Genomic DNA, 60,266 nt, shown 5'->3' on the forward strand with positions numbered 1-60,266 from the left:
ATCTCTCAAACTGTCTGGTACTTTCTCTATATTATCTGGCCATCCTTCTATAATATATTTTTTTAATAAATTAAATTCCTTGTCATTTTCTGTTTCTTTCTTAATTTCTTCTAATCTACAAGATTTAACTGGAATATTTTCTATAATCATACCTACCTGTGCCTCTATTTCTTTTTCCTTAATATCATCATTACTTTTAATATAATTCCTAGATAATGCATCTGCAATTAATAACTCTTTTCCAGGCCTATACTTAACATCTATATCATACTTTTGTAAATGCAATCTCATTCTCTGTAACCTAAGTGGAACATCACATAACGATTTTTTAAAAATAGTCTCTAAGGGTCTATGATCACTCTCTACTTGTACTCTTTTCCCATAGATATACTGATGGAAACGTGTGCATCCAAAGACAATTGCTAACATTTCTTTTTCTATTTGTGCATATACTTTTTGTGTCTCGGTCATTGCCTTTGAAGCATAAGCAACAGGAAGATTATTTTGCAACAATACTGCACCTAATGCATCTTTAGACGCATCAACTGATAACTTACAGGACTTCTCCGGATCAAAATATTGTAAAACTGGTGCTGATATTAATATTTCCTTTAAAGTTTTAAATGCTAATTCCTGTTCCTTACCCCATATCCACTCTGAATCTTTTTTAATGAGTTTTCTTAAAGGTTCACATGTTTGTGACAAGTTAGGTATAAACTTTGCTACATATGTTATCATTCCTAATACAGTTTGTACCTCTTTTACATTTTTAGGTTTATCTAAACAAATTATAGCATTAATTTTCTGAGGATCAGGTTTAATCCCATCCTTTGACAATATATGACCAAGATAATTTATTTCTTTTACTCCAAATTGACATTTATTTAAATTTAATATTACACCATTTTCTTTCGCAGTATACAGTACCTTATTTAAGATAAAATCATGTTCCTCTTTATTCTTAGCATATATAACTATATCATCTATAAATACTTCACAACCTTGAATATTTTCAAACAATTCTTTGAAGTGCCTATGAAAAATTTCTGGAGCAGAACTTATGCCATATGGAAGTCTCTTAAAATAATATCTTCCAAAAGGAGTATTAAATACACACAACTTAGAACTAGCTTCTGATAGCTTAATCTGAAAAAATGCTGCTGTTGCATCTATTTTGCTGAATATAGACGCTCCCGTCATTTTAGAGGACACCTCTTCAAATGTGGGTAACTTAAAATGTTCCCTTTTTATACAATTATTTAAATTGCCTGGGTCCATACATATTCTTAACTTACCATCTGGCTTTTTAACAATAACTACATTACTGACATAATCTGTGGGTTCTGTAACTTTATCTATGATACCCATCTGTACCATTCTATCTAATTCAATCTTTAATGGCTTATGTAATGCAATTGGTACCCCTCTACAGGGTTCAACTTTACCCTGCGCACCTTCTTTTAGCTTAATATCATATTCTATTCCTTTAATACATCCTATTTTATTTGTATCAAATATCTGTATATACTTATTAATTATATCATGACACTGCATATTTTTATTACATATTACTTGCCTCAGATATTTACGTTCAAACAGTTTTAAATGTTCCATAGTATTCCAACCTAATATTGGTGTACAATTTGCTTTTACTACTTGAAATTTCAAATTAACTTGCCTATTATTGATCAGTTTACATCTCAAGTCTATAAAACCTAAACTATTAATTTGTGACCCGTCATAATTATGTAACTTAATATTATTACTTTTAATCATTGTATTACAACCTAACTGCTTAATAATTTTCAATGGTATCACATTACAATCAGATCCTGTATCTAACTTAAAGTCAATAATTTTGCTTCCTACTTGAAGAGACTCAAATAAATCACTTTTATTTATTGTTCCGACCTCTATAGAACTAATCACAATGTCAGATGATACGGATTCATTTATCACTTGCACTTTATTTCTATTTTTACACACTCGCGCGAAATGACCACGACGTCCACACTTTCTACACTGTACATTATATGCTGGACATTTATACCCATGACTATAACCACACTTATAACACAAACTATTTTTCTTACTTGCATTATGTATTGATACCTCAGCTTGTCTACCTTGTGCTGTTTGACTTTTTCCCTTTGTCTGGCTCTTATTGTACTCATACTTACTGCTTTTCTTTATTTCTGCTACCTCTATTTTCACTTTTTCAAATTTCTGCATCTGTATACAAGTTATTTCGAACGTTTTACATATTTGTATACATTTATTTAGATCAAGACCATGCTCTTTTAATAATCTTTCACGTAGGCTCTTTTCTCTTATTCCTCGAATAATCTGGTCCCTTATTAAACTGTCTCGCAGTGACTCAAAATTACAATCATTGCTCAATATACGTAATTCTGTTACGTAATCGTCGATACATTCGTCTTCCTTCATAACTCTACTGAAGAAAATATGTCTATTCATAGACTCATTTTTCTGTGGTATGAAATAATTATCAAATTTCTTTATTAGGTCATCGAACTTTGTAGAAGAGGTTAAATCAAAAGTATTATATATTTGTATTACCTCGTCACCTATTGTGTGAAGAAATAATGCTATTTGTCCCTCATCATTCAATTTTACATCAGCTCCTGACGCTTTCACATATAACTGATATCTTTGCTTAAATCTTTTGTAATTTTCGGCAATGTCGCCGGTAAACGACAATGATGGCGGCGGCTTCAACATATCCATATTTTTTGGTTTACTTACTCAATATCACTTATTTATTATCACTCTCTATCACTTTTTTCAGTTTAAATTATCGACTGCGCCATGTTATAATGATAAATACTGTTATTATAGTTTAATACTTTTATTGTAGCAGAAGACATGACATTGTACAAGCAAGACATTTTCTAATAATCTCTGTTCAGTGTTGCCATACTAATCTATATAATTCTAACACTTGTTACAGTAACCTTGGACAAAGGGATATATTTGAAATGTTCCCATGATTCTTGGGCTAAGGTTCTAGGTAACCTCTTTAGACTGATTTCGTGAGCAAAGAAAGTCTTGAATTTCCAGTGTAGTTAATTAAACGATTCGATAATTTGTTCAAAAAATTATGAAGGTTGAAACCCCAAAGACCCAAAGTCTTCCCTGCGAATGGACAAATTTAAATTTGTATCCAACGACCATTAAAATTTTGTATATAAATATACTATTTTATTCAATACTCTCTGATTCTCGACTCTCCTTGATATTAGTAAATATTACACTCAACTCCAGTTTTGGCGAAGTATAACCAAAACCTGTAATTTAACTTATGTACTTTTTTTATTACTGTTCCTTTCAGAAATGGTATTGTTTATTAAACATGGTCTGTATAAAAATTTTAAGACAATACTCATAAATACTATTACCATTTTACAGTCTGTAACGATACTGTACGTCTAGTACTGTGTGCATTGCGTGATCAACCAAAAATCCCCAACTCACAAAATTAAAAGATACAATCAGTAATGGCGAGATCTCAATTTGTTGTTAAGTAAGATCAAGATAACATACAAAACTGGGACAACTAGTTTACATTTATTACACAACTATATTTATTTCATAACCATATTATTAAGTACGATATATCGATTTTTAAATAGAATTAAGAATTATCAAGAAATATTTTTTATTACTTACAAGAAACAGTTGACGACTATCGTTACAAAAGCTTAAAAATACAGCCGAATTGAGGTAAGAAAAGCACTAAGAAAAAATATCACAATGTTGCGTCTACGAAATCTAATGAATCTCTACAGTTACAGCATGAGACAGTATAACCGTTATAATTCCATTATTTTATATACTTGAAGTATTATATATTTGTATATCAATATTAACAAACACACAATTAAGAGATAAGAAATTCTATCACAAAATTGCTATATTAATACAAGATCTATTAAAATAACATTACAATTTTTTATGTATATTTCATTAAAAAACGATGATTATTTTAATTGCTGTTTATGCTTGCATTCCAATAGTTATTTAGGTCAAGTATAGCATAATTTAATGTTAGTTAATAACCTAACAAGCACCTATTTATAATATAATAGGTTATGTTCTAAGAAAAAAGTTGAGAATGAGTGAAGTGGTAACACGTCACCTTTGTAATCACTTTGCAGCAAATGCAATATGCATAATAAATATATTAGAAAGAATACTTCTTAAACTCCTTTACATTCTATGAGACATTAATTATAATATTATTTATTATAATTTTACTAATATTATAATCGAGAAAGTTTGTGAGTTTGGATGGACAGATGGATGGATGTTTGTTACTCTTTCACGCAAAAACTACTGAACGAATTTTGATGAAACTTTCCAGTAATGTAGCTATTCATTAGAATCACACATAGGCTATAAATTTAGAGAAACCGCGGGTATAGCTAGTCATTTATAAAGTAAAGTTATAACAAGATTGTAACTAGTCAAATCATGCCATGTTTCAGCGATATTTCTTTCAGATGTTGCATGTTCTGCCACTACCACATTAACCATGGTATAGAAAGGGAATTATTGTTATATTTAGGTATAATGCCCTTGCACACATATGCGTTGGTTACACGCTACACTGAATTATGACAAGTGCGATCAAATACATTATTATGCCAGGTTCTCTATATTTTTTCTATTACTAATAATTGCTTTAAAAAAATATTGTTATTCTAATTATACATTTATTTTTATGTATACATGTATGTAATGCGTAATTAATTGTTTGATACAATTATTACAATTCTGATACAAATATATGGGTATCTATACATATTAAAACAAAGTCTTCCGCGTCTATCTGTATGTTATCCTTAATCTGAAAAACTGCTAGACGGATTTTCATCCGGAGATTCAGGTGTATAATTCGATAATGTTTTGTAAAGCATGGGTGGGTGGCCAGTATGATATTTTAAAGTTTTTGTCTGTGTTATCTATATTTTTAATCCCATATTAAAATACACTCTCGCGTGGTTTATTAAATTTCAATATAACATAATGTTTTTACCTTCCTTTTTTTATTAAAATTTCGTTTGAAATTATGCGTAACTTCAAGACTCAGTATTCTATTGCGGAGACAATATACATTCGTTTCTATGAAATATTTATATATATTATATTTTATTAAAAATTATAATATATATTTTACATATATATTATATATTTTACATATTATATTTTATAATAGATACTATTACCATTTCGTGTCTTATTTTAAATATATGTTTTGTTTTTTATCTATTAACGAAAATGTAACAAAAACGTATCAATTATACATTTTCGTTAATAGATAAAAAACAAAACATATATATAGATAGGTACCTACATTTTGTAAATTTCTCCTTAGCTTGCAAACCTGTATGCTTAGGTACTCCAATTGTTTTATGCAAATTTTCTAAGGCAGAAAATGTCAGAACGTTCATTATACCATTCTGAAATGTTTACGGTTAATAGTGCAAAATAGCCGTGTAATTACTGACCGCAATGTAAAGACCAATACGATAACGCTTTAAGTAGAAAACTGACCGCTGATCAAATTTCCTTGAATGTCAAGTTGTTATAAGTAATTAAATAATAAGAATTTAATTAGGCTGCAACTTTAGTGTACATATATTTACAGTAGATTTAGAATACTAAATCTATTGTCAATATAGGTAAGAAATCACTACATAGTATAAAACAAAGTCGCTGTCTCTATCTGTCCGTGCCTATGTATGCTTAAATCTTTAAAATTACGCAACGGATTTTGAAGCGGTTTTTTAATAGATAGAGTGATTCAAGAAGAAGGTTTATATATACAATACATGTACACCCGTGCGAAGCTGGGTAGAGTAGCTTACTAGCTACTCGCCCCGACTACTATAATTTTATAATAGATGCATTTAGACGTCGATAGACCATTTTAGCGCTCACTATAGACAGATATATTATTAGATATACTGATTTATTAGATTAATGATTATGGTAATGGTTCTCCATGAGATGGGTCGTATGTTTGTTTGCCTTCATCGTAGTACATGAAAAAATGTATAATTATTTGATGTAATATATATTAGCTGTAGTAGTATTCATACATATACTAGTTCACCAGCGTAACTTTATCAGTATCCTATTCTTGCAACATGTAATATTACATATATAGCACATAATTTTCCTTAATAAATGATATATTCAACCCTAAAAGATTTTTCAAAATCATATCCGTAGTACCGGACAATTACCTCGAATATCCAACGTTACCTGTTCATATACCATAATATTAATACAGGTAATTTTTGAAAAGAATCTCTAAAATTAATAAAAATGTAGGGTTTAAATTCGAAATATTCAAATTAATTTATAGAGAGTTAAGAAGAGAGAGGGAGTTTCTGTAATTAAAAATTATTTACATTTTAATGTAGTAATACAATAGTTTTATTTTGGTAGGCACCTTATAGTATTTTAGGTCTTATATAAATACTGAGGCCTACCGTATGAATGAAACGTGATTTTCGATCATACCCGATAACGAAGGTTGAGGGCCATATTTGTGTTCAAATACTTTCGATATTTTGGTTCGTGTATTTTATTTGTCGTACATATTTTGTAGTTTGTACTAATTCTCATTCTTACTTGAGCCTAACACTATAAATTTTAACCGACTAAAAATATTTAAGTTTTAAAATCAAACGCAACTACATTTTTAGTATACTATTTATCGGATTTATTTATCAATTATGACGTCTATGCGAAAAAGTTACAAATAAAATATATTTATAGTAGTGTATTCAATACTTCTTATTGAATTGATATATTTATTGAATTTCATAATATTTGTATATTAGATAGTAGATGATAAAGCCTCATAAATAGAGTCGAACATTCGCTAAATAGCATGTTGAAAAAATATAATAGTAACCTACATAGATACGCCAGGCTTTCTGTTGGCTGTAGCCAGTGGCCGAAGGAATAAGTGCGGGAAGGTAGCACGACTATAGAAGAAATATTACGACTAGTAGAAATATTAGTAGAACTACGACTACTGACTGTTTTCATTTGATAACTATGTAGTCATAGCGGACTAGAATTATTTATCCTGATTTCATTTATCTTCTACCCATTTTGATTTAATATTACTTGAAGAGGTTTAAATTAATATTCTTTTCAGTTCATTTTTTTTATAATAGGTTTATATATTTTTATTACATCTAATTTAGTTGACATAAATAACAGGCATCATACCGTTTTTTTATTTAATATTTTACGGCTCTGGATACAAGTCCTTTTTAGCCCAACATAAAATACAAAAACTTAAATCATTATACCGTAATAGTTAATTATTGCCATATAAGAAAATAATATCAACTACCATTACTTGTTTTTCAAGTGACTTGTTATTATAGAGTTTCATTTCGAATTATCCTAGATAGAGTTTTAGATGCATACTGGTGAGAGAGGAGTAATATACTACTCGGGTCTTATACTCTTTTGACAGCCTCGGTGGTCTAGCGGTTTAGCACACTTTACGTCCCATGGTCGCGGGGTCGATTCCTCGCACGGTGCAAACATTTGTATGATTGTTTGTATAAGCTGATTTTTTTTCTATGTGTACTATGTATGTATTTACAAAAAAAATCAGCGTTTTAATCTAGTTGTTTATTTTCCAAGCTGTACTTAGCATGGAACTAGATGGCGCTGTATTAATTGTCCAGGCTAAAGAACATAAAATATGTTCAGTGTTAGAATATAAAAGTGCAGAAATGGTATTGTTTTCTGATCAAATATTTATAATCATACTTATCGCTATTCTACATACATATTATATTACATATAAAAGATAACTACTGTATAACTATAAACTGAAAATAATACAATCACATACTGCAGATGTCTTATATTAACACTAATGTAATATTGATAATGAAGAATATATGAATAAAGATTGGTAACAGTATATTTTAGGTGCTACGGCTACGGCGTAGCATATCTACGAGACAAGTTTTAATTCAACTATGTTTGATCTAGTAAAACTTACGGTTTAATCAATCAACAAAAAATATCTAAATATCTTTATCCATAAGTCTATTACAGACTTTTAGAATATATATGTTAAATCTACCGTCAGTTTAGTGTGCTTTCAACCTAAGAAGGACTGACAAAAAGCTCAGCTCTTATTCTTTTCTAATAAGCCTTTAGATGTTTTAATAAAATACAGATTCATTTTTAAATTTAAATTTTGGAGCATAGAGTGACCACCAGCATATGCTATTCTAATTTTGTCAGAAGAAAATAATCTAATCAGTGTACGTAACCCGAACACACCACTCCCCACAAGCAACCTGTTTACGAATATGATGAATGAGCCAGCCGTTATTGCAATAAGTAATTATTAACAATTAATTATTATCAACAGAATACTATATTGATCCATAAAATACAAGTTTAATTAAATGAAAAACGTGGTAGTACCGTCGTGACGCATCCAGGTGCGCTGGACGCCGCCCCGCCACGTTGCCGCTGAGCCGTCACTCGGTTCCGTTCACAAAACATAACCGGACGAGCGGCGAAACGCTTCCACGACAACAAAAACGTTTTACACCCATCCTGTATAATTCCTTACTCATCCTCTTTACCTATATTTCCGATTGTTTATAAACTGTCTACCTATCATTGGACAGGTATAAAAGAGACCGGAAACGTATACTGTGCCATACAGCGTTGGAGATTCTACGTTTGGCGCCACCTTGCCCCTTTTCCCGCGTCTCGCGATATCCATCATGACTCGATTATATTATTCTTGTAACTCGGTTATAGAGGACTAATATTTTTTTATAAGTTAACAATCTGGCAAATTTTCGTAAATAAAAGTGATTATTGAGTGAGCTGACATTCGAAAACAAAGAAGCAACGATGGCTGCAGTGGCTGTGGTAAGGTTTTTATGTTATACAATAGTGCACTATACATAGATATATAAATAATTCGATTATGGTATAATACGTTTACTACTAAAACATACTTTATATTGTATAATATTGTTAAAAAATTTATTCATAATTAATGAATAGAATTTAGGATCTTCAAGAAGAAAAACGACAGTAAATAAAATATGCAAGATGATTAAAAACAATATAGATACAAAAAATATATAAGCAGTATTCTGAGTAGCTTATTCTATAAGAATAGATATATATATAAGAATAAGAAAGAGTTTGAGAATTTGTATTTTATTTTGTAGGTACATATTAAACAATAAACCAAAATTAGTGAATCCATAACGATAATAATACCACTACACATAATTTATTAGAACTTGCCGTAATTATGACTCAGAAGCCGCAGTGAATACGATAATTTCATAGCTCTCCCTGTGCTTATGTTTCATAATTTCCTATGACAAATCCCTGATTCATAAAACTTTGTAAAGTGATGAAGTAAAATCGTGACTAGTATTATTTAGTCACGGACCAAGGGTCGAGGCACTTGTACGTTTTATCTGAAGAACATCGAACCGACCGCCCGCCCTCTTCGCCGCGCTACGATAACTGCAACCTCGTTAATGGATAAGCCATTTGTTTATCGCAGCTTTCAGGTATTGCCAACTGCATATTTTTTTGATCTGTTGTATTCTTTGTTATATAAAGACTCTTAGTTCCTAATTTCGCAAGTTTTTAATCTATTATACATGTACAGACCACAGGCATTGGACATACTAATGGTCTGTTATATATATATATATATATATATATATATATATATTTATTAATGTACGTTTATTTCAGTAAAAACTTTTTTAATATTGCCTTTTTAGTAAATTTTCAACCTTGGAATAATTAACTGTCGTATGCAAATAAGTATGCTAAGTCGTTTGAATGATTATAATGTAAAAAATAAGGTTGTTAAATTAGCTCGATTTTATTGTTGACAAAATTATTCGTTAACAATATAATTATACACATGGACAGATGGTAATTAATAGAAATTATCAATTAAAAATATCTTATATTTTATTTCTTTAAATAAACAGTAACAATCCAAACTAATTATAGATGTGCATATTTTTCCGTCGATTAGATAAATTTATAAATAGATACGATAACTAACTCTTCAATGTCCTTTTTTAAATTAATATAATATTTCATATAATCGCTTGTATCACGTTACAATAGTTAACATATTAAATAAATGTTCAAATACCTAAATAACAAAAAATAAATAAGCAAATATACATCACTAATAATCTTCCCCGTCCACTATCAATCAATCACACGTGGGCATGAATCGTAAGTTTCATGAATGAAGCCGGCTGCACGTATCTATAGTTGTATGGATGAGCCTGTATCAGTTGATTGAAATAAGACGCTAAGGTGAGAGGGGAGCGCGGCGACCAGTCGGCGGGCGGGTATTAACGAGGGATGTCGCGCCGCTTGCAACCCCGGCCGCGCCTACATTCGCGAAATCGTCCACAGGCCGCAGTCGAACCAGCGCCAGCTCCTGAACCTGCCCCTGCTCCCGAGCCAGACCCACAACCGCCATCAGACGAGGAGCGAGAACCAGGCGACTGGAGGCCGTCCCGTCCGGCCTCCCCCCCTCAAAGACCTGATGATATATCTGAGGGCTCAGAGGCGACGGTTCGTCCCAACAGAACAGAACCGGCTAGTCGATACGCTAACCTTAATTACTGGAAGGCGAGACGTGTCACCTTCTACAGGAATGGGGATCCATTTCATCCAGGAGTGGAATTCCGTTTCAAACCTGGTAGAGACTTGGCATCAATGGATGCGTTATTGGATAGACTGTCGGAAAGGTTGGAGCTGCCCAGAGGTGCCAGGTTCATATTCGGGATGGATGGTGATAGGAAGTATAGGCTCGAGGAACTTGAAGACGGGGCCTCGTACGTCGTGTCATCATACAAAACTTTTAAGGTAGCTAAATAGATGGTAGATATACTTGAATTTTAACTTATCAATTTCCTATGAGCACACTTTTTTTAAACGTATTTTTATTGATATTGCCATTAAATATATTTTTAATATAAATATCCATATATCACAAATTGTTCTTCATCATTATATAAACACAATTATTCAAACATCATTAATCATAGAGACCATAACAGAAAAAGTAGTTCGCAAGCTCGGAACATAAATTATAGCAATTTTTCTCACTTCCGATTGTGCATAGAAATATGAATATGTATTGTTTGTAATATAATGAAATCTTATTTATAAAATTCTCGTGTCACAGTTTTCGTCCCTTACTCCTCCGAAACGGCTTGACCGATTCTCATGAAATTTTGTGAGCGTATTGAGTAGGTCTGAGAATCGGCCAACATCTATTTTTCATCCCCCTAAATGTTAGGGGTAGTCCACCCCTAATTTTTTTTATTTTAAGGCAAAACAACGATTGCCGGGACATCTAGTTAATAGATAATAAAAAATATATATTCTAAGATACACGTTAGTTATTACATTCTTTTGATATGACTGTAATGGCACATTATCTAGACATTGTCATACCTGGCCCTTGATACTCGAAATCAACTGGCATGTGGCTTAGTGGCAGAATTAGGTGAGATAGAAGTTATTTTGTATAATTTCTTCATATAATATGTATTAAATATAGCTGTATAAACATATGTTAATATTAAAACAATAGGCTAACCTAAAGGTTTAATAATAATAATAATACTCTCAGGACAATTCACACAGCGCCACCTAGACCCAAGTTAAGCTAGCTAAAGCTTGTGTTATGGATACTAAATAACTGATACATATACATGCATATATATTTTTTTTGTAAATACATACATATTATACATAGAAAACACCCAGACCGATACAAATAATCATACTCATGAATACAAATGTTTGTCCCGTGCGAGGAATCGAATCCGCGACCATCGGCTGTAAAGCGGTAAAAGCGGCGCTTAAGTAGTGTTTTGGTAATTCTGCATGCAGTTTACTATGCAAGCTGTGTTCCACTTTCAAAGGAATTCAATGTACTTGAATTTCTAGTTTAGTTTTCTATGTATTTCAATATATATAATATATATATATTCAATATAAGCATGTCTTCATAAATGAAAATTCTAGCACTTCAGATATTCAGACTACCGTTTCTTTTCTGCATAACTAAATAACCTATTTGAACGTATAATAAAACATCGCTAATGTGTCGTCACGATCGTACCAAATGTACGTAGAGACGAGGTCGCGGCCTTGTCCAGATGTGGGTCGCAGGATAAGCAGCCAACCCGCCACCGGCCACCGGCCACCAAGCACCCACGCACCGTCTCGAATATTTGCATTTTGATTACACTGAAAACACATTTTGTTTTCCTTATATCGATAAGGCTAATTGTAAGAAAATAACGCTCAAACTAAATACTGTAATTTTGGACGAGGAAATTAGAAAAGCAATTATAGTATATTAAGATTCCACCCAAACAACATAAGAGGTTCGTTTGCACTATTGTTAGCACGCATTAACTGAAGTCTGTAGGTAAGTTCTATTTTACATTTTTTTACATAGTGAATAAATAAATATTTATTTTAAATACAACAATAAAAATTTTAAATTGCAGATTTTTTTTACAATTTTATTGGTTTAGGCTATGCGTGATTAATCAATATAAGGCTTTTGTTAGTTTTCTTAAAACTTTTTTGTAATTGCTATCTATTTAAACGATGGAAAACATTTCATCAGAATCAATATTCTTGAAGTAAAACTAAAAACTAATCTGATTATACTTATTCATCGGTGTATTGCAGACACTTATGATAAGCCAAATCTACCATCAGTTGGTCAGAAAACTAATATCTCTCCTTTCAAATTTCTCTTCTCTTATCAATACGTGATAAAAAAAATACATAGTGTGTTTAAATTAATACATACACAAACTGAAGTTTACTTCTTTTCAGTATAGACTATATTCAATATTTAATATATATTGTAACATATAATATCCGATGTGTCAGGTAATACTAGAGTGCATTACAGACTAGCCAGCGACGACACTGCGGGGGCAATGCACCGCCTTGCACTTAATATGCGCACAAGGCGAGCGAACTATTACAATGGATTAACGCTCCCATAACCTTTCAGTGGCCAGTTTTAGGTAGGCGATAAATTATAAGCGCGAATGCCTGCAAATTATTCCTATTAGCTTTTACAGTTTTCCATTTACTTTATTACCTTTGGATTGAGAGCGTCGTAGTCTAGCTGTTAACTACTCCGATTTGGAAATAAAGGTCGGCAGTTCAAATTATTTTATTTAAAAAAAAATGTAATTATGTAAACAGTAAAAGTAATTCGAGAGCCAGGCATGGGCTCTTCACCTGACACGTTGGATTGAAATATCCAATGAAATGAGAACAAAATCAAGTATTTAGGTAAACAGGATATCAACAGTTGACAATGTCTCTAACTACCCAATCTAAGATTCAATAATCAGATCATCCTATATATAACATGATAGTGTGATTAATTCCTATAGCAGACAGATAACATATAGGCTTATTGTTGTAATTCTAGAATAATATTACAGCGACAAATTTCATTGTAATCTTGAAGTCCGCATTGCAGAGCGCTGCAGAAATTTCTGAGAGAAAGAAATATTTTTATTTGCCACTCACTCGTCATAAGGTTTTTATGACAATATTTTTCAGCATGTTTGGAGTAAATATATTACTATACTAAAATATATATATCTAAAACTATTACTTATTAAATGACAAGTATAACATAATAGAATTGGTAATTCTTTTTTATTAGCTGACCCGTACCTCGTCTGCATCACACTTACTTGATATTTATTATTATGTTTTGCCCAATTTACATAGTATCTTTCTAAGAAACAGCCTATGTATACGATATTACTATAAAGTTATATGAAGACCCCTTCAGTAGTTTTTACGTGTAAAAGTAACAACCATCCATCCATACTCACAAACTTTCGTGTTTATATTATTATTATTACTAATATAGTAAGACTATTAAAAAGACGTTTTGATCCCATTTTTGTTGTCACCTAAAATTTGTCAATTAAAAAGTCAAGTGTGAAATATGTTTTTTTAGCTTACTTACATTTAAGTATTCAGATTGTCTACTTAAAGTCGACAACTCCTCATTTTTATTGCGCAATTTGCTTCGTGCCTAATAGATGTGCTATAAAAACAAGCTGTCAGCGCGGTTATCGATAAGCACTGAATAAATGAATAATATTTAAACAAGAACGGTCATTGTAGCGAGTGGCCATTATGTAAAGCAATAAACTATGGTTTACTTTATGTAAGTTAATCTCACGCGATAGCTATATATGTATGTTTGCAATTTGATTAGAAAGATGCCAATCAAGATTAAATGCATTTTTTGCTTTTATTCATCTCAAATAAAATATTAATATTTGCCACCAACTAAAAATAATTAATATTTAAATTATATTTTGAAATCTTAGATATTTGTACGTCCGGGCGGTATGTGAATAAATATTTGCAGGTATTATTATACCTGTTTATGTTTATCCTTTTAAAAACAGAGTAATTTATCGTAACATACAGGAGTATGTTCTTTTCATTTAAATGATAAACAACCGTCCAAGGGTAATAAACCGCATACACAACGGTGACAGAGAAGTTAAAGTCTATACCAAACCACCTGGCCACTGTGGCAATAGTTTCACCTCAGTTTTGTTCTCTTAAAACGAAGCACCGATGATACGCAATGGTACCCCATTAATAGTAAAATAAAAGACGCGATGAATTACTCGCAGACTACGGTCTACGTAGTTTCGTAGCATTCGTAGCGATGTCGTAGCAATAACAAACTTGATGTAGACTTGCGACTAAAATTATATACATTATTTAATTTTATCTGATGGCCTCTTTGGTGTAGCGGTTTAGTTTACCGCTCTACTTCCGATGGTCGTGGGTTCGATTCTTATAACGGTACAAACAATTTTTCATGAGTATGATCATTCTTAAGGGTTTGGATGTTATGTATGTATTTACAAAAAATCTATATATTATTATGAGATCTTGATGAAATTTAACATGCACTTAGTATTTGGAAAGTAAGACATAGAATACTATAACATATGTTGGATATAAGGCGCTATATACGGTAACACCAACTAAAATTTATGATATACCTAATATGTCATAAATTTAAGTTGATTTCGCCGCATAGGAACTCCTGTTATTTATTACTATTTTAGGTATCTACCCTTGTTGCTGCTTTTTAATTTCTTTATCTTCCGAATCATTTATTGGTAATATAAATTGATTTTCTTTTTTACTTATAATCTTATTAATAATGTTAATACAAAACAATTGTCTAACCTAAACGAGCATTTTAAATTATTTAATATTTTTGTAATATACACAATGTATGTACGCTACTTAAAATCTTTATATATAAAAATTACTTGTCATGTTGTTTATCCGCTATGGATCTCTAAACTACTGAACTGATTGCAATACTGATTTACATATAGTGTGTAATTCGATTCAACTTGAAAGATAGGATTGCTTACATCTCAATTTATAGTCGCAATATTATTTTATTCAAGAACCTTTGCTATAGCAACGTGTGACCGGGTTTGCTAGTAATTTATATATTATTTGGGCAATAAATCACTATAAAATATAAACTTAACATACGTGGTACATACGGCGGAAGTCATCAAAGCGTTAATACAAAAATGCGGCGTCTTAACGACTAAGGTGCGGCTTTGTACAGTCATCTTGAAAATTTGCACAAAAAATTAATCTAGAAACTTATCGTTTGCCTGAAGTCAGTTAATAATACTAGTGCTATCTCGTTCTAACATAACGGGTACATTCAGAATTTTACTTCTATAAAAATAATATTAAGAATTCTTATGTTTTTTTTGTTAGGAATTTTAAATTAGAAATAACTAAATGAAAATATTATTGTCACTTTCATTATGGAATTAATAACACATTCCATTATATTATCTAATGTAATGTATTTTTAATTAATTTTAAAGCGTATATTTGAAGATTTTCAGAAACCTATTTTTATTTTGTCATACTTACACTGACGATCTGTAAATATTAATAATGCATGTAACATAATTTATTCTACACATATATTACAAGAAGGTACAAAACATATTTACTTACTATTATTTTATTTTAATTTCATATATATTTCATATTAATTACTATAATATGTAGAAATGTAAGTACATGTCTGTACCCCAATAGGCCGTCTGCATTAGCGGAAAGTAAATTTTACTGCGCATTACTTCAACAAAATGGTTCGTGATCATGCCGCGAATACGACGTATCGACAACATTGTAAAGTTAGCCATCTTGTCGAAAATGGGGTTATAGGTCAACTGTCCACATACAAAATTCTGGTGCAACCGGATAAATTATAAATTGGCCAGTAAAATACATACTCGCTAATTACCTAATATCCGTAATAGGGACTTCAACTAAATATAAATTGAAAGTGGGTACTACATTCCGTGACAATATTAAGATAAGAAATACGTAATTAAGTCTAGATTTTATTACTGCACTAGATCTAGGAATAAACAAGTACTAACGTGTACACCTAGACTTATAAATCTAGGACACAATATGTATTTATCGCATATTTTCCGCTGCTAAACACAAACCTGTATGTGTAACTTGGCACACTTTTCATATTGCTGTTTCATTAAGCTTCTTTATATGGTCGTCATAATTGGAAGTTATTACATAAGAAATAACTAAGTAAGTGGATCAAGGTCTAACCTTTTAGCCCTTATTTTATAAGCGTTTAATGCGTGATCCCAAATTAACTTTATCAGTTCGCGTGTAACGGTCACCAGATCGTGACCACAGTGGTAATAATTTTACGTAAGACCTATAAAGGGTCTTAATTGTGCTCTGCAAGGTATGGGCCAGTACATATCGACCTATGGGTTCTGAGCGTTCGTTACGTGGTTGCGTGGATTCCATGGAGAGTGACCTTGACGCCCCCGGCCCCTCCTCGACTTGCCACATCGGCGATAGAATTCGAATAGTCTGCAACATCCAACCGTGGTAAACGGATACCTCTGAGATTTCATTCAAAACTCTATTGTGTTCACATAAAGTTTGCTCTCGTATACCGGGAACCAGCTGTTACGTCAGCTCGTGATGTGCGAGCTTTTGTTATGTCGGTGAAAATTAATCAGCTGTTGCAAAAGTGGTCTAGTACCATGTACGCCACCTCGGAACGCCGACGTTCGTTTCCTTAACGCTGTTTTTATCGAGGAATTAAAAAAAACAATCAGTAAATAAATAACAATATTTGACGTTTATTTAAATATTCTAAATTTAAAAAATAAATATCATAATTTGTGCGAATTAGTTCAGAATTTAATTGATCTTCGACTATCAAAAGTTTGTCTGCCAATAACTTAATTTCTACCGTATTTAAAGTTTAATAGTTAAGTTTTTATGTGATAATCAAAGATATTTAAAACATACCCTTACATATTCTAAACGTAGTCGACTATACCTGCATAGGTTGCATAAAGGTAAACAAATATCTGAATTTTAAACTACTAAATACAACTGTTATATTTATTGTTTAATATAGAATTTTAGACTATATATTAATGTCGTAGACTGTTCTATTATTCATTTGTTAAATACAAGGCATGCATTTAATTTTTGTTAAGTTTATGAATACGATACAAGAGTAGTGCTCAATTTGAGCTTTAGATTATGTCCAGTTGGTTACTGAAATTTTAAATAAACTAATATCAATATATTACATCTTATACTGATTATGTCGATAAATATTTAAATTTTAACAGAATATAACTAACCGCAAATCGTGACTTTGCTTTAAACTTTAATACAGGAATTAAAGAATTAAAGGAATAAAAGGAAAGGAATAACATATCTCTATAGGTTATATTGAATGTGTTAAATTCGTTATCAAACAACCTCGGTGGTCTAGCGGTTTCGCACCTGGCTTTCCTTCCGATAATCGCGGGTTCGATTCGGGTGCAAACATTTGTATTCATGAGTGTGATTGTTTGTATCGGTCTGGGTGATTTCTATATATATTATGTATGTAATTACAAAAAAAATATCTAAGAGTGAATTTTTTTTTATATATTATGTACGCGTATATATTGGTAAATTCATTTTCATATTGTGCCTATAGTTATCATAATTATATTATTCAGAATAACACGGTACAAACAAATTATTAAAACTAGATATCACTAGACTGTAAAGATTCAGTGTTGAAACTTTCAAGATATTTCCTACTTTCATGATATTAAAGTTTATTAATAGACTTACAAATTGGTATTTTAATCTAAATATTTAAAAAATATTGTATATACTTCGCGGTGTACCTAATCATCATCTGCTTCTTCTTAATTCCATTAATTTGGCATCAGCGTAATATGTTTTTCTCTTTCAGTCCTCTCCTTTTTCACTCCCTTTCTTACACCACACCATCTTTCTTTTCAGCGTCTCTTTTCAGCCTTCACCTGCCTTTGTAACCATCCAAATTCAAAAATATAACTTTTTTTCAATATTCTCTTCAATCTTACTCATTACATGCCCATAACAAGACCAAAAGATCACTATTCAACTTTATCGACACTGGCGTTAGTTTCATACTTCCTCTGATGTATTAATTAATATTCTTGTTCATTCGTATCGCACCACACATCCATATTTTATAATGTAATATACTTCTGTATTGAATATAACTAAAGAACAAAAAGTGGTATTTAATTTACACAGCATTGGCTAGTGCATGCATGCCTTTGTTATACATTGATTTATAATGCAAGCACTTTATAATAAGTGTAAACAGCAGATTTTTTCTAATATTCCGTGACGGCATGCGTGTGCATTATTGGTATATTTGTATGTATATATGACATGACCTACTTTATACCACATACTTGAGACATAATATTGGCTATAACAATACGAACTTAGTATTTTTTCTTTTTTTTGAACTCTTTTTTCATCGGGGCTTTAAAAAACAAAGTAGTTTTTTTAAGCCCCGCTGAAAAAAGAGGGGTGGGAGAAAAAAGAACCATGTAACACCACCAGTGTTAGACTGTTTTTTTTAATTATAAATGGGTTTGCCCTTGGTCTTACCTCGACTGATGGTAAATGATGGCAAGACCTAGGATGTACCGCGCTTACGCAGAACAAATCTCTTTACCATAGACATGAAGAATTCGGGGTTACATTTCTCCAAGAACACGAATGCTGGAAGTTTTTTCCACTGTTTGGTAGTGCGTATTAGAAAGGAAAATGCGAACCGTTCAGTGCGAATATTTGGAATTTCCACGATGTACAGATGAATGTTCGTCGTATACTTCGATGGTAAAAAGGGGAAGGCAAGATCGAATTATGCAGGTCCTGTACGAACTCACCAAACAAACATCAAACATCCTACAAAACACCGACAGACTGGCCACATAGCGTTTGAAGTAGCTTGTGTATCTGTGTTTCCATCTGTAGCATCTTTGCTTCCAAGTTGATGAACTGGATACATAGTAATTTCTAATTTTATTTGTACGAATATTCTTCCGTTCGTTTTGGTGCGTCTCTCTCTGCCCTACGAGCATTTCTTATAACTAATGAAGATTTTCATTAAATCTTCTCTATTTATCTGCTATTTGACTTGAGTTCTGTCCCCAATAAAAAAACTGTTAATTCTCGTAACGTGTAATTATTATTAAAACCTTACGAGAATACAAAATGTTTTCGTAAATTGATTATTAACCCATTATATTATCATATGCCATTCTGAGATTGGTCAGTCCATAACGCTTCTACATATCTAATAATTTAAGTAAAATAATAAACATAAAACTTTCGCATAACAGTGTTTGCAGCAAAACTCCACCGAAACTCCTAGACCTATTCTTATGAAATTTGGTGTATATATTTGAACCTACTGAATATAGACTAAACTGAGAATAGGACTAAAACTATTTTTCATACCCCTAAATGATAAGGCTAGCCCACTTAAAAAAATATTTTGTATTTTTTATGATATTTTATATTAAAAATTAATACCAAAAATTAAATTTTCACCCTTCTACCATCGACTCTTATTTTTTAATATCGATATTCAATTTTATGGCAAAACAACAGACGTCAATTAATATATCCAATTATAAAAAAAAATTAGAAATTCGATTTTCTTATTTGAATTGCGCGCATTTGAAAATACCCTATATCCTTTATTACTGACTTTATTATGGAGTTGAAATATAGTAGATTAATTCATAAAGTTGAATTAAAGTAACCAATTGAAATAAGCATTTTACAGTACGCAGATAACAAATAGAAGCAAACTAAAGTCATATTTAATTAAAGGACACATATCGCACACGTTCAGCGCAAATCACATAATCTCCACGGCGGGTTTATGTAAATCGCCCTTTGATCGGATAGAGGGCCGGATAGACGTCACCGTATGCAAATGCATTGTCGCGTTATGCAAAACCTAACTGCATGCCAGCACGAAGACTGCGGTCTGTCACTGTAGGTACTTGAACTTGACTCAAGCCACTGAACGCTGATGACATTTGCAATATTTTCATTTTAAATTGCGTAATAATTAATTGAGAGATTGAGAGATATACAATAAAAATATTTTATCGATAAATTGAATTTTGAACATAATCTATGAATTTCTTTTTAAATCTGGTTTTATTATAAAACACAGGAATTACAAGTACTTGCTGTACATATATGTTTTGTATACTTTATAAAATTTATTTCAAAATCAAATTAAAGTCATTGTGAACAACTTGACAGTCTTCAATATGTCACACTGTCTATCCGGTATATCGTTTATTTGTGGATAGAATGAAATGAAAAAAAAATATGTATGCCAGCGTTGGGAAAAGTCTATATCCTACAAAAAGTATTCTACTCCCTCTTTCATAAATAATAGTATTAATTAGATCACTAATATCATTATTACTGTAATACATACAAATCTTATTAATGTACGAAATACCTACTATTCGCTTTTTTTTAAAAGATGTCATTGACGCTGTTTGTTACTGAAAAATATAATAAAAATAACTCTAAATACATCACTATTTTTCTTATGCCGTCATTACATTCATATCCAATAAACAAACCTATGAATATAATAAGTTTGTCTTATAATGTAATACAATCACATTTTCTATAATTTATATAACTTTACCTAATTAAAATAAAGATATAGTAGGAAATATATGGACGTATGGACAAAAAATAGACGTGTGTTGATACAAGTGGTAAATAAAAGCCATCAAGGTGTGGCGACCAAGCCGGCTGCGTTGGCTCCAGGCGGCTGACTCCTCCATGCTGGACAGTGACGAAGATTCGCCATTCATCGTCGTGTCCCTGCCAGTCTACATACCTCAGACAGTTGTGAGTATACGGTACTGATTATTAGTCTTCTTCTTGATATTTCATTGGTGACTTAAAGAAGAATGATTTAATTAATATAAAATTGAGAGAAAAGAAACTTATGTTAAAATTATTCTTCTGAATGCTTTTTAATTATTTTTTAATAAGTTATCTTTCTATAAAATATATAAGTAAACGGTAGATATATTTGTATCATTGAATATAAAGTGGTAATACCCAATAAATTAATTTATTTTATGAAAAAGAATTTCAGAAGAATAATTTAATGTAAGTTTTTTATGCTCTTTATTTTATAGTCATTCCTATATATTTTTTTATATTAAAAAGCTGAAACGATTTAAGTTTATTTATAATGAGTTAAAAATGAAATTATAGGTATATAAGAAAAATAACAAAGGAATTGTAACAGAATTAATTGGAAATTGTTAACGAAATAAATTTTCAAAAAATATAATGAAAACCTGAAATTCCATTTCCAAATGATTTTAATAAAGATTAGTGTATATTAATTTATTATATTTTATTTAAAAATTTGCTTTATTCGTTAAATCTGCCACCGAAATCTACTAAAGGCTATACTGGATTTCAGTGGCAAATTTAACGAATAATGGCCCGGAGTGAAAGTGTTAAACTCCTGTCGAGTTCTTTTTCGAATTGCCTCCCTTAACAATCTATGCACCAAACAATTTATGGTGCATAGGGCCCACGTTGGAAAACGCTGTTCTAGAATATGCTACCATATCGTGTTAAATCCTTATGACATTGACACATTTTTTATCGTTCCGCTAGTCTGTTAAATTTTTTGAACTAAATGTAATAAAATGACCTAAAAGAATACAATTATTACAGTACTTTCGACCTCGCTATTAATGATTTATGAATTCAATTTAAAACAGTGTAACATAATGGCTTGTATATTTACATTCAATTATATAACTTGATGTTTTTACAAATGTGAATATTCAAATGTTTTGCGTGTGCTGACCTAATATCCAACGCTGCGTAGATATAGGCTAATTATATGCTAATTTAAGACTTTAATTATAACACGGCTGTGATTATTATAATAAATAAACATATATATAATCTGTAATATAAGATCTATTTAGTCTACTTGAAACTTAGCTTCATGTTAAAAATATTTTTTTGCTTACTTTTATTATTACAGTTAAAATATAATTTAAAAAGTTGTATTTATATGTAGGTATCATTTATAACAATTAAATTTTTATCGTTTTAATTAATTTCTACGATTAATTCATCACAACACTAACATGCCAGTGTCAAAAATATTAATTACAAATTAGTTACTAATTACATATAATTTGCAGGAAACCTTAAATGTATTAGTAAGATACGCATTAACAGAAACACTGGAAATATATATTTTTTTAATTTGTTAACAGTGTATATAGTTCTGCAAATGCGTATAATGTACAGGTACGATAAAACCTAGTACAAAATTTAGGGTTGAGCTCTAGTTTAGTTCTATTAAATTGCTAGCTTTTGTTATACAAAAATTACGCAAAACAACTTTCTTGACTTCCGCTACACTGATACGGCAATAATTTAAAAGTAAACGACAAAATGACCAACATTTTCAGACATATTAATTTCAAAAACACCGCAGTATAGCTATGCAGCAATTTGAGACTTGACCTCGCTAGCGACGTATATTCCCTCGGCCGCACGTGGATAACCGTACGAGTATTTTCGACCAGTCTAACTGGGCCCTTATAGAAAACGTAGCGCTAACACGAAAGTCATCGTCGCTGAGGGTTGGGAAGGTCTATTAGTTTGGGTGAGGCATTCTAATTGCACGCACAGACTTAAGGCGATAAGAGGTGTCCTTGGCAGACGGTCAGTACCATCGGCCAAGGACTTCGGAATAATTTGGACTTTGCTTTGTTTACACGAGCAGTGGCCGAGCAGTCGCAAGACGGGGTGCTTGTCCATTGGACAATATTGCCAAAATACCGCGAATAAGTATTAAATATATTAACAATAGTGCTGAAGATTTGAGGGTTACTATAATGGTGAGTTATTGCAAACATTTAGGTATTCGAAGTAATTTATTTCTTATTATGGTATATGATAGTGTAATATTATTGTAATAATTTTAAGACTGATATAAACATGTAGTAACTTCATAAAGTCTTGTTATATATTTTTTGTAAGCGAAATTTAATGAAACATGTACATAACTTTAGTTTCACCTAAAGTAAAAAACTTCAAAATGCAAGAGGCCTAATAAAACAACTTTCACCACTATAGACTGGGTTAAATGGTGTATTTGCTAGAATTCTTTACGATCCACGTACTATACGGAACCCGAGTCATTTGCCCTCGTAAAACTATAAAATTCCGAATGGAGCTGAAAACAGCATTTAACGTGGTCGACACATGGCGCGAATTCAAACGGAATCTTTTCACCAATTTGCATATGACATAGTAAGGAAAACTGTGACCGGTTTTTTATCGGTATTTGCTATTCATATTTGTATGCACGAATCTGCACGATTTATATTATATAGTTATAGCAATATATAATTATATGGAATTGTATAAAATATACTTTGTAATTTGTAATACGTATCTTTGTTTTGTCCTTGCATTTAGGTACCTGAACCTATATCACTTTATTGATAGTAATATATATATATTAAACACTGCTTCAAGTTACCGTAGCTATAGTATATTAGTATTATGCATGTATACATACGTGTGTATATATTTTCCGAATACAATCTGAAACACTACAATTATACGCTATATGCCTATACTTTTCATCAAACCTGTGAATTTGTGTCAGGGGCACCATTTTGCAGACCTTCACGTATTCTACTGCATCTGGCAAATGCTCCAGCCAATAAACGCTTTCATTACAAAACATTTTCATATCAAAATTGACCTATCTGTATATAGGTACTATACCTACCTACTTTGATTTACCTATTTAATAACTGTTGGTATTTATTTATTATTATTTGTAGATACACTGTAATATAAGTTATATTTAAATTAGTATTAGGTTAATATTCCTAGCGAAATATAGAGGAGCATGTTAGGGAAGTGCGTTAAATATAACGATGCGTTTAGACCATGTTTGTGACTACTATGTGAGGTTATAGTCATGAGAATGTTTAGTGTATAAATATATTTTCTATTATTTTAGTACTAATCAATAGTAGAGTAGAATAGACATATGTTTATTCGATATTTCACAGTAGTTTCTATATTATTGCGCATAAGTATATTGCACTGAGAATACTTCTATGCGTGTTCTTTTTTCACAACTAACCAGAAACAGAAAAGAGAAATAGATAAATCTAGCCATACGTAAGTATATGAAATAAAAAAAACTGATTATAAATGTACTGTTCTGTTTTAAATTTGGTATTCATCTGGGTTTCTGTTAATTCAGGATTATTAAGGTAAAATTTGTTCATATACTTTTTTTCTTAACTTTTTTGTGAAATAAAATAATCCTCTAAATTATACTCTAGTAAAGGCAACGCTCACCAACTTATTTATTTAAACAATTTTGTAAAATTCTTTATTTTCTCTTATTAAAATATGAAACTCTGGGAGAAGTCGACCTACATTCAACTATAATATATTTACTATTATAATATTGTTTCTATATGGGCATGTCATGGAATTGCGTTCACCATAACGATGACCTTTGACAATACATCATGTGAGGATATATTTATGAAAATCTTTATTGTATTAGAATATTTTTTAATATTATTTTATTACATATAGTACATATATAATCTGTCTTCCTCATAGGCTGCAAGTTACGGAAAGAAGAACGGCATGTGGTACGGAGGTACATCAGGTGTAGTTACTGGTGCAGGCGGGGGATGGTCACGGGCAGGCACCAGGAAACAGTCAGTGGCAGAATCTGATGCTCCTCCACCAGGCGGCGGCAAACCCGCCAGTGGTCGCGTTATCAGAATCATCAACAACATGGACCACTCTATACAGGTTACAGTTCGGGGCTAACAACTTAATGTGATTATTTTCTTTTATCGCTGACAGAAGAAAATAGTCATATGTATATAGATATAGATAATAGTCTTTCGTCAGAGTAAGAATGAAAAATATATATTAATGTGAGAACAATATTTCATAGTAACGAATTTATTTTAATACCAGGTGCTACCTATTTATCTCTATGGTAGGCAGTACATGTCCGTCCTCTTATTACAAACGATTTTCATGCTTTTCAGCCGTTTAGCCCTGAAAAGATAATAAAGATCTAGATTGACAGTCAAACACACTTCTGCATTTATAGTATTGGAACAACTGTGGTATACATAAAAGAACAAATTAGAAAGATGTAAAAAAAATATAAATTCAAAAAATGATAGGTAAATATTATTTCATCAAACTAAATAATTTTATTTATTTAATTCAGATATATAATATGTATCTACATATATATATTCATATTATATTAGTAAACAATTTATATTTGTAAAATATTAACAAAAATCGCTTAACGGCTCCATCAACCTACGAATAATTAGTACTTAAACCCAATTTAATTAAATTTACAGTAGTATTAGAATTTTTTCAAAACTTATCAACTTTTTCACACTACCATATCAAATAGCGTTTGCTTTTATGAACGTGGGCCAGTATTTATTCATCCAAATCCTAGTTTTTAGCAATCAATTCATATAAAAGGTATTCTCTTATCATAATTCTAGGTTATGATATCCATAAATGCGAATTCATTGCCGCACTATGATTACGAAATGATATGGGGCACAGAACCACTCCCATTTAACTGTTAGATATACAGAATGAAAACGCTACACTCAGCCGTGACCTAACATGACCCCAAGAGGACTGAGACGAATCAAATAGCATGTAATTTAAATTTCGAACAGCAATTTTGCATACTTTCAAACTTTTGTAAATGGACACACAATTTCTAAATCGAATAATTATTGTAAACCTATAGTAATAATTAATATAATTTTGGAATGGTTCTTCACTTTGTTTTAATCCAATTATTATTAATTAATATATTATATATCAAAGGTAACAAAACATTTCAAGATTGGAAGTAGTAATGACGTTAAAATACATTTGACAGAAAGATATAAAAACTCAAAAATAGTGATATTATATTATATAACTACCAATACCTACAACTACCAATAGTTTTTCAACTATATTCATTCTATTAAAAAAAAAGAATGATCTCAATTAGTTCAGTCTTGACGAATATAATATATATAGTATTTCCATAAAACATGAGAACCTCCTTCTAATAGTAGGTTAAAAACAAACACGTTGTGAGTTTGTTTTCTGAAAAATATAAATTTATTACTTATTACAGTGCATTTTACATATAACGCCACTAAACTATAGGTAGGTACAACATACTAGTTTTGGTTAAACAAAAATCTCCCTCGAAAATTGTTCATGAAATTAACGTAAACGCCACAAGGAAAATACCAGTAATCCATCCAAAGCCGCTCATTGTTCTAATAGGTCTTTCATTGCTAGGGCCTTGGAAATAAACATCGGCGTGGAGTTTCGATTGCCGAAGTAACTCACATAGAAGTATTTTTTGAGGTCATGCAAATATTAGCACATATTGTTTACGGTATCCATACTGATATTATCAGTGCTAAAGTGTGTCTGTCTGTCTATTCGGTACATTTTCACGATGAAAAATGTTATTATTTCTATTAATGAACAGTCCGATTAACTTACTTTATGGTATTAGATACATTGCCCTTGAGGTTGTGGTTATTTTGTTGAATTATTGTAAAATAGAGTCTAATCTGACTTATGCTATACTACATAGATATAATTTATCAAATAAGCTGTTATTTTGCGGAACTTCATTTCGTTATTTAAGGAATATATTTCTCGGTTATCAAACGAGGTGTTATTTTTCATAAGTCCATTTCATTTCTTAATGGATTTCTATTAGGTACCAAAAATATTCTGTGCGAACCACCAATTTGATCATAAAATAATATAAATCTATTAAGTAATATATATTTTTCTACAAATCAATGAGAATCTTACTTGTTCAGCTCAGTATTCAATATATTTTACCAAAGTATATTGCAGTGTCGTGTTCTGTTGAATCTACGTACTACGCAACCGTTTGAAGAAGTACTAGAAGATTTAGGGCAAGTACTAAAAATGAGTGGCGCAAAAAGGATGTACACTATAACAGGACAAGAGGTGAATAATTGCTTTAATTTTATTTATATTATTGATTTATTGATAAATAAAATATGGTACAAAAGTATGTATTTAATGTAATAGAATTTTAGCGGCCATTATTTACAAAAAAGAACACTAATATTAATTAGTGTTCTTTATTGTAATAATGAACAGAGATATATTTTGTATAAATATAACTGCATGGATATCACTCTTGTTGTTTTACCTACTATCAGCGTGACTTTTAAGTGTATCTGTAATGAAGAGCAAGATATAGCAGCGAAGTTTGTTTTATATGCTACGACATTGGCAAACAAGCATATAGCTCATGCTATGGTAAACGGTCATTGCAGCAGCTTGAAACATTAGGGAGTCACGTGTGGCGACCTTTAAGAAACTGTAATATACCCTTCTTGAAAAACAAGTACTTAAGTTACACGATACGAATGTGTAGTAACTTAGCCCTCATGAATCGCTGCATATGAGGCGTCACAATGTGTGTTGTGATCCCAGTCGCGCTCCAATGTATTAATTTTAATCCTTTTAACAGGTCAGGAGTTTCTCACAACTAAGAAACGAATTCGCTGACGTAGAGACATTTTATTTGGGCTCCGTAATTGTGGCTCCAGCACTTACCCCTGGAGCCAGTGCTCCGATGCTTCCAATAGAATCACCGATAAGAAGGTAACAATTATAGATAAACATAAAATCTCATCGTCTTCACTAATATTAAGTATCAAAGCGAGAATAAACAATAAATACATATGTACTTCAAATGTTATATTTTCAAATAAAGCAACATAGTAAAGTGACACATACATACCTATTATGTTAAATATTTTGCTACCTACATGTAATATTATCACACATTTTCTAAACTTTACAGAAAATAATGCAAAAGAGTAAAAAACTAGTAAGAATCATTTGTATTCGTTTAAAAAGTTGCATACAAGAATCTCTGATTTGTAATCATGAGTATAAGCAAGTTACTATAAGGTTTTTAATTCATTAACTATTTTATTGGAATGCGGGAATACATACGTAAACAAACCGGTATTCAGGAAAAAATAAGATATCTATTTAGAAGGATAATTGTATTGTAGTGTCATACCATTTATTTTAACTGCACAATACCTTTTTGTTTAGATTGTCCGTTATTTTTGTAGATCTCGGTCCAGAGCAAACGTAGCTGCAGCACCGGCGTCTGAAGACATGCGCGGCAGGCGTGCTCGCAGCAAAAGTCGACCCAGAGTACTTTATGCGCCTGAGGGGGAAATTGTTCGCAATTCAGGTACAAATACTTAAACTGTATAATGACATTATGGACGTCAACGCGCAACTAATATCCCTGGTGTCTCAGGCGGCCATAGGTTACGGTAACCGTTTACCATCAGATGGGCCGTACGCTTGTTTGCCACCATCGTAGTATAAAAAAATCAATATACGTAATATAAATGTTTGAGACAAATATATTCAATATTTTACCTGGTTAAATACTATATAATGTAATCTGTATAGTTAGGTATCTTAATATATAATCTATAGTTATAGATAATATTTTACGATAGTAGCGTTTATTGTCTCTTTAGTCTTACTAATAAAGCTGAGGTCTCGTATTCCAATATTGTTGTAACCGTATACCAATTATAAACTCATCTTACTAGCGTAAGCTAAGAGTTAAGCCAGGTAGATTCAGGGTCAAATGACGGAATTCCTGTCAACTGATCTTCATTGGTACCGAGACTATACATAGACATAAAGACGAGACAGTTCATAAATAAACAAAATTATAAGAACGTATTTAAGATGTATGTACTAATTTTTTGGTAATTGTATTTAAATAAGTGACTGTGTATTTAATAGTATCTTCAACAGACTACACCCTACTAGAAGTACTGAAGGAGGAACCGATTCGTGTCACAATCCGTGGTCTCCGGCGCACCTTCTATCCTCCCATCCACCATGCACCTATCGACAATTCCCCACCGGAGAAGAAAATGCAACTTGACTGGGTGTAAGTATTGAAACTTCAATGCACAAATACACAAAAATTCTAATTTCAATTTCAATTTTCACAAAATTTTAATTTCTATAATATCTTGAGTCATTTTCTCCCAGTTGACCAGTCAATATATATATATTTATTTATTCTTTATTGAACAAAAACTTTTGTTCAACAGGAGAGCTTAATGGCATTCTCTATCAGCTAACCTTAGGATATAATCAGAAAGTATTATGGGGTAATAGCGAGAACTGTGACAAATTTACTAATATACTAAAATAACTATAGAATATACATATAATATTGTATATATATTGATATTTATGCAGATATGGATACCGCGGTTCAGACAGCCGTCGCAACTTGTGGGTGCTGCCGACCGGCGAGCTCCTGTACTATGTCGCCGCAGTTGCTGTGATGTACGACAGGGAAGAGGAATCACAAAGACACTACATTGGACACACCGAGGATATACAGTGGTATGAACACGTCGTATCTCTAACGCATTTACTGAAAAATAATAAAAAACAACTTTAAAATTAAAACTATAGAGTCCTGTTTGGTGTAGTTTACTATTAAAATCAATATGTTCGTCATAATACATGTGTTAGATTTCATTTGGCATGTTTAGATATTTATGCATTATTTTATTTTGACAGATAATTAGATATTTTGTTTTTATTAACCAAATAGTAATGGGACACCTGCAACAAAATCACAACTGTGCTGACGATTTTTATTTTAACGCTTTTTTTTATAAACAATTAAATCGACAACATCAGTGTCATAATCTAAAGAGTTATTTACATTCCGATTACAGTGTTTTTCTATAAAAAAAATCAATAGCAAGTTACAATTAATCGAATAAATTAATAAATTTCGGTGAACTATCGGTTTAGGACACCGTCTTGCTTCGAATGGTCGCGGCTTCGATTCCTCGCATGGTACTAATAATCTAAGTATAATATGTATGTATTTAAAAAATATATCTGTATATTTATATTAATTGTCTAGTACTCATAACACAAGCTCAGCTTGTCTTAGCACTAGACAGCGTTGTGTGAATTGTTCAGAAATATTAAAAAATAAGTAACTAAGAGATATATACACAGTTGAATATGTTCGTAGCATGGAACTGCATCCGTCTCGAGAGTTGGTGGCCAGTGGTCAGAGAGCTGGACGCGGCCGCCGGGCCCAAGCCCACGTGCGCATCTGGAGTACGGACACGCTGCAGACACTGCACGTGTTTGGAATGGCGGAGTTCGAGGCAGGCGTCGCTGCTGTCGCATTCTCTCAACTGGTAAGACTAATAACATAAAATACATATCAAAGCTCATACATATCAAAACTACAACCCCCGTCTTACACAGATCAATAATAGTAGAGAATTGTAATAAATTGAAAATAAAATCCAGTTGTTAATGCATTATTTTTAAAGAGTTACAAAAATCAAAACTGGTTTTTCTTTCTTCGTCGGACTCCGAATCAAATATATTATAATATTAAAATGAACAAAATATTTTTTTTTATTTAGATCCTTATGTTTTAAAACAGCAACATTGCTAGTTAAGCTTACTAATAGTAGTATTAGCATTAATAATAGTGAGACCATAAATATTAAGTAATCTAATTACCTACTTAATTAACCAATTTAATGGCTGTCTGGTTCTGAAGGATTAGACATTAAATTAATATAAATCCACACTATGTATCTTATTATCTAGAAATAACACGTGTGTTAATAATCATAGTAGTATTAACACCGCGCTTACAGCTATGACGCACTCGTCATCCACTGCGGCTGCGCGCCGTGCAAATATTGTGCATATGTGGCGTATTATGTTTGCGCGGGAAAATAAAATACTTTTTCTGCAGACATACTAATTTATTGTTTTGCTCTTTATTATTCATTATTTTATACTATTTATGTCTGCAAATTACTTTTAATATAATAAATACCTATGTATACACACAACAAACCTGAATATAAATACAGCCCTTAGCTTACAGCGTGCGTGTTTTAATACTAATTTAATGTTTTTACACAGAACGGCGGTAGTTACGTTTTGGCTGTTGACGCCGGGAGAGAGAGTATACTGTCTGTATGGCAATGGCAATGGGGTCATCTCTTAGGCAAAGTCGCGGTAAGAATACAGTATCTACTTAGTATACTTAGGTATCAATTTATTTGGTAAAGAACAGCATACTGTCGGTCGGCAGTATGTAATATTATATTATCTGTGGTCGGCAGTAATCACTTATCATCAGCTTTGCCGTGTGCTATAAAAATATATTGGAAATTAATTATTTCGTTGTGGAGTATGAACATAATTAAATTAATCAAATATTTTAATTTTATTTTAGAACTAATATAGAATACGAAAAGAACTGTTACAACTGTTTACGGTTGACTAAAATTTTACGAAAACGACTTCAAGAACAAGATTCCCTTCATTATACCATATATGGAGATTACGTCGCCTGCTACCGACACTGCTCATTTTTTTTTCGGGAATGATTTTTCAAAAATACCGTATTTATGGTAGAAAATGTCACTGTTTTTTTTTATACAAAATCATATATACCATTTTTAAGAATGTCTTTTTTCATTTTTACTAGAAATAGATTGTCTTGGTAGAGTGATGATGAGTCAGTCATTTTGTAACATTGGCGTAAAATTTCAAAACATTTGGTATAGAAAAAGTGTTGCTTTCATAATAAACAATAAGTAAAACAATATGGTATTGGTTGCGAGTTCAACGGTCCGACCTCAACACACCCAGCACTTGGCACGCCCCTCACTACGCGGTACAAAATGCAGTATCACGGCATGGCAATTGTGTCAAAACAAATTTTAATCGTTTAGCAACAAGGATTAGTTTTGAGTGTGTAAATTACTACTTGGTCTTTATCGTGATAAGCATGGTAATAATTATATTTTTTTACTGTTCTATGGGCAACTATTATGTATTCGGTGGCGTGGGCTATGTTTACCAGCTCTACGTATTTAAACGTCATAATTTATATCTTAATTGCCAACAATTTCATAATATTTGATTACTAACTACGAAGAAATTTATTTCCTAGTACTTAGTAAACCTGTATATAGGATAGTATATCGTATACTATTGTGTAAAACGACCTAGACCAGTCTACACATGACATTAAAATCAGAGGCAATATCGAAGCAGTGATAAGATAAATTTTGGTAGGCTTTGTGAAAAATTGTCTGCGAGGGTAACTTATTCTTACATATTTCACTGCTACTAAAAAGCTTGCTTTGTATGCTGTATTTCGGTTGCAAAGTAATGTACGCAGTGAAATTACAGGCATAACATCCTCCTCTTTTTTTTGTTCTGTTTGTTTCATTGTTCCTCTGGAATGTAAAGGCAATAGACGTTACTTGATAATGTGATATCCTTCCGAGGTGCTGTTCATGTATATAGGCAACCAGTTACTTTCAGGTGGACCACCAGAAAAATGAAGTCATGAGGAGCGCACTGATTTGCTTCCTAGATCATGCCGTTTGTGGCATAATCCTGACCGATTATATAGACTATATCTAGCAAGTTGGCTTACCTCAATCACAACCGCTCTAAAATTGCGTCTGATTCTAGTATAGTATGTAGGCTGTTTTAGACATCAAGTCCGTCTGAATATTTACTTAAAAACTGCCGATAGGTTATTAGAAAAATACCTACTTTAACAAAGTACTTTAATTTTATTTGAACAAAGATTATTTCTATTACTCGCTACTTCATTAATATAGTTTTTATATGACGTTAACGATCAAGCATACAGTCCTGATGACAAATCATTTCATTAAACGTTTAATTAATATTCTTTAATTGGATAAAAAGCGGGCAATATAAATATTGTAGTAATCTAAAATACTGCTGTTAATAAAACTTAAGTACTTGGATTTTTGAAATTAATCTTCATATTTGTCGAGTAGGGCTTATCGGTCACGCGACACGTCGTCCGAGGTCATATATCGCGTCGGTACTTCTTTGTTCCTTTCCTCGGCGTGTACTGCGTCCTGCTTCACGTATAACATATATTCGTGTCACTTGATATTAAATACGATTATTTTCATTACATTATTCCCAATATTTTTTTGCATAGATAGCAGAGGGCGTAGCCAATGGATGAATGGATGTAAAGTATATGTATATCAAAAAGTTTCAAATTATAAATTGTTTAACTATATAAAAAGATTTTCTTGCAACATAGCTAATCCTTCTTCTTCAAATGTGTACAATTACCAATGTATTCTTCAGGTAAATGAGAAAGCAGTAAATATGTACTTATGTTAGACCAAATGGTGCAGCAATTATATATGTTAACAATAGCGTAATATTTCATAGTAGCAGCAATAACTTGAAATAGAAATAAAGCGCAGTGCAGATTTTTAGTGTACCTTCTACGCATAGTCTACGTTAGACGCTACGCCACCACTACGGTGGTACGGGCTACAATAAAAATTAACACAAATTATTCCTTTGCTGTTTTCAATTATTTAATTATTATTAACCTTTTTGGTCATACAAAATATTTTTGGTACCATACATATTTGGGTATTTTTATTATTACTTTTTAGTTCCTAACCTATTCATTATTTCAGACTCTACAAGAAGAATTGACCGGCGCTGCCTTCCATCCACTAGATGACAATTTGTTAATCACACACGGCAAGGGACACCTTACTTTTTGGAACCGCAGAAAAGACGGTTTCTTTGAACGTACAGACATCATAAAACCTGTAAGTTATTTCAATTACAGGAATAAGTGATAGAGAAATTCAGCAGCAATATGTATAAGAGTTTCACTGGACGATACTTTAAAAATATTATTTAATATACTGGCCAGCCTAACTGATAGATTCATATATGTAGTAAGATTGAAAGTGAACCAGGCACATTTTGGACTGACCCATTTACAGTATACCTTGTCGCGACAAAATAAAAACACGATATATCCACTTTCAATGTAACGCCCAGGATATTGTAAGAGCTGACTAGAGAATGAAATAATAAATTTACTGGTGCAATAGAAACAATACTTAAAATAAAATTATTTGCTAAACCACAATAAAGTTATGGAGGTGACATAACAATGACGGCATCGGTGATCTAGCGATTTAGCACACCCCTTTACTAGCCGATGGTAGTGGGTTTGATTCCTCGCACGGCACAAACATTTGTATTCATAAGTAAGTCTGGGTGCCGGTGTATTATTATTATTATTATATGTATATGGTTTATTTTAGCCGTCTCGTACACACGTAACAGCTCTACAATTTGAACAAGATGGTGACGTTGTGACAGCTGATAGTGACGGGTTCATAACTATCTACAGCGTAGACAGTGATGGCGCATATTTTGTACGAATGGAATTTGAGGTATGTATCGTACAGATCTATATGTTGCATTACATATAATTGCATTTGGAGTTGTGATGTAAAGCTAACGCAACTCTATGATAAAGGAAAGAAAGCTCATTTTGTGTTTTGAGTGGGTAAGAATACAATATAACTCAGTCACTTTCCTGCACAGATCCGAAATGATGAAAGATAATCACTTGTTAAAAAATGAGCACACAGACATTTAAAAATATATATATCCTAGTGCATGATTTATATATGATAGACAATATTTTATGGTAATGCCGAAATTGGTTCAATAATGGTAACCTTACAGAATCAATCCACGTTTGAATTGTAGTAATAAATGTGAAATAAACTATACGTAGTTATTAATAGTAATATGTATTTTTCATTTAAATGCGACTTCAAAGTCTGTTACTGTATGAGATTTTTTTATGTTAATATCATATTCACCATTTAACTAATTGATATATTTTCAGGCTCACATTAAAGGAATCAGCTCACTAATAATGCTGTCTGAAGGCACCTTGATATCTGGAGGTGAGAAGGATAGAAAGATCGCTGCTTGGGATTCACTGCAGAATTATAAACGAATAACAGAAACAAAAGTACGTCTACAGATGACCTAATTTTTTAAAACTGTTTAATAGTGTTATTTTAGTATAATACTCATGAACAAATTCGACCTAAATAAAAAATAAGTTTAATTTTGAACGTTGTTCTGGTTATATTTCAAAGACTATAAAAAAATATATTTTTATGTGTGTATGAAACACATGGTAGTTTCCAATATTTTTTACTTTATTTTTAGCAATGTTTGAGTAAAATATTAACTATATTTTTATTGTCTGCTCTACTTATCTACATAAACTTTAACTGTGACAAACTTAATAATCTTAAGTCCTAGTAATATTCATAATAAGTGGAACAAAGTTTCATTTTCTCGTATTTGGGTATTAGGTGAATATAATTTATGTAGTAATCAGTGTCATGTAATTTTATTTTATAATGGAATATAATATTTCAGCTACCGGAATCCGCTGGTGGTGTTCGAAGCATTTATCCTCAAAGACCGGGAAGAAACGACGGCAACTTGTATGTAGGCACCACTAGAAATAATATAATGGAAGGGTCCCTCCAAAGGCGCTTTAATCAGGTAGAAATTTATATATTGATTTATAGTAAAATGCCTTAGACTACTTTTTTTCTAAATTGCTCGCGATTTCATTACCAAGATAATCCAATTTTGTTTCTTGTTGCAATCAAACCAACATTAAATGTTTCGGGAAGTTCTCTGCAAAACGTCTCTAGAAACCGCATTCTAAATGTTTTTGAGATTAGCATACTGTGGTATAGTGATGCAAATCAGCACGTTCAGTAAAAGATTGTGCGAGTGTACGTTTTGTATAACGACACGTAGGTCACGCAGTACCTCATATATATAGTTTATGTAATTAGTGTAAGCTAGAGTATTCAAGATGTAACAGTTAAATATACAAGTTACACCCTACTGTGTGTGTTTACTCTCACCACCACTCCTGTCATCACATGGCGACCGTGACAAAGAAGCTGCATAAATGGATCAAGATCAGACTATACTCTGAAGATCTTCGGGCAGCAAAGAGGTATAAATTATTTACCCTCAATATATTGTACGGTGGAAATTAATGTTCCTAGGCCATCGGTGTCCAATATCCTCAAATTGAGGTTCACCGCATACCTGTGCCTAAAATTGATTGAAGCATCCATAGATGGAAGTATGAAGATTGAATAAAAGGGTGCTAGCGGTCTACAAATGTTGTAGTGATTATCAAATGTGCCGTGATTAGTGTCATTTCTGAAGACATTTTATACGTGTTTGGTGCAGTGAAAATATAATTAAGGACATATTAAGTGGTATATAATATTTGATTGTGTATTTAAATTTAAGTCACTTATTTTGAACAGGAAGTAGGGAAACTGTGACAGGGCACTTACACAATTTTTGAAAGAATTTTATATTAGTCTGTATATTTTAAAAATGGCCGCATTTGATTTAAAAACAGCTTTATTACTATTACCCATAGTGAATCGGGATGAGAAAATTATAAAAAGCCTTTTAGACGGCATTGAATTTTACAAAACCATCCTCAGGCCTGATGACCACCCCTTACTAATAAATTTTATATTAAAGACGAGACTTTCTAGTTGTGCCAAATTAAAATTAAAATCAAACTACGATAATATTAATAATTTAACGGAGGATATAAGAAAAATTCTATTACCAAGTAAATCGTATACATTCATTTTAACGCAACTACAAAAATGTAGGCAGGGTAATAGAACAATTTTAGAGTTTGGGGATGAAATTGAAAGGTTGTTTGTTGAATTAACAATTGCCCAAGCGGGGGTTTGAACACCGCGTATGATATTCTATTGCCCATAAATGAGAATATTGCAATTAGGCAATTTGCATACGGGCTAAACGATAGTAGGTTGACAATGTATATAATATGTAGAAATATATCAAATTTACAAGAAGCTGTCAGATCAGCAATAGAAGAGGAGGAATTCATTCCTAAGAACTTCCAAACGTGTTTAATAAATAAAATAAATTATGACGCACGAGAATTTGATCGTAGAACAAATCAATGTCAAGTGAAGCGTAATAATACTAAGGCGCGTAGTCAGCAAAATACAAAAATGCATAGTAAAGAAGGTCGCGCAGTTTGTTATAGTAAGCATATGAATTACGTCAAAGCGTCAGCTGATAGTAGGAATAGCGATAGAAAGACATCGTTAGATTTTGTTCATGAAAATAAGAATACCGAAATTTTAGCTTTTAACACAAATAATGTAGTTAAATTTAATTGTTTTAATAATGATATATTTTTGATAGCAGACTCAGGAGCATCAATGTCAGTTTTAAAGTATGATTGGTTAAAAAATTTGCCTTCAATTAAGATCCATAAAGATAACGCTACAATAAAAGGCGTTTGTGGTAATCTAGAGGCAATGGGATTTGTTTACCTGAATCTTGAATTTCAGAAACTGCAATTTAGACAAAAGTTTTATGTATTTAAAGAATTACAGTGCAGTTCCCATGGTATATTAGGAGAAGATTTTTTAATACAATTTAAAGGTATTATAAATTTTGAATTGGGCTGTTTAAGTGTAAAGCCCCACGGATCACTCGATAGGGTTCGTATACCTTTTCAAAAAAGAGAAAATGGTATAAAATATGTTAATTTTCCTAATAAAAGGAAAACTGATTATATTGTGGAAAATGGAAATTGTGCGAAAAATAGAACAACGGACGAATTATCGAAAATAATTGCAACGTCCGATGAGTTAAAAAAATTAAACTCATGCTTTTCAGGCGTTATTAAGCAAGGTCCAATTAAAAAAAATAATAAATGTTCTCAAGTGAAAATAAAATCTAGTCCATCAAAGATGGTAGAAATTACTAGAAAATCACAGTTTCGTGTGAAAGTAAATATTTGTAATAAGGAGACATTAGGAAAAGTGTTAGGTATGCATAATATGCATGATAATGCGTGCAATGTAGTTCTATCCGGATCTATAATATATTTAAATCAAACGTCTCTATTAACAAAGGTGGGCGTAGATAAATCATTAAGAGAACTTGTAGAGATATGCAAGGATCATAATATTATGGAAGTTATAATTATTAAAAATATGTACAATAAGTCTCAAGTTAATAAGTTCTGTCGGTATATACAGAAGTATGATGAGTTTTTACGATTATGTAGGTATACTGTAAAATGTATAGAGAAGTATAGTAAGTCAATAAGTACAGATAATGAAGTGAGCATTGTCACATTGGCCAATAATGTAAAGCATAAAATTTCTTAAAATTGTTATAGAGTAAAAGGCCTAATTTTAATTTTTGGTTACTACTTGTTTAGTAGAAAACAAGATCTGTTAGATGATGACAAATATGTATTAATAATACAATGTATTTATAAAAGTTTGTATTTTTTTTGTACTCAGCTATGATATACCTTGAGAAATTGTTAAGTTAAATTAATCCTTGGTGCTTGTTTTTTTTGTCTTTTTGTATGTTTAAATAATAAAATTGTCCTTGTAATGTTAAACTTTCAGAGGGAGGGGACACCCTCACCATAGACACCCTACTTTTCAGGGGAGGTGTGGTATAGTGATGCAAATCAGCACGTTCAGTAAAAGATTGTGCGAGTGTACGTTTTGTATAACGACACGTAGGTCACGCAGTACCTCATATATATAGTTTATGTAATTAGTGTAAGCTAGAGTATTCAAGATGTAACAGTTAAATATACAAGTTACACCCTACTGTGTGTGTTTACTCTCACCACCACTCCTGTCATCACATACACATACACAGAGAAATAGATAGAAATTTTAATTAGTATGTTTTGGAGTTAACTACTATAACATAAGTACGTGTGCATTTTATTTTATATTCAATGTACAGAAACGCGCCCCGTTTGCAATATAAGATATGATTGTACTTTTTAGGTTTTGTTTGGTCATCACAAACAACTGATGGGGTTGGCTGTACATCCGGATGATGAAATGTTCGCGACTGCTGGCCATGACAAAAATATTGCTTTGTGGAAAGGACATAAGCTAGTATTTGCTACACAGGTGAGAATGCATAATATTCACAATACGTGTGGGATTGTGTGTGTGTGTGTGTGTGAGTGCGCGAGTGTAAGCATAATAATAATAATATCTCAGGATAATTCGTACAATGTTATCTAGTCCCAAGCTACGCAGAGCTTGTATTATGGGTACTAAAGAACTGATACAAATATATAGATATTTTTTTAGTAAATACATAATATACACAGAATACACCTAACGGTAGATTGAACTTATACGTGTCTGTGCTTAGTGATATATGAATAAAAATAAAGATATTTAAATTTGATTTGATATAAATGTGACTATAACAATACGCTTTCTGTTATCGTAGGTTGGCTACGAATGCGTGTCTCTTGCTTGGCACCCTGGTGGTGGAGCACTGGCTGCTGGCAGCACGGAGGGTCATTTAGTTGTTCTGAACGCGGACGCTGGTGCTCACGTTGCTACTCTCAGAGTTTGCGGCTCGCCCCTCAACACTTTACAATACAATTCAGGTAATTCGTTTTACTGATAGCAAAAATAGCTAGTGGTTAACAGATTGGTTGGATTGGAACTCAGGACATTTCCGGGTCCGTCCGGGTAGGACTTGAAAGTGAGTTGTTTGACGGATACCAATAAACTTTGGGTATCAATTTATATTTCTGAGTCACTCGGTGGTGAGGGAAACATGGAGAGCAAAATCCAAAATAAATCCGAGAGGCGGTGGCAGGCTCGCCACCGCCTCTCGGTAATTTTACATGTTACATTCAAATATACCTAGCAAAATGTGGGTATTTGCAGTGTTGCGTTCATCACGATGTCGTTTAGGGATTGACATCTGGAATGACAGTAGATGTGTGGAGGGCAGGACTAATAACATTAGTAAATTAGTACTATCTCTCTAGTCTCTTATAGTTAGTTAATAGATTGGGTGGAAAGTGGATGTTAGCGATGTGGACTGATGATCCCATTGCTAGCAATGTACCATGTCGGGTTGACCTCCACGCGGCTCCCCTTAGAAACTATCATTATAAATTCGCCAGGAATTTATAACTTTTCATGATCGATTTATCATCGTCCACTGATGCTGCGCTAGCGTAAACCGGTGGCCGGCAGGCACAGGCTGATGCAGCATTCCATTATCATCTATTTAAAAACATATTAATAGATTGTATTTTTTAATTTAAAATTCAATAACTGACTTCAATGTTAATAAATGTTTAATTATTATTTGATTTAATTTCAGCCGGCGACATTCTGGCAATAGGATCTCAAAATGGAAGCATTTATTTATTCCGTGTCTCCCGTGATGGTTTCTCTTACAAGAAATCTAACAAAATACGTGGCGCGCAGCCACTCGTGCAACTCGATTGGAGTCTTGACGGAAACTACTTGCAGACAGTGACAGCTGATTATGATTTAGCATTTTGTAAGTACCTTTTTTCATTAAGGACTTCACCTGCAGAGATCTATTATGCTGGCCATTTTTTTAGAGTTCACTGCCTTTCTCGTCATATACAATCATTGAAAAATATTCTTAGGATCGATGGTTTTTACCTCCTCAAGATAGACCGTATACTTTCCAAAGGAGATGTTTTGTAGAGTTATTGATATATACATGTCCACAGTTAGCGCTCCACATCAGGCGGGCTGTTAGCTTTTTTGCATTCCAATAACGTAATGTATGTATCTACTGCAATAACAAATACTTATTTAGTTAATTATAGCTTTTTTTATAGTTCATTATACCGTACAGCACAAGTAATTAACCCCAAACTTTACAGGTCTAAATTTTAATTCTCATATTTCTATTACAGGGGACATCAAGGCCTTATCACCTGAGAAAAGTCCTATAGCCATGAAAGATGTTAAATGGTCTACATATAATTCCACTGTTGGTTTCCTTGTATCAGGTAGGTTTTATTTAATAAATCTGTATAATTTGCTTTCTCTCTTCAAATCAGAAACAACAAAATCCATCTTTATTATGGTCTTTATAAATCTAAAGAGAACAATAAAAATGTTACCGGATGTAATTATAATATTAATCGATATTCATTCAGCCCCAAATCTAGGAGGGGAGTGTAAAGAGGGCGGCATTTTTGTTTTTTGCCCCGCTTCGAAAAAAATGAAGATCAGGGGCTGAAATCATTCCATACTAAAGACTCCCGAAAATACCACCTATTGAAATAAATAGTGAATAAGCAACTGCCGAATAACCGTGATTTATTTTAGATCTATCGTTACTTACCATCAAGTAACGTATTATGAAGTAGAATACTTTGAAATAAAAGAAACTTTTGTTTTGAGTGTATATAAAAATTATAAAGATGAGAAAAGTGGCTAGAATATCTGGAGTTTCTTATTTACTAAAAACACCTTTGCGGCTCCATTCTGGAGTCATGACATCCTGTTAGTTACTTCGTTTATCATTTAGTTGTTATTCATTGAGCATTAATACACCTAGCATTGCATTTCTGTTCTCAATATTCTCGTTGTAATCAGGAGAATCCTAGTCGGATTAATCTCTATTATAAATCTGATCTTTAATTTATCCTTGGTTACGTTATAGGAATGTGGAATAACCGATTCTATCCAATGACTACATTGATATCTACCGCAAGTCGCTCGGCCGCCCACGATCTGCTGGTAAGCGGCGACACCGATGGATACTTGCGGTTATTCAGGTGAGCAGATAATAAACGAATTCTTTGTTACTTACTGTAGTTTTATCTTTCAAATATTATGATTTTTATATATTTCTGTTACTTTTACATATAATATTATGTTATCTATGGTTTTAGTCACAAATAATATTAAATGTGTAATTTAAAAAAAAGTCATAATAGACTTTGTAAAATCATAATTTAAATTGTGGAGTGTGTAAATAAATACGTCACGATGGCATTTTCACATCCCTGTAATAATAATTTTATTATTAAAATAAATGAAAGCTACGCATTCTAAATTGAAAATAAGCAAGTAATCACATGTGATTACAGACTTTATTTCCCACTCCTTTCTTTTAAACCTACATTTAAAATATGCCAGTACAATAGAAAAACGCACCATTCATAATGAAAGTGCTTAACATTAAGTTTATTTGAACACAGTTACGACTATTCTTACTTTTTATACATCGGTGGTAGATTTATTCCCTGTTCAATTTAGTATTCAATATGATCCGATTAAAAATATCCTGACCAAATTTTATTAATTTATAGAGCAGAGTACCTATAACAAACAAATGGAAGCTGTTTTCAGAATTCTGTTTACGCAAGCAATGGCACAATACTCCTGATGATCTGACTGTCATTGTACTGACAAAATCATATAACAATGAGTACATCTAAACTTCGTGTATTAATACGTGAAGCAAAAATGTTGTACCCCGTGCTAATATTTTTTTAAATTATGTATTTAACACACAGTCGTATATATACTCTTTTGTTTATTATCAAAATATATATATTTATTATTGCTAGTTCAAAGACCTTTTTATATTTTTAGTATGGTCGAATTTCCACTAGTAATCTTAATTACTATAAACAATTTCCAGATATCCTTGCGCTAGTCCGAAAGCGGAATACAACGAGACGAAAGTATACAGTGGCGCTATGTTTAACGCTCGGTTCCTATTCAACGACCGTTGCCTCGTGAGCTCCGGGGGGTCTGACGCCGCGCTGATGCTGTGGGAGCTGGTGGACGACTAGCATAAGGTCGCGCCGCGGCTGCGCCCGCCTGCCGTCGTGGTAGCGCCCCCCACACCGTCGCCGCCGCCCCTAGCGCTGCACCCTCACGCCACATTCAAAATACTCGATTTTGATGAGCTCGATTGAACGAATCGATAAACAATCGATTGGTACCTAATGTAGCGAAAAAATCGCCCCTACGATTCTGTTTCACGTGATTATACACACTTATAAGACGAGTATAATACGGACTAGACAACTCAAATGCAACATTGTCTCGATGATTCATTCAAATAAAGAGACACGGGAATATATTTCAGGATACATCTATATTCTGTATACACCCAATTACTTAAAAGTAAGTCACCAATTTGAAGGAGTAAAATTGTCGAATTGAAGGTAGTTTTGACGTACGTAGTAAGTATAACTCACTGCCATAATTTACTTGCATTAATAAATTTATATGTAGATCACACTAATTATAATTATGGAGTTACGACGGATAAAATATCAGAATGATAGTATTGGCCTTGTGAATGAAGGTATAGGTAAAAATGTGATGTGTGTATTTGGTGCTGATATATAATAAAATGTTACAACAAAATCATATGGTATATTCAGAATCACATAATAATTTCTCATTCACTTTAAATACTCGATTTATCGTTTTGTTTATTGTTTTATATAGGAATGTTATTCCATTAATGTGGGGTTTATCGTATAGCCATATTTTATTTATATCTATGAATATATATGTGTATATTAAAAAGTGTGTCCGAGTATAATTAATTTCAATATATAAACGTAGGTAACCTATAGATAATATATAATTATATACACCTGGATACTTGGCTCGCGGCACTTCTGCGTGGTATATAGCGTCCGTATTTCTATGGAATTTAGATTTGTACGCAATTTTGCAGTTGTCACAGTCTTTTTTTAAATGATAAAAGTTAGGCAACGAGGATATTTTTAAAGATACTTGTCACAGAATCTGGAATATAATCAGAAATATAGTATTAAAATATAGAGTATTGGTACTACTTAACTTAATTCTGGATTTTAAGGGTTGTGTTATAGAAAAGTAAATTATGTATGCTAAGTCAGTGAGTTAAGTTCATGAAAGCGTGTATTTTATGGGTGCTCTTTGCTTCCACCACCATCCTCATGGGATGTTCTCCTTCAGCACGTGTACACCGCTGCTATATGACCATGAGTGCCACGCTCTAAGTCTCCGAATAAAGTTTAATAAAATATTTACTTTTTTAATTTTTACTGTAATGATATTACATGGGGGGGGGTTATAGTCCTTTTTATATTTTCACAAACACGTTTCCAAATTTAAAACGTACGTAGTTATATAGATATTAAGGTATTATAGATACAGGTAAATGCACAAAACTGTAGACATTAGTAACATAGATAACCGTATGTATTTATTTCTTAATGTGGCAGGCCACGAATTTACGGTTTTTATATCTATTGTAACCTTTATACAGCTTGTCTCTGTTTTTTATATTCAAAATACAGTTCAATCTATTCGATATATTCACCTTCACCCAAACGATGTAAAAAATAATCCTTATACATACTTATATAATTTTTTACTGAGAAACGAAACAAATACTGTAATAAATTTAGTGATAAATATTGAACTACATAACTGTATCCTCATTGATATCTGATAACAGTAAATGTTCTTGAATTTAATGTTAATATCAGAATATAGGATCATATGTAGGTATATGTTATACTCATAAACGCAGGATGGGAACAAGAGATAGTGGTTTTATATAATTAATATATAAACCGTATATTATTAAGAAAAAAAAGTTTTGCGTATGTGTACGAACCGTTTGACGGTTCCAGTTGCGAACAGTAGGTATTCAATTTGGTTTAAAATGAGAAACTATTGTAACGTCGTTATATAATCAAGGCGCTGCTGTCATTAAACAGTCACAGACAATACAAGATATCATTGAAACTTCTTTCTTATAGTGTATCAACGCGCGATATAGTATGGTGCGGGCGACGAATATTTTTTTTAGCGATTTTTGTATAAACGAACTGAATTTAGTGACATTTTCTAGTACAAACTAAATTTAACAGTCATATTTTGACATTTCACTACAATCGTATTGTATTATTGAGCCTTTCTAAATGTCTACGTTTTAATAATTTGTGTATTGCCATATCGTCATTTGCGCCATGTTATAACCATTAGTACCTAAATTTATATACACAGATATGATCCTATATCTATATTATGAAAGTGTAATTAGCCTCCTCTTATAATATTAATAATATCTCATTTGATGTATCGGTTACTCACTATATCAAGTAACACATTTTACATTTTATCACATTTCTACGTAGCTGTAGCTGTAAGTAACTATACCTAGCTAAGTAATATGATGATCATATAATTGAATAATATAAATAAATATTGCACAATATATGACATATATCGTATGCGTACTTAATGTAAACATTAATAAAATTTGAACACTTTTGTCTTGTTTCGCAAGACTTATATAATAGAAAAAAACTAAAAGAAATTAAAAAATTCTCGATTTTTAATTGCCATAAGAATATTCTCGCACAGATAAAAACACTATATGCATGCAAGTCTGAAACGTATATTTCAGAAATATAGTTTAGCACTAATTATATAATATGACTATATCTATCAAATGGCTAACAGATCCAAGAATCCAGAATTATAAAACGAACTAAACTGTAATTGTAAGTCTATGGAAAATAGACTAAAGAGCCGGTACGCTATGGAAAACAAGTTATTGGAGACTAAAATTCAAAATACAATATGCAACAGAAATAATGTAATCCATAAAATTAATATGTAGATAATAATGAACTACCTATGAATCGATATCAGCTATTTTTAATCTCAAACCAGTCTGAACTATGTACAGTCTTCCCACTAAAAACGTGCTATTTGTAGTTTACATCTATATAATAGTGGAAAGCGTTCCTCTGGGAAAAATAACGAACATACCAACGCTGCAATTTGGAACCTATAATTTACAAGATCATTGTAAATGCATAGAAAACATAATAGCGAATATTTTCCTTCTGTTTCTTTAGCTTACAAAAATGTGGTGTACCTACATATCTATCTATGGATATGCACACTGTGTATCGAACCCCGAACTTTAGGAAAAAATCCAACGGCTATCAAGATTAAATACAAATGTGAAAATTTTGAATGGACATCCGTCTATAAATACTATCATATGATATATATATAAATCAATAAAATAAAAATCTTTAAAATAAAGAATATTGATAAAAATTTAAGCATGCACATGTTCATTCGAATTATTGGATTTACTAAACACATAAATAGATTTATCTACATACTTGTAAATTAAAATTGAGGAATATTATTAACAATTTATTTTTAATTCAGGGATCAAAATATTTTGTCTCATTACTTGACGTCAGAAATCAAATAAAGTCTTAAATTAATATTAAATTTTGTGTTTTATTGACAAAGCCACTGCTTATATTATATAAACTGATATAATAAAATAAACTGCTTGCTAAAAAAACTAACAATACTACTAGGAATAGATTAAAAGTAAAACTTCTGACAAAGTTGCTTTTTTACAGAGTGATAACATTTTTCTAGTTTGCGAACAGCACATGCCAGCTATATACAAGTGGACGATGTAGAATGATAATGAAATTCGGTCAGTTCAAACATTATAAGGAATTCACCAGTAAACCATACCATTATGGTTTCCAGGGAGAACTGCGTGGGGGTCCATGTGACATAGTACTAACTACTAGTCCCTAATATCCTCTTCATCCCAATTAATAAAGCACAGACTGTTTACTATTTATTTCTGTTTTCTTTCTAAAAACAATCCTACAACTTTTTCTGTTTCTAAAAAAATAATTGAGTACATTAGTAAAGACTAAACTGGAGGAGATGTAGATTAAATGTAAAGAAAACTATTGACTAAATATTTTTATTCAACAATTTCATTTATGCACAATTTATGACAATTACTGCAAGGTGGAAAGAATCTCTCAACATAATGGAAGAATTAATTCTGTAAATGGACTAATGAAAGTAGACTGAATAAAGTTGTTGATCTGGCAACACCCGAAATGGCAATAATTCTGTTACCGATTCTCCAAAGCCGTAAAGCTACAGAAAAAAAGACATTTCTACTGACATTTCATTCTGACTTCGAAAAAAAGCGCGGGAACTTTCAAAGCGACTACACGTATTTTTTCGCGCTAGTTTTGGAAAATAATATTTTATTGAGTTTTTTTAGTCAAAACTAGTAAAGATGACGAAGAGGAGCGGGAAGAAGCGAAAAAAGAAAGAGGAAATATCGGATGATACATCCGATGATATTAATTTTCTAGGGTCTGACTCGGAATCGGCACCTGAGGATGTGGATAAGTATAAGGCATTTCAAATACCAGATTATGTTCGGTACTATCCTGAGGATGGTGGAAACTTTGAATACATTGTATTTATGGAGAGTACAGATAGTAATAAGCCAATCGGTGATAGGGATATGATGTCCTTAGCTACTAATTTGAAAAAATATAATAAAGGAGTTAAGCAATTATTAAGGATGAATAAATTTAAGATCGGCGTCATTTTTGAACGCCCCGGTTTAGCTAATGCAGCCTTAGTTAATAAAAAATTTCTAGACGGATTTAAATTAAAGGCAAGTATACCAGCTTCAGCCACGGAAGTAACTGGAGTAGTTCAGCATGTTCCTACGCATCTATCGAACGAACAAATATACTCTAATATAACCAGCTCAAAAAATATTGTTTGTGTACGCAGATTCATGAGGCGTATTAAAGGTGATGATAACACCTTTACAATGCAGCCAACTAAAACCGTCTCCATCACATTTTCCTGTCCTGTACTTCCTGACACCGTCGACCTGAATAGCTGGCGCTTTGTGGTGAGGCCTTACATACCTCCTGTAAAGCAGTGTCTTAAATGTTTAAGGTATGGTCACATCGCTAAGTTTTGTAAGAACGCTGAAAGATGCTCAGTATGCGGAAATAATCATAATTTCAGAAACTGTTCGGCAAATATTAACGAAGCCAAATGTTGTCACTGCAATGGTAATCATATAGCCATTTCATCACAGTGTCCTATTAAGAAAAAGAAAATAGAGGAGAATAAAAATAAAGTACAAAGTTATGCTGATATTGTTAGAGAGAAATCATTTCCTCAATTAGGCAGTACCAAAACTTCACCTTCGGCACAATTTATATCCCTACTTAATTCTGACCAAATTTTAAATACCCTATTAGAATCAATTGTTAAAATTATAACATTGAATAGAACCAATGACAAAACAATATGTACAGAAAATATAAAACAAGTTCTCCTAGAGACATTACAGAATAAAAAAAACCCAGATTAATCTTTCTTTCTTTAATTTTTTATTTCTTTATGGACCATATAGTAATAGTCCAGTGGAATGCACAAAGTTTAGTAAGTAATCAACAAATCTTTACACATTTTCTATTGGAGAACAATATTCATATTGCTCTGATATCAGAAACCTGGCTAAAAGCCTACTATAAATTAAATATTAAAGGCTTTAACATTGTTAGATTAGACTCAGGCAATGACCACAACGGCGTTGCAATTTTAGTTCATAAAAGTATAGAATTCAGTAAAATTGATACATATAGTGATGATTCCTTACAGAATATTGCGGTACGATTAAAATATAAAAACACAGAAATGTCAGTTGTTAGTTTTTATAGCCCAAATAATTGTAGTCCACGTTTTAACAAAAATAAATTCAGTAATCTTCTTAATAGTATTCCAGAGCCCATGTTGGTTGCTGGTGATTTTAATGCTCATCACACAGCATGGGGTTGCTCGTCTATTAATGCTCGCGGTCGTGACATTCTTGAATGTATTGATGGTAACAACTTGGTCCTCTTAAATGATGGTACACCGACTACAGTAGGATCACACAGATGGCAGAGTAATGCGCTTGACCTTACTATTGCATCCCCTTGCATATCTCTTGCTTCACATTGGATAGTACATAATGATCCCTTAGGTAGCTACCATTTACCTGTAATAACAAAAATAGTAATTAATAACAATTGCTCTAGATTACCAGAATCCTTAGATTATCCCAAATTTCATAATTACAATCTTATAGATTGGACTGTGTATAAGAAGACCACAGATAGTTTGTTACAAGATTTTACACTTTACACTTATAGTAATTCACCCCTGCAGTGTTATACTAAATTAATTGATATTTTAAATTTAGCTATAGACAAATGTTGTATATCAAAATCAAAACCCATAAGCTCTACAAATGATATTTCTTTTAAAAATAAAAGGATTCCATTATCTTGGTGGAATCAAAAATGTACTCTTGCAGTAGATAATTCTAAACAGGCATATATTAATTTTAAAAACGACCCATCAGAGGCAAATTATATTGCTTTTAAAAGGTTACAAGCCAAAAAAAAATTAATACTTAAAAAAGAACAATCAATTAGCTGGAATAAGTTTTGTGAAAATTTTAATCGCACCACACCCATTTCCAAAATTTGGAATACTGTTAAAAAATTCAATAAAACTTATGTATATAGTCAGATTTCAAATAATAATAACTGGATTTCTAATTTTCTTAAAAAATATACTCCTGACACTGTCGAGACCCAATTTAAATCACACATTAATGAAAATAGTAACAAATTAAATTATTTAAATAAACCCTTCACTTTTTATGAATTTAATGCAGCCATATCTACCCGAAGAGATACAGCATTTGGTCTCGATGGCATAGCATATAAATTATTAAAAAACCTCTCTTATAACTCTAAAAATATTGTTTTATGTATTTATAATGCACTGTGGAAAGATTCACTTATTCCTTCCGATTGGAAAAAAGATTGTATTATTCCAATTTTAAAACCAAACAAAAATGCAAATGAAATAGATTCCTATAGACCTATAACTCTGACCTCCTGCATGGGAAAAATATTTGAGCAATTATTAAAACAAAGACTAGAATTCTACATAGAGAGTAATTGTTTATTACCAGCAAATCAGTTTGGTTTTCGTAGAGGTAAATCTGCCTCTGAGAGTGTTACTCATCTTCATATTGATATATTTAAAGCACTTAAATGCAATGAAGTTTTGATTGGGGTATTCTTTGATATTATCGGTGCATTCAATAATGTCAATCATCACATTCTCACTCTGGAACTTGTTTCTATTGGTATACCTGGAAAAATTATAAACTGGGTCTATAACTTTTTAAATGGTAGAGAAGTTTTTGTTAAAGTTAACAAGCAGTTAATAGGACCTCGTCTTTCTTATAAAGGTGTGTGTCAAGGTGGAATACTTAGTCCATTACTCTTTATCCTCTACATACACAAACTTAATTTAATTTTAGGACCACATGTCAGGAATCTTCAATTTGCAGATGACCTTGTTATATACTTTTCAGGCCCAGACATTAATAAAGTTACAGAAATAATAAGTAATGCATTGTTAAGATTAACAGATTACTTTAAATACCTCAATTTAGATGTAAGCCCTGACAAATCTAAAGTAGTAATATTTTCTAAAACTAATAAATCATACAAAAACATTAAAATATTATATAATAATTCACAACTACCTATTACTGCTGAAGTTAAATTTTTAGGTGTTATTTTTTGTAGCAATTTGTCTTGGAACAAATATGTTGATTATTTACTAGGTAAAGCTTCCAAAGCATTTAATATTATCAAAGCTCTATATAAATGTGATCCTAAGATCCTTTTAATGCTGTACAAATCCTTGGTTCGCAGCCACTTTGAATATGGCTATCTATGTTTTGGTTCTGACCAAAACAAGCTTCATAAACTTGAAGTACTTCAGAATAATAATTTAAGATACATAACTGGTGCAATGAAAACAACCCCTATAAATTCCTTACAAGTAGAGTGCTGTATACCACCATTAAACCTGAGATTCTGGTACTTAAAACAAAGATTCATCCTAAAATTATTATCCTTTTCTGAAGACCCACTCTTACAAAGGCTCAAACATATTACTTCTTTATTTCCCCTTTCTAATTCTAAAACAGTTCCCTATATACTTCATGATTTCTCTGACTCAATCAATATTGATCAGCAATACAAAATTCACAAAAGCAATAGATTTTGGAATTGTTACCATGGACCATTTGAAAGTAAATTTCCAAATATTAATATTGTAATTGACTCTGAGTTAAGGACCAAACAAGAAGTTTATAACAAGTTGTCTACATTTTCAACTCATCAATCCATATTTACAGACGGTTCTAAAAACGAATCGAGAACATCCTTTGCTCTATACTTACCAAGTATCAGAACCGGTCATGGAACTAGAATACATAAAGAATTTAGTATTTTTTCAGCAGAATCTTTGGCTATTTTAAATGCACTTTGTTATATAAAAGATGATAGGGGCAATTGCAAAAAATGGTTAATTGTCACAGACAGTATGAGTGTTTTAACTGCTCTTCAAAGTAACAAACTACATTATAAAACCAATTATATCATAGATAGCATTAAGCAAATATTATATGAGCTCTCATTGGAGTGTTATGATATTATTTTATTATGGACACCATCACATATTGGTGTTTTCGGTAATGAAAACGCAGATTTCCTGGCAAGAACTATCACCAAGAATGAATAACATTGGCGTTGTCAAGGATGTTGCCATACCTTATTCCGACATTCTTTCTATAGTTTACAAGAGTTTTCGTCAAAAATGGATTGAACAGTGGCAACTTTCGCTAAAGACCAAGGGTAATTGGTTTTACTCCATTAACAAAAATATTCATTCCTCACCCTGGTTCACTAAATCTAGAGTTTATAAAAACCGGAAATTTTACACACTCCTTATACGACTTCGTTTTGGTCACGCTAGATTCAATAGTCATTTGTGCCGAATGAAAATAATTGATTCAAATGCATGTCAAGAGTGCAATAACAGCAGTCAGACCCTAAATCACATATTTTTCGAATGTTCCGCTTATAATATTCAACGCTTGGTCTTTATTGATAATTTACTGAACATTTACAAGAAACCGGAAAAAATCCCGCGCGACATCCAAGACATGCTAACTAATTTTGAAACATATATACCTATATACTTATACGTTACCTCGATATCGATGAAACTTTAAATAATTGATACAAGGATATGGACTACGGATAAGACTTAAATTTTGAACACGAATGAAAACATAATAAATAAATATACATAAGAATTGGCCTTTGGCCTCATCACTTGTTCAAATATGAAGAAGTTTAAAAGTAGACTAGGCTGTACGGTCTAAGGATCTTTGCCTGTTCCATCACTGAAAAGGAGATGGACGAATATGGAAAAAAAAAATCATTCTGACTTCAACATATGTTTTTTAAATTTCTTAAATCTTTATTTACACTTACGCTACACCATTACTTTTAGACTATATAATAATCATATAAATTTAATATAAAATTATTAAAATTATACAGAATATATTAACTGTTGATTGTTATCAAGTACAAGCAGAACAAAAACTACAAGGTTCCATTTCGTCTTAGTATATTATTTATGTTCTTCTTATGAAATACACTAATAATTTAACAGCATGACTATACCTCGCCCATGTGGTTGCAAAGGTTGTAGAACATGTTTGGTGTGTGAAACCGAGTACGGTGCTGAAAATTTGAAACTACAACTGGAATTCGATAAAAATGTAGGTTATGTCTACTGTCCCTTTTGCAACAAAGCCTGGAGAGGATGGGATATGAATAAATACAAGGAACATCCTAATCATGACGGAGACAGTATTGATTACCCTGGAGTCTACATACAAACTGACTTCATTAGCGAAGAAGAAGAAAGGCTTCTCATGAAAAACATAGATGACGTACCATGGGATATTTCACAAAGTGGTCGGCGAAAGCAGAACTACGGCCCAAAGACTAATTTTAAAAAGAAAAAAGTTGTCGCTGGAAACTTTGATGGCTTTCCAGAATTTTCTAGATTCCTACAACAGAGATTTGAATCTGTTGATCTGTTAAAAGGCTATGAAGTGATTGAACAATGTTCTCTTGAGTATGACCCAAGTAAAGGAGCATCGATTGACCCTCATATAGATGATTGTTGGATATGGGGTGAGAGAATTGTGACTGTGAACTGTTTATCTGACACTGTGCTGACAATGACTCGCTACAAAGGAGATGTCAATAAATATAATCTGGCATGTGCAGAGCAATATCACCCAGTTGTTAGTAATGAAGGGATTGTAACAAATGGAATAGAGGAAACAGCCTTAGAATCCAGTAGACCAGCCAGAGACATAAATGTTATAGTCAGAATTCCTATGCCAAGGTATAATAATAAGTATATATTTATAGCCAAAATTTCATCTCCACAAATTTTCATCTTCTATTTCACTCCCTTCCTGGTTGAATTAAAAAATAGTTGATGTCTATTTTTATGTTAAATTTCATTATATTCAGCCGTTTAATTTTTTTATACCCTTAAGTGAAGGATGAAAAATATTTCATAACAATAACGGAACACCAATTTTTTTTTAATTTTTAATTCTGCATAAAAAATACATAGTACCCTAAATTTTCACCCTTCTACAATCAATGTCTATTTTTAATAGCAATATTTATTTTATTTATGTTGAAACAATGTTTGCCACTCAGTTACATTATTTCTAATAATATAGCATTTTACATTCTTTATTTTATTATTTATTTTATATTTTACATACCTAATGACTTGAAACCTGGTACAAGATTCAACTCCCAAAATCAATAATATTTATATTACCTTTATTCTTTCTAATGAAATAAATTATGTATTATTGCATATCATATATTGTTCTTTCCAGACGGTCTCTACTAGTTATATATGGCGAACCAAGATATCACTGGGAGCATTGTGTAATCCGTGAAGACATAAATTCTCGCAGGGTGTGCTTGGCTTATAGAGAGTTCACACCTCCATACCTGTTACATGGACAGCATGTAGACATTGGTGATGATATTCGACAGAAAGCGAAATTATTTTGGAATCACAAAGATCGATTTGCTAGCTCTGTTTGAAATTAATGAAACTTTTTAAATATATTAAATAATATATATTCAACTCATTATTTAATTAACCTTCCTTACATCTCCATCTACCCATTACACACACACATATATATATACATGAGTATATAATTGTAATGGATAATAGTGATCTGATGAAAACGGTTTACGCTGGCGGTGCATTAGTGGAGGATAATAATATGAGCATGAGGTCAACTCAGTTTGCCCGTCGTGGAAAATTCACCAGAAATTTATCACTACGGTTTCCAGGGGAAACCGCGTGGAGGGCAACCTCACATGGTACTTGGTTCAAGGAAAAAATATACTAACGATATTCTTCTCAGATATTAACAATAGCTTACCTAAAATATTACCATCCTGATCTGGTGACATTCTCAGTCAAAAATAACTGGCTAGAAACTTCTTTTTTTTCTTAAACACGTTGAAGACCGCATTGAAAAATCTTATTTCCCACATAAGGACCCGCATTTTTTTTTATTGTTAATTACGTACATATTTTTTTAAATATGTTTTAGTGTACAATAATTTGAGGTAGACATTATGTAATCCTTAGATTTATGTGCCGACGAGTGGTCCCAACGTGTAAATTTATCTATAATTAATTAATATATACAGTGGACCCCCGGTAGTCCGACAATCATTTTGCAGGGCAGTGTCGGACTATCGAATTTGTCGGATTATAGAGTACTGCCTAAGACCCCTTATAGTCCGATTTTTTTTACAAAAGAGTACCTTGTAATCCGACAAATTATAGATCCAATGATGATTCTCTGTATTATATACATATACAGTGGACCCCCGGTTATCCGACAAACGTTTTGCAGGGCAGTGTCGGACCATCGTATTTGTCGAATTATAGAGTGCTGCTTAAGGGTCCTCTGCTTATAGTCCGGAATTTTTTACAAAAGAGTATCTTGTAATCCGACAAATTACAGATCCAGTGATAAGATTCTATGTTATATATGTATGTATGTATATGCACTCTGAAGTATATTGTCAAAGTAATATTCAATAACAAATAATCGACAATGTCGGATTACAAGGGGGGCCGGATTACCGCGGGTCCACTGTAGTTGTAAATGACCTACGTTTATTTTATATGTATGTAATACACATCAAATTATATTCTGAACATTACACAATGTTAATGTTAATGTAGTGGTCTTCCACAACATATTATGACTCATAATGGTGCCTTCCTCTATGTGATGGCTGTGATTTAATTGACGTAATTAGACATTCCTTTAAAGAATAATTTATTATCGGTTTTATAGATATGGCACCGTAACATATATAATGAATGTATAACATTAAGCCGAACTAGATTCCGGCACAGTGATATACACAACAGGGTTATTTTCTATCTCCTTTTCATTTTCGCGGGCCATGATTATCTGCTCTCTTATTTTCCACTGCAACATGGCTCGTTCACTTTTATATTTTCTGATGGAGCGTGCCAGCAGCAATGCAAACACTATTCCAAGCAACTGAAAGTAAAAAACATTTTGGTATAACTATTTCTGTATAAATGGACAAATATCTAGCAAATGAATAAACTACTAAAAAAATTTTTTTTTTAGGAATAAACTTTAAAGTTATCGTCTTAGATTATTAGAATATTTTTTTCAAAAGTTTGTAATAAGCCAGTATTCTACTGTTGCTCGCAGAGAAATCAAGTCTCCGTAGACGACATGTAGGTACTACGTGACTAGTATGAAATTGGATAAAGTAAGAATTGTGTGCAAGGGCAACGCCTTACAATGCTATTTTATCTGCTTATATCCCCTAATAGACCTCGTAGTTCGTGTGAAGATAGATAAATAGTATTACACATAGATACATTTAGTACATAGTAATTTAGTATATAGTACCTATAGTCATATTGACATTACTGTGCTCCAGTCAGCTCGTGACCACGGCTAGTGCAACCTATTCGAAACGATTATTCGTGTTAAAATCCGATTAATTTTATTAATAAACCAGTATATACTTACAATTATAAACATAACTGACACGCCTAAAACTCCAAGCACGCTGGCGTTTTGAACCAATACACCGACCAATACCTCACTGCAGCCCGCCGATCGCACCCTCAAACACTCGTCACCGTCGGCAATAGCACAACAGCTCTTTGGGACTTCTATGAAGATGATTCCTTGCTCGTGATTAGACTTAACTGTGACCGTTTCGTTGGGTGATAATTGCATACCAGCATAATCAAAGTAGGAACTGCTTCCGCAGCAATTTAACTGAAAAATTCAATATTTTAATATTATATTCGACGGTTTTGTGGTCTAGCGGTTTTGGCTACCGTCTTACTTTTATTTGTTGCGTATTGTCGCAAGTTCAATTCTCACACAATACGAACATTTGTATTCATGAGTTGTGATTATCTGGGTATATTGTACCTATATATATTTATACAAAATATTTAAATATTTGTATTAGTTGTTCAGTAATCATAGGTGCTAACTCCGCTTAGCTTAGCATTACATATTTGATTGTTTCTTTAATCGCACCGCTGTGATAAAAATAAATAGTCATGTTACTTGTTTATTTAAATACCACCATAAAAAGCGTTAACTTACCGATGATTGTAAACAATTTATTTCAGCTCGCACTTCTGGGTCGGTTTCGTAATATGTCATTGGCAAATATATATAATTCATCAAAGTTGCTGTATCCATCGTGAATGCCAGTATAACGATCACTAATTTAATTAATAAGATGAAACCCAATAACACTGCGTACTAAAAATATAATGTTTATGTATATAACCTGTATTATTTGTATATATAACACGTGGAAGAGAGGTGGACGTTAATTTGATTCATTAGCATCATGCAAATAATTATCAACCGCGTAATCAGCATTTGTTTTTCACATAGGATGACCATATTATGTCTATACAAGGTTTATTCAAAACATTGGTGAATTAATATTTATAACTCGATGAGTAGATATTACATCCTGCATCCAATCTTTTCTTCTTTATAATATGCATGTTATATATATTATTTACAAAATTAAGTAATAATATAAGCGATTAACATGCCAAACTTTAATGAGAAAATGTTCACAATCAGTAGTTCGTAGTTTATAATAGATATATCTACTATTGTCAATTCCTGCATATACTTACAAAGTTAATCATGCAGGTGCTACGTTTTATGCTGCCCCAGAACCCGAAAAATGTGACAAGTAAAAGCACTAGACCAAGGAACACGCTCAGTACTGACGGTGTTGTGATACTGCCTCTCATTGCACTCTCGTAGAAGTAAGAGAAGCTGTGATAGTGAGTATATACAGAGATACCCAGCACTATCATTAGAATTCCAATGATCTGAAAAAATCGTTTAAATATTTCGATTAATCTGTTTGATGAATTTTCCGTTTTTCTATTTCCGCTTCTATTTTTTCAAATACAATTTAGATAGTATAGTGAATGTACAACTAAATACTATTTCAAAAAGTTAAAAATATTCGGTTTACGGGTATAAGGATTTACCTTAAGATTCTGGTAAAAGTGTATCTATTCCATTTAGTGAGGTGCTTATATGACCATTTTGAAGATTTTTTTTAACATTGTATCTAAGTTTTCTTACGAAACCCTTCCCGGACCTTCGATTGTACCCGGTAGCCATCACTCTCCAAAGTTCCAAAAATTAGTTTCATTGCGGCATGGGTCAAGTCAAAACAAGCTTTACAACAGATCTTTGAGAAATAAACATTTGGAGATATGTGATAGTAGGTATTTCGTCATTTTAATACTTGTACCTACCTAAATGTTTGTATTATAGATAATAAACATAAAATAAAAAAAAAGTTGTGTGGAGTTTTTGTTTGTATGCTGTAAAAACTTATCATTATTTAAAACAGATTAATGATTATTTTTGGCACTGCGTAGATAAAAATATTAAGTCCATATTAAGAAGTGTGATAGAAATAAGGCGAAAGGATACCTAAACATATTGCGAAATTAGAAATAATAGGTAGAGTCATAGAATATCTTATTAATATTATAAACTCCAAAGTTTGTTAGTATGGATGGATGTTTGTTACTTTTTCACGCATAAACTACTGAACGGATTTTGATGAAACTTTACAGTAATATAGCTTATATCAGAATAACATATAGGATATAAATTTCACGCGGGTGAAACCACGGGCACAGCTAGTATATAATAAAAGCTGATTCCCGCCACTTCCTCCGAAATTTTTAAAATAAATTAAAGTCTATGTTTTTCTTTCTGATACTATCTATAATATTAAGATCCAATAAAATGTTAACAAATAGATAGACAGGCACTTCGGCATTTATTATATCTGTTGTATGAGCAAACTAAAACGATGATTTACTTTATCACCCTGCTCGACAAAAGAGATGTTCGGTATATCTAATCGTAATAATTTTTATCCAAAATAGCACATGACGGTAAACACTCGATTAGACACGCAAATAAATATCTACAATACTAAATACGGTACAGATGGGGTAAAGACTATACAAAATATTATTAGGTATCTAATTAAGAATCCTTATGTTTATTCATATTGATCAATAGGCATTTACTTCAGAATACGTCGTGCCCTAGTAGTTTACTACACGACCTGGATAGCTAGGGTCGATAGTTCAGATCCAGTCTACACAAAAATATATATTTCTAACTAACTCTCCAGTGATGGAAACACCGATAACTAAGCAAAGAATCCGAAAGATAGCGGTAGGATCGCCCCTGCCACGTTGGATTCTATATACGTTTGATGTGCTAAGTGTTCACATTAACGCCGATAAATAAACTCCCTGACTACGCAATCGGTGTAACAGTCATAAAGACATTCTTTTTTTATATTAAATTTACTTCTGAGTGTCTGTTAAAAATTGCGTCGAATTATACCTATGTAATGGCAGTAGCATACGTGATAGATTACAAAAAATAATTCATAGCTATAATAAAAATATATCCATAATCTTTATATGTGTATATATGTATATAAAAATTACGTGTCACGTTGTTTGTCCGTAATGGACTCCTAAACTACGGAACCGATTGCAAATTTTATTTGCATATTGTGTGCAATTTTACATCTCAATTTATAGTCGCAATATTATTTAACCTTAGCCTCAGGGTAGAGTTTCCAAGTAATAATATTATAAATCCAACTATCTGTCTGTCTATTTGTTACCTATTCAATACTAGACAGATCTTAATTTTACGTGGAGATAAATTGTATCTTGAGAATGTACTGCTTTTTTTGAGATAGAAGGTATCTTAACCTTCTATCTCAAAAAAAGCAGACAAGGACACTGGTAGCAGCTAGTTTGGCACAGATAATAAAAACACAAGTTACATACTACAATCACTTAATGTATTGGTACTTACAATGAACATTGTGGTTATGGTCAATAATAGAAATCTAATAGATTTCATATTATACTCAGCTTCCGTCTTTGTAAACTTCATTGTCGCTGGAGAGGCCATTTTGTAAACAATGAACAGTGGCAAGCACTTCTCAACACTTTCAGGCACATTGTAATCGAAAATTTCTATCCACAATATACGTCTATCGCGAGATAATGCTCGCTCTGATAACGATTGTTTACCGCGTCGTGTTTTCCATAATGCAGACACATTGATATTTCATTCGATTTTAGCTAGAACCAAACGTATATTCTTATTTCTATTTTATCTACATTAACACAATCGCGCATCCTTACCTTCTTTAGTCACGTCTTGCGTAGAAACGACAGCTCTATGACTAATAGAGCGGCTTGCCATGCAGG

At 32.0% G+C, this 60,266-nt stretch overlaps 3 protein-coding genes across 3 annotated transcripts; 2 read left to right on the forward strand and 1 right to left on the reverse strand.

Annotated features, from left to right (window-relative positions):
- Positions 1-10,443: 10,443 nt before the first annotated feature.
- Positions 10,444-43,998, forward strand: LOC131853697 (echinoderm microtubule-associated protein-like CG42247). The gene is made up of 19 exons (XM_059204703.1): positions 10,444-10,953; positions 25,246-25,443; positions 27,556-27,672; positions 28,205-28,338; positions 28,821-28,945; positions 29,530-29,668; positions 29,986-30,135; positions 30,785-30,956; positions 31,705-31,800; positions 34,281-34,418; positions 34,926-35,057; positions 35,522-35,650; positions 36,070-36,198; positions 39,543-39,671; positions 40,003-40,165; positions 40,897-41,079; positions 41,468-41,563; positions 42,223-42,337; positions 43,210-43,998. The coding sequence occupies exons 1-19, from the start codon at positions 10,444-10,446 to the stop codon at positions 43,361-43,363; spliced, it is 3,009 nt and encodes a 1,002-aa protein (XP_059060686.1). The 3' UTR covers positions 43,364-43,998.
- Positions 43,999-52,831: 8,833 nt separating this feature from the next.
- LOC131853700 (alpha-ketoglutarate-dependent dioxygenase alkB homolog 4) lies at positions 52,832-54,575 on the forward strand. Its single transcript, XM_059204707.1, has 2 exons — positions 52,832-53,744; positions 54,259-54,575. Exons 1-2 carry the CDS (start codon positions 52,999-53,001, stop codon positions 54,470-54,472), a joined length of 960 nt encoding a protein of 319 aa, XP_059060690.1. The 5' UTR covers positions 52,832-52,998; the 3' UTR covers positions 54,473-54,575.
- A 1,082-nt stretch (positions 54,576-55,657) lies between these two features.
- Positions 55,658-60,053, reverse strand: LOC131853701 (CD63 antigen-like). The gene is made up of 5 exons (XM_059204708.1): positions 59,866-60,053; positions 57,624-57,824; positions 57,070-57,231; positions 56,476-56,730; positions 55,658-55,968 (listed from the first exon to the last, which is right to left on the reverse strand). The coding sequence occupies exons 1-5, from the start codon at positions 59,962-59,964 to the stop codon at positions 55,792-55,794; spliced, it is 894 nt and encodes a 297-aa protein (XP_059060691.1). The 5' UTR covers positions 59,965-60,053; the 3' UTR covers positions 55,658-55,791.
- Between the last annotated feature and the right edge of the window lie 213 nt (positions 60,054-60,266).

This window comes from Achroia grisella, unplaced genomic scaffold (genome assembly GCF_030625045.1).
Source record: "Achroia grisella isolate CSIRO2021 unplaced genomic scaffold, CSIRO_AGI_Agris_v1 utg905, whole genome shotgun sequence".
Taxonomy (NCBI): domain Eukaryota; kingdom Metazoa; phylum Arthropoda; class Insecta; order Lepidoptera; family Pyralidae; genus Achroia; species Achroia grisella.

Excerpts from the sequence above, each read along its gene's own strand:
- LOC131853700 (XM_059204707.1), top strand. The coding sequence starts at position 52,999 with ATGACTATACCTCGCCCATGTGGTTGCAAAGGTTGTAGAACATGTTTG. Across the intron at positions 53,745-54,258 it reads GTCAGAATTCCTATGCCAAG|ACGGTCTCTACTAGTTATAT; the intron begins GTATAATAATAA and ends TGTTCTTTCCAG.
- LOC131853697 (XM_059204703.1), top strand. The coding sequence starts at position 10,444 with ATGTCGCGCCGCTTGCAACCCCGGCCGCGCCTACATTCGCGAAATCGT. Across the intron at positions 27,673-28,204 it reads ACACTATAACAGGACAAGAG|GTCAGGAGTTTCTCACAACT; the intron begins GTGAATAATTGC and ends TCCTTTTAACAG. Across the intron at positions 35,651-36,069 it reads AACGAATAACAGAAACAAAA|CTACCGGAATCCGCTGGTGG; the intron begins GTACGTCTACAG and ends ATAATATTTCAG.
- LOC131853701 (XM_059204708.1), bottom strand. The coding sequence starts at position 59,964 with ATGGCCTCTCCAGCGACAATGAAGTTTACAAAGACGGAAGCTGAGTAT. Across the intron at positions 56,731-57,069 it reads TAAATTGTTTACAATCATCG|TTAAATTGCTGCGGAAGCAG; the intron begins GTAAGTTAACGC and ends TGAATTTTTCAG. Across the intron at positions 55,969-56,475 it reads TGTCAGTTATGTTTATAATT|TTGCTTGGAATAGTGTTTGC; the intron begins GTAAGTATATAC and ends TTTTACTTTCAG.